The sequence below is a fragment of the Castanea sativa genome, chromosome 10, assembly GCF_040712315.1.
Source record: "Castanea sativa cultivar Marrone di Chiusa Pesio chromosome 10, ASM4071231v1".
NCBI lineage: Eukaryota > Viridiplantae > Streptophyta > Magnoliopsida > Fagales > Fagaceae > Castanea > Castanea sativa.
This window is the reverse complement of record NC_134022.1, coordinates 4,636,621-4,691,470: the sequence shown is the minus strand read 5'-3', so window position 1 is coordinate 4,691,470 and position 54,850 is coordinate 4,636,621. Positions and strand designations below refer to the sequence as shown.

The 54,850-nt window shown below is 32.7% G+C and overlaps 3 protein-coding genes across 6 annotated transcripts; 2 read left to right on the top strand and 1 right to left on the bottom strand.

Moving 5' to 3' along the window:
* Positions 1-15,393: 15,393 nt before the first annotated feature.
* On the top strand, positions 15,394-18,174 carry LOC142612596 (cytochrome P450 86B1-like). The gene is made up of 2 exons (XM_075784702.1): positions 15,394-16,668; positions 17,773-18,174. Exons 1-2 carry the CDS (start codon positions 15,394-15,396, stop codon positions 18,172-18,174), a joined length of 1,677 nt encoding a protein of 558 aa, XP_075640817.1.
* Positions 18,175-25,265: 7,091 nt separating this feature from the next.
* On the bottom strand, positions 25,266-26,029 carry LOC142611897 (uncharacterized). Its single transcript, XM_075784049.1, has 2 exons — positions 25,532-26,029; positions 25,266-25,343 (listed from the first exon to the last, which is right to left on the bottom strand). The coding sequence occupies exons 1-2, from the start codon at positions 26,027-26,029 to the stop codon at positions 25,266-25,268; spliced, it is 576 nt and encodes a 191-aa protein (XP_075640164.1).
* Positions 26,030-42,792: 16,763 nt separating this feature from the next.
* On the top strand, positions 42,793-50,167 carry LOC142614044 (inositol-tetrakisphosphate 1-kinase 1-like). Of its 4 annotated transcripts, none has more exons than XM_075786571.1 (3): positions 42,793-43,880; positions 44,354-44,383; positions 44,815-45,761. In XM_075786571.1, the coding sequence occupies exons 1-3, from the start codon at positions 43,021-43,023 to the stop codon at positions 44,870-44,872; spliced, it is 948 nt and encodes a 315-aa protein (XP_075642686.1). In that variant the 5' UTR covers positions 42,793-43,020; the 3' UTR covers positions 44,873-45,761. The 4 variants fall into 4 exon arrangements, 3 of the variants coding, with proteins under 3 accessions (XP_075642686.1, XP_075642685.1, XP_075642687.1); XM_075786572.1 differs by lacking the exon at positions 44,815-45,761 and adding an exon at positions 49,059-50,167 and having other exon boundaries at positions 42,795-43,880; XM_075786570.1 differs by lacking the exon at positions 44,815-45,761 and having other exon boundaries at positions 44,354-44,537.
* The last annotated feature ends 4,683 nt before the right edge of the window (positions 50,168-54,850 follow it).

Sequence of the window (54,850 nt, the reverse complement as noted above, 5' to 3'; positions counted from 1 at the left end):
TCCATACTCGGCCTGTAACTTTTTTGGTTGATAAATTCGATATTTACAATAGGAATAAGATTTGAACCCTAGATGTCTCTATTAAATATAGCAAAACGTGTCAATTAAACTACAAGACTTTTAGTAAGTTTGTAATCTTGTAACCTTAAAGAGTATTGGTACATTGATTTAGACTATCATTGAGTCAAGGGCTGTGGATAGGTTACAGGAGCAAAAGTCAAAGTAAAAACAAATTTTTTATTTATATAGTGATGCTCTTTTTAATTTATTTGTTTTTTGGGTTTGGTTTGATAATATTTAAGAATGAGATAAAGATAATATCTTAATTTTTAGGATCTTTATCTATGTGATTTTTTTCCTAATTAGTTATTTATATGTGATAGCTGATATGAATGGAATAAATTATTTAAAATTGAAATACTTCATTTTTATTCCCAACTTTCACCTAGAGGCATTGGAATTCAAATAGGAGAAGTAATATTTTCTAAAAATATATGGCATATATAATTTTTTTTTTTTTGAATAATGTTTAAAAATGAAATAGAGATAGTGTTCTAATTTCCAGACAGAATGGAGAAGAGAAAGGAAAAACACTAAAACTTAGGAACAGTAAATTACTATTTTAATTATTTTGTATTTTTTAATTTAAAATTATTTAACTAAAAGATAGGGGTATTTTAAAGAGTTTAGGAATCCATGTGAAAATTTTTTTGTACGCAAAATGATAAAACCCAAATACAAAATCTATTATTAGTAAGAGCATTAGCATTGGGGGTGTAAACACCTCCCAATTGCTATTTTACCAATTGGAACCTTAAAAACCCCCCACATCCAAGTATGTCAACTTTTTTTTTTTTTTACATCCTAGCTACAATAAGTATGGGTATTTAGAACTTACTATAGCAAGTATGTATAAGTAAAATAATATTATTTTCTCTCTCCTCGGTTGCTTTTCACTCTCTAAGACTCTCTTTTCTCTTCTTCTTTTCTCAACCTTACTCCCCGTCTCTAACTATTCTCTCATCTTCTCTCTCACATTTCTTTCTCTATTTCTAACTCTATTCTTTTCTTCTTCTTTTCTTCTCTCTCACTGGTTGTTTTCTTGTCGTTTACTTGATTTTTTGGCAGTGGATCAAAGGGGTTGTAGATCGGGTCTTGCGATTTGGGTGGTGTGGGCATGTCATGGGTTTGTCGTGGGTGTGCTCGCCGTTTGCTCGCCGTGTATTTGCTTGCCGTTGGTTTGCTCGCCGTGGGCCGTGGATTTGCTGCCATCGATCTGGGTTTGCTTGCCGTGGGTCTAGGTTTGGATTTAGCTCACTGTGGTGGAGACTGTGGATTGCTATTTTTTTTTTTTTTTGTGTTGAATGGTGGTGGTGATGGTGGGTTGCTGGTGGCAATGGTGTCAGGTATGTAGTGCAGCGGTGGCAGGCTAGTGGTGGTGGTGGTGTTAGTAGATTTGTGGTGGTTCTTGTACATAAAGAATGAGAGAGAAAGAATAAATAAAATTAGAGAAATGGTAAATAAAGACTAAAAAATGAATATTTAACTGAAGTGATTAAAGAATAGAAACTAGGATGTAGGGTGTTTATAAAATGAGTTGGTATAATAAATAAATTAACTTTCTAGATGGTAAAATAGAGACTAGGTTAGAAACTTGAATGCTAGTGCTCTAATATAGATAGATATATAAATTAGGTATAATTAATAAGGTATAGTATAATAGTAATTTTTTTTAGAGAGTTTTAACTTATAATGGCCGCTCTTGATAATTGCTCTTTATTATTAGATTATGACACCAATCAGTTTTTTTGTGTAGGCGGAAATTGACTTATTTTTTTGCTAAAAAATAATTTTTTTTTTTTTTTTTTTTTTTTTGCTTTTTTGAGAAGGAGTAAAAAATAAGTTAATAACTAATTTCAATTGAGCGTAATATAAGAAGCTTCTCATATAAGTTTTACCTAAACTTTTTCCTAATTTGTTTTGTTACGTTTGGAGAGCTAGTATGCGACACGTCGGCCACGATAAGCACGTGATAGTGTGAACGGAGAGAAATAAATATATAATCATTGTCGACTCATATCATATGTCGAATGAAAGAAGCATGTGCGTATTATTATCACTGTTTGCTCCACTCCACGCAACTAAACTGAATTTTAAACTAGTGCGGACATGAAATACCTAATATATCCTTTGTTCTTTTTTTGTTCCACGACTCTTTGTCCTTTTCCCCAGAACATGGGCTTTGATTTAATGGTCCTACTCCATATTTTCTTTCTACCTCCATGGTGGACAGTTGGTATATGCCACCCTATTTTATACTTATGCTTTCCACATAACGTGGATGTGATTGAGTTTTTCTATACAACCTTGTAATTGCAAATTTGCAACTTAAAATAGTAATTATATATATAGATAAAAAAAAATTGTAATATAATAGAGAAGTAAAGGATGTAAATATGTACTTCAAGTAGGCGATGACATTGCCCGTATTTAAGGTTTTGATGAAATAATGAAGGGCAAATTAGAAGAATTTGAATTTTGGGGTATTTTTTATTTCTATATTTATATTTATATTCTATATTATTATTTAGGTGACTTCTCTTATTTGAATTCTTTATTTTCATGGTTTTAAATTTTAAAATACTCTGATCCTATTTATTTACAAGTTTTCAACTCATGAGAGATAAATACTTAAAATAAAACTTCTATACTTCAACAATACACTAACCCAAGTAATGTACATACCATTAAATACAATTCTTAAAGTTTAACTTCATTTATGTCAATCTTATCTTTTACATATGAAGCTAATTGTGGTCCCTTATCCTTTATTTGGATGCACTTAATTAGATTTATTTTTCTCAATCTCAATCTCATCTGTTTTTGGTTTCGCCTAACTTCCGATCTCACCCACATCCATTTTTATTTATTTATATTTTAAATGCAGTTTAAAGATAATTACTAATTTACTACCGTTCAAAAATGTTAGATACAATTTCTTGGTTTTAAATGTAGTTGATAAATCCTAAATTTAAGCTCTTTTTAACTTTTTTATGGATCTATAGTAGGTGGCTAAAATTTAAGATTATAAATAATTTGATAATAAATAATAAATAAATAAATGAAAAAAAAAATTGAAACACACACGCACATATATAGTATGTATGTATGTTTCAATTTTTTGCTTTTTAAGGAATCGAAACTTTTGTTATGAGCCTTTCCTAAAAACCAAAGATAAAATAAAAAATAAAAAAGGTGAGTTTTTCCTGTAGCAATAATAATAATAATAATAATAATAATAATAATAATAATAATAATTCTACTTATGAAACTGATTGTGATCCTATAGTTATCCAGTGACGGGTTATGAATTTTTTTCAAAGTGGTCATTAAGAAACTTAAATCATACAAACTCTAATAAAAAGATAACTTCATATATTGATTAAAAAAATTATGTAAATATATAAAGTCTTACAATTTTGTTGTACATGTTTTCTTATTTTGAAATTATTACATGATAATCTCACTATTAATACTGCAAGTTACATATTTTTCAAAATTTTAGTTAAATAAAAATTTTCTTGGATTTTTCTTTTTATTTGTAAGGGCTTAATATATTGTTAAGAGAACCAAAGTTTAAGGAAAAAATTTGACTACAAACCTAGTTGTAGTCTAAGACTAAAACTCTCACTAAATAAATTAACATGACTACATATTTTGAAAATATAACTATTGAATTGCATGTTCTTTATGTTCTTAAATCACATGTTAAATTTCATGTCAATTGGATGTTATTTACTATTCTATCCCTAAAATTATTTTTTATTTATAGTTTTAGACAACAAAAAATCAAAATTTAAACATTTTGTTGATGACATAATTATTGATCTTTGATCTTCTTGAAGTTTTGTAAGCATGTAGGATATAAGAAGAAAAAAAATTGTAATTTCAACGGTGGATTTGTCAAAATTCACATCTAATAAAAAATTATTGAGTGAAGTTGTAGGCTTAGTCTACAACAAAGTTTATTGCCAAACTTTATCCTAAAGTTTAATTATGATGGGCTTAAAAAAAATTAGGGTGGTCACAAAATCTTCTTTTTAAAGGTAAAAAAATTATAAAATTTTTAAAATCTATATATAATAATTGATTTTTTTTTCCAGGTTAGGACCAACTTAGCTCCAATGTGCAGCCAGCCTTGTAGTTATTCGTAACAACTGTTCTAGGTGTTGATGCCCATTTTTGCAAATCCATACCCAAAAGCCTATGAAGAAGAAAGCCAAATAAGTTGCAAAACGCAAAAGTCCATACGGGGGAAAGCCCAATGAAAAGCAAGGCCCAAATGACCCACCAAGAAGACCAAAGAGCAAGAGAGGTCCAAAGGAAGAAATGCAAGGGAAAGTGATCTGCAGCAGAATACAAATCTGCCGCAGAATACAGCTTTGCCGCAGAATATAGTTCTTGGGCAGAATGGCTTCGGCAGATTGGACCCAAGACCCTATTGATCCAATCAACATTGTTTGGCCCACAAAGGCCCAAATCCTTTTGTATAAAGAAGATAGGCGTGAAAGCTAATATGAAAAAACAAGATGAAAAGGAACAAGGAACGGCAAGAAGTGTCAGCAGCAAGAATCACGTGAAGGAAAAAAAAGTCAAACCTAAGGAAATGACAAATACAGCAGGAAATGCATGAAGAAATAAGACAAAAAACACGCAGCAGAACGAAACAAAACTAATCTGCTACGGCAGAAATGGTGTGGGAATGAAAGGAGACAAAAACAGAAGACGATAGAGCAAGTACAGAAGGGTCAGGGCATCACCAACCTGTACCCAGCCAATACAAGGGAAGTGGGCCCACGGTCAAGAAGATTCAGAGGGTGTGGTTTGGTGGTGGGGAAAAAAGGGGTCTATGTTTGGTTTCCTGCCACAACTTCTTTTGGGAGTATACCTTACTGGGATGGTATCTTATCTAAAAGAAGTAGTAGATGGTTGGGACCGTTTGATGCATGCCATAGAGCTAGGTAGTGAGGTAGCCCAATCCTTACCCGTTTGAACCTAGAGATAGAGGTATACAGCAAGAACAAAAACATAGGAATTTTATCGTGAAATGAGTAATGGTGCAGCAAACAAACTGAGCAATGACAGTGGTTGGGGCAACCAATGGGTTAGTGGGTAGTCTTGAATGGATGCCCACAACAAACCAAAAACAATTGGTGAAGCCCTAGGGGTAAAAAAAAGAAATCCCATTGAATTTGCTCACTATAAAAGGAGAAGGGGGAACCCATGAGAAGAGGCAGTAAGCACGGGAGACCCAATAGAAAAGGGACCCAAGAGAGGAAGCACCTAAAGGAAAAGACCCAAGTGAGAAAAAAAACTTATGGCAAAAGAGTAGTAAGGAAACTAAGAGTAGTAAGGAAACTAAGAGTAAAAAAGAACGGAGACAAAGAAAGAAAGTGGTAAAAAGAAGAGAGAAAACGCGGCAGGAATATGGGCATGCATCAATAGACTATCTTTTCCCTCCGTCTTAGCAAACCCACTCTTTGAAGTCTCCAAAAAGTAATAGCTAGTAGCCATTTAGGCCTATTCTCTAAAATGCACAACTTTGATGGCAGGAACCAATAACAAGGTTGTTTAAGTTGGGGTTTGGGCTCCTTCTTGGTTTACTTATTCTATGGGAAAATTCAATACTTCATTTCAATTGCAAATATATTTGATTTCTCTCGTTATAACTTATATCTGCTGTATTTAGTCAATCTGCGGTAGCACGTTTTTATCACGTCTGCTGCATCGGTTGTCCTGTTGTGGTATCTTTACTTGTTGTACTAGTTATTCTGCTGTAGCACATATTTATTGTATTTACCGTGTTAGCTATGATACTAGCTAAACCTTTCCTGCCGAAACTTTCTTCTTTATTTTTGTTATTACGTGTTTTAGTTTTGACCTATTATCCTGCCATAAGTATAGATATATATATATATATATATATATATATATATATAGACACACACACACACACACACACACACACACATAACTTATTTCTCATGTTCTGCAGAATATATTTTATAGATGTATATGTGTATACGTATAAGTATATTTATGAATATATGTATGTATATATTTGAGAATATGCTAACCCATGTAAGCTAACACTTACTTGATTGGTATTTTCTTGGGGTTTTAGATTTGTTTACGTTCAGGAAGTGGAAAAGTATTTTTGCAAAAAATGAAGAGTAGTCATTCACAGCAGAGAGCTTTATTGCACAACAGAAGGCTTTACAACAGACGGCTTTAATGCACAGTAGACAGCTTTATTACACAGCAGGTGACTTTACAGCAAACAGTTTTACTGCGCAGCAGACAGTTTTACTGCATAGTAGAAAAGTAAGACTTGCGGCAAAAACTGGAGAAAGGTTCTTTCTGCGGAGGAAATAAAGGATATGCCCATTTTGCAGCGTCTTCCCTTGGGCTTGAACTCATCGTTTGCACACAAGCCGGACCAAGGAGGGTTACTATTGGACCGGTCCCAACTCCCCGATCTAGAAAACTTTACGGCCAAGTGCAGCAGGAGGCGGCTCAATCCAACATTTGCAAAAAAGGCCCACACACTAGGTTTCACCTAACACTACCAGTCTACCATACACTTCCATTTTTATTTCAATATTTTTTAAAGGCAGTCCAAAAATAATTACTAATTTACTACCTATCAAAAATGTTATCTACAGTTTCTTGGTTTTAAAGGTGGTTGCTAATTCTTGAATTTACGTTATTTTTAAAATTTGTTAGGTATGTGTAGTGATTAGCTAAATTTTAGGATTAAAAATAAGTTGATAACTCCCGTAGATAAAAAAATAAAAAGTAAAAATAATAGTCTTTCCTTTAACAATTTTTTTTAATTTATATATATATATATATATATATTCTATACTATCTATAAGAGAATTCCCCTATTTGAAATGGACTTAAATATGGTTCAAGAATAATCTCATTAATGATGGACAACTTCTCTTCGAAATAGGGTCATAAATATCAAGTAAATAACATATTTCATTTTGAAATAAAAAAGAGAACTCTTAAAATTTAGGGTTTTTTTTCCCTTTCACGTTCATCTTTTTATTCCCTAAAATTTAGCATTTTTAATTCATTTTTCATCATAATAAAACGAGAAGTGCTACGTCCACAACATTTTCACTACAAATCATAAGTGATAGGTTGTTATTGGTTTTGATTTGAATTCACAACTTAAATTACTTTTTTACCCACCATAACAACCAATAACAACATGCTACTTATGATTTGTTGTGAAAATATTGTGGACATAGTATTTCTCTAATAAAATACCCCTGATTTAAAAAATAAAAAACTAAGAAAACTCCTAAAATTTAGCATTTTTTCCCCCCACATTCATCTTATTTTTCCTACCCAAACTTTTCTCTATATTACTACACCACTTTTAAATAGACGTTTAAAAAAGAAATTACAGTTATTATTTATATCTAAAGTTTGTCATTGTTTTTTGAAAAAAAAAATGTTTCTAAATTACAATAGATACAAATTATTAATCTTTACCCAAAAAAGTAGAAGAGCCTCTGAGCACACCTCTGAGCATGTGTAACACGCGTGCTTAGATGCTATATATATGTGTAAGAACCTTTCCTATGGGGGTGTGCATGGGTCGGGTTGGGTCGGGTTGAACCCATGGGTTGGACAATATTGTAGAGTAAGAAATACACCTGTAGGTTGAGACAAAGCAAAAACATTTAAAAATCAGCCAAAAGAAAACTAAGAAATCAACAAAGCAAAAGCTAAACATTGATCCACCACAATAAGAGAGATAAACAGATAGAGTGAGTGACAGAGAGAAAACATTGAGAAACTTTACCTAACACTGGAAGAGAGAGATACCACCGGAAAGATAGAACCACCGCCGAGGCGGTGATAATAGCTGATGGACGGCAGTGGCTCAGTAGAGGGAGAGAGTGTTAGAGTTCAAATGTGAGTAAAGTGTGAGAAACTGAGAGTGGAGGGGAAGAGGGAGACGGCACATTAGGTTTACTGATTGTGAACTAATAGAAATAGGATTTTATATATGATAGGAGGAAACAAAGAAAGTGCTCTAAAGCTGGTTTTAAAAAAAAAAAAAAAATTATTATATATATATATATATGATAGTAGGAGGAATCAAGGAAGTTCCCTACAGCTGGTTTAAAAAAAATATATTAAATATATAATATATATTTAAAATATATAATTAAAATATGGGTGGGTCGGGTTGGGTTTGGCGGGTTTGTAATTTTATGACCCAAACCCAACCCAACCTGACCCGCTATAAAAAAAAAATTTGTAACCCAACCCAACCCACCAAGCCCTAAAAACCGACCCAACCCGGCGGGTTGGGTCGGGTCAGGTTGGGTTTGGTGGGTCGGTGGGTTTTCTGCACACCCTTACTTTCCTATAACAAAAAGAAGTGTGTGTGTGTGTGTGTGTGTGTGTGTGTGTGTGTAAACATGAGAGTCTTTCTTATAAAAAGAATTAATACTACCAATAGTTAGGGATCGATTGAGTTACAAGTGAATACACACATTTTTTAAATGTCATAGTTTATTTAAGCGCGCAACAAAATTTCATAATATTCTCATAATATGTGAAGGTTTCAAATCATCACAACTAAAAAAAAAAACTTTTATATAAGAAATGGGTGTTCAATTCTTTGACTAGGCTTAAAATATTATTGTGAAATTTTGTTATGTGTATTTTAAGAAATAGTAACTAATTCCAAACAATATGACTATCGAACAGTTGTATTATGCATAATATTCGTAACTTCGCCTAATATAACTGTTCGATAATTCTAACTATTTAATATTATTTCAATTTTTTAGGTTTTAATACACTCTATTTGTGATTAGAAAAGGTTTATTGCGCTTAATGTGTATGCATGTGTAACCAACACCTATAAATTTATTTAATTTTATGTAGAAATGAGTTTGGAAAATACACCTACAGCTCATGACAATGACATAGAACATAGTCAACAATGATGGAGATATTATTCTTGCATTAAAAGACAATGAACACAGAGATGTTCGATTGGCAAGATGTCGTGCCAATTACTCAAGACAAAGACAACAAACTTTGGATGATGAATACTATCTTACCCTGATTTTTGCTATGTTTTGGCATTATTCTCCAACTGTTGAGGGTATTTCACTTGGCAACTCATGTTTGATGCAAAAAATGTATGACATGTGGACAACGCTAAGGTGGGGGCGTGTGTGAGCGAACTTCCTTAATTATATTCATCTTTAGGAGACGCCACTAACCATTGGAATTCTAAGGTGTGATTAGTCATTTAAGTCTACTCAATTTTATTTCCTAAATTAACTAAGAAAACCCTAAGGGCTCCTAAGCTTAAATATAAAATAACGAAATGTCTTGAACCAAAAGACATAGATCCGAAAGCTTGGTTACGTGTGAGAAAAATGTTAAACACCTCACAATTTATTCAAAATGATAGTGCCTAGTTTAGAATTTAATCTTAAACATCACCATTTGAATAACAACTTAAAATATTTGTCATTTGGTTTTAAAAAGGAATGATATGTATGTACATGTGAAATGAAACAATGATCAAGCTTATCCTATAATGACATGTAATCTATCCTAGAATGACAAGTGGGAATGATGTGTGAAATCTAGACTAAGATGACATGTAAAAATGACATGTATAATCTATCCTAAGATGGCTTGTGAGAATGATGTGTGAAATCTAAGCTAAGATGACATGTAATCTATCCTAGAATGAATGAATGATATGTATAATCTATCCTAAGATGACATGTGAGAAGTGACATGTATTGATCATAGGATGACATGTGATAAATAACATGTATCTATCCTAAAATGACATGTATAATATATAACATGTGATCTATGGATGACGTGTGAGCATGTAGACATGTATAAAATGCATGGGCATGTGAGCAATTTTTAGAAAAGATAATTAAAAGGGTATAGCTAAACATGCAATAGCATGACTTATTCAGGAAAGGTAAATTGACTTCTTAAATTAAATATAGCTCACCTGACTCCAAAGCATATCCTAACATTTCAGACCAAGTGTAATTTTGCAATCATTTCCCAAAGTATTTTAACTCACGCAAAAGAAACACATAAATAACAAGAAAAACAAATGTTAAATTCTTATAAAGTGCAAAAATAATGTCATTTGACAAATTTTTTATTTTTAAAGGAAAAGCATTTCATTTTGGCACAAATGAGGTTGGAAATGCATTTTTGAGACTTCAAGGGCCTTTGTGCAAATTCTTGGGAATTTTGGAAGTCATTTTGTAAATTTATGAAAAGATTGGGGTCAAAATGCTACATGGAAAAGTCTCTTGGCATTTTTTTGTAATTGTGGGAAAGTTTAATTTAAGTGTGGGAAGTGGGATTGTTGAATAAATCCGGATTGGGCTTGATTTTGTTTGAGTTTGAGAAAGGGGTTGTGTTTGAATTTTCTGCTGGGCTAAGTGAAAAATGTGAGACTCAATGGGCAGGTATAGACGCACGGGTTGGGCTTGAAATGAGTTGAGTGTATTTCAGATTGGGCTTGAATTTTGAAATGGGTTTGGGCCAATATATATATTACACGTAAGGTTTTAAGATGGGTTCAGGTTTGGCCTTGAATGTTTGATTCATCTCTCAGGAATGGTTGTGGGGCCTTTTTTTGAAGGGTTTCTTAGACCCTAGCCCAATACGGAGCAATGGGTTTGTTGAACCTTAGATACTTATATTAAAAATATCAAGATGTGCCACTTGATTTAAAAGTTAAGTTGTTGATATTGCATTGGACAAATTATATAATAGAGTGTAAGATAACAAAAAATAAAAATCATATAGAACAAAAGGATCACTCATTGCACATATTAATTAATCAAAAAGAGTCTAAGATACAAACATGGAAGAAATATACAAACATGGATGAAATGACCGTTTTGAAAACTTATGCAAACTTGGTGGTCAAAATGAAACATTTTAAACTTAAAGGAAGAAAATGAAAACAACCTTAAACTTTAAGAGTTAAATGTGTAAATTTTATTTATTTTAAAGTTCCTGTAATAGAGTTTCCACCCTAAAAACATATCTTAATAATTTGAATTAGATAATTTTTTTGATTAAAAAGTGCCAACAAAACAATGTCGTTCTTTCTCTCCCTCCTTTCCCCCTCTCTTTAAATTGTCAAATTAGGCAATGATATGGATGAAATAAATATTTTAAAAACATAATTAAATTTTGAAGATCAAAATAAAGCATTTTAAACTTAAAGGACTAGAAGGAAAATAACCCCAAACTTTAAGGAACATAAGTGTAATTTAATTTTTTTAAGTGTTAGTATTAGAATTTATAGTTTAAAAATAAAATTCTTAATACTAAATTTTAATTGAATAATTTTCATTTAAAAAAGACATAGGCTACATCATTTTAAATGACCACACTTTTTCAAACCAAATATTTTTAAAGTACAGCATTTTAAAACCTAATTAATTTATTGGTACAACTTTCTGAAATAATCTTATTTTATAAAAACTCAAAATTAAGTTTTATTGTTTAACAAAGTATGATATACAACTTATAAGTTATAATGTTTTTGATATATCGATAATTGAAAGTGAGAAGATTTAAATTCTGAATTTCTCTGTTGAAAAAAAAAAAAAAAAAGTCAACTGAGTAATAATACTCTTGACTACAACTTATGATATTTACAGCAACCCAGGAGATAAGATTAAATTTTTAGAATATTATCATATAAAAATGTTGATTATATTATGAAGAAAAGAAAAAAAAAAGAAAAAAAAGAAGAAGTGTGAATGCTGGGAGAACCTCAGGTTCTATTCGCTCTTGATTATATGAGATTTGAGTCTACAATCCGGTATACCTATAATCCAACCTGAGACTGTAGTATTGGTGGATTGTGTTCTGTTGATTCGTACTTTTCACGGGCAATAACTCAGTCAAGGGTGCCTCAAATTCCAATAGTTATTGCATGTTTGTCAAACTGTCTTTTCAAATGTTACATGATCCCAATCGTAAAATCCCATCAATGAAAAATATATTCAAGTTAGCCCCTATTGAATACTATAATTTATTTATTCTGTTCTACTTTGTTTGTTCTGTTTGAAAAATTAAACTTTTTAAAAGAACATTATTTATTATCTTGTCTGTCTTATAAAAATGTATAAATTTATAAAACTGTCCTTAAGTAAATTTATCATTTTTTTAAAAAAAAAAAGTTATTCTTTAACGAGGCAACTAAAAAAGTGTCCTAATTAAATTGATTTTTTAAATATTTATTAGTTTTCTTTTTAAATAGTTTTAAAAAATAAAGTAAGAGTATAATATGAATATTCGTAAATTAATTAATTTTATTTTTAGAAGCAAGACAACATTTTGAGATATTTTAAAATGAAATAAATGACAAACAAATTGAGACAGATGGAGTATATAATTGTGAACAACAATTCATCATACCGTCTAAGTAGTTTGACTAATATACTGCAAGTTACACACAAAATAATAATTCCTATTGATAATTTTAGAAAAAGGAACTTGCAATAATTGATTAATTTATACTAGTTGTCTTATAATTCGGATAAAGTACATATAATAATATAACAATTAGAAGTTAGAATGTCATGATACATATCTAACACAAGTACGCAACCTCATGAATTTGGTGTAAACAGCTTTTATATAGTTGGTTCCTTATGTTGCACTTGGCTAACTTCAAGTGTCGTTACTCGTTAGTATTAATTTTTTTTAATTTTTTAATTTTGAGAAAAAAAAAGGCATTACCAGGATTACCTCTAATAAATTAAAATGTATTAGAAATTGCGTTGCATACAAATAACTAGTAGTTTGCTTGGGGGATGCATAGATAAATTAATAATACCCTTCCAAACCCCTTCAAAGTTCAAACCACTCATTCCCCCTTAAAATAATTGAAACAAGATTTATTAAACCATACCTCTCTCAATTTCTTAATTTTCTTTCTTGCTCCTCCATCCAAATAACTTGTTCATTATATTACGCTGTTGTAGTTGTTAAGGTATCAGCTTAGGGGAATCACATGTTCACATATCGTCATCCTCCATAAAATTAGTTTATTTTTTATAATCTCTATACAAATATTTAGGCTTCACAATTTTATAATATATACTCATATCACTAGTCGCTAATCCATGCGATGCATGGAAAAAGTATTGACTCTGAAAAAAAATCCAACAATGAGTAAATAGATATTTTGAAAAAAAATAATTAATTGAAATTAATCCAAACAAATAATTATCAACAAAAAATATAGTTTTTAATAAGAAAACTAAAAATCACATGAACCTAAATAAATAACATTTAAGGTGAAGAATTAAGATCAACCTACTGAGACGCAAATGCCAAAAACTCCAAGACTTAAAACCTCAAAATTTATAGAATCTCCAAATTCTACTTCAGAACCAAACCAAATTTATATATAACATACCAAATAAAAATTTATTATTCTCTAAGTTGGAAGACATAGGTTGCATCTTTGATTTTTCTCCAAAAAAATAGAGAGGTTCTTTTATTTGTCATGTGCAATATAAAAAAATAATTAGTACAAATTTTAACCCAAAAACCAAACCCACGATTATCAATGTGAGTTTTTTTTTTTTAGTCCTATCATAATTTTTTATATATATAGATTATCAACGTTTGAATTTGAGTTTATGTTGTTCTTGTTAGAGAGATAAAATTTCAATCCTTGTATAGTTTTGATTAAATAAAAATAATTTTATTTTAAAAATAATGATAATGATGAGTTTGAGTTTAAGTTGGACTTATTAGAGAGATATAGTTTCACTCCTGGTTAAGTTTGAACTAAAAATAATAATTTTATTTAAATATTAAGCTAACGTGGAGAATTGTGAGAGTTTCAGAGGTTTCGGTTTTATATATATATATATATATATATATATATATATATATATATATATAGATTATCTCATATTTAATATTAGGCTAAAATACAAATTGCATTCTCTAAATTTAACTAAAATTCATTTCAACCCTCTAACCTTATTTTCATTCAATTGAGTTCTATAAATTTTAAATTTATTTAATTTAGGCATTCTTTCCAATTGCATTAAAAAAATATTTTTCTCACATGAAAAAAATCTATAAAATTAATAAAAATATTTTATGGATTTTTTATGTATGAATTTTTTTTTTTGCAAAAACTTTTTTCATTAGTTAATTAAATACTCAAAGACAAAGTTTTAATAAAATTGGACAAAATGTTTGAATTGAATAAATTTGATATTTAGAGGACTTAATTAAATGAAAGTATAATTAGAGGTCTAAAATGAATTTTAGTCAAACTAAGAAGACGCATTTTACATTTTCGCATTATTATTATTATTATTATTATTATTATTATTATTATTATTATTATTATTTCAGATTTAAAAAGGAAATAAGGAAAGAAATCGTACTCTATTTGGGATTATATCCCATGAACAAAGGAGAACTTTTGTGTAAAATGCTATCACTTAAAAGTTAAAACTCATGTTCAAAAAGCCATCACTTGAAAAACATATGAGTATAATTTCAGAATATCAATGAGATTATTGTGTGGGGGTATTGGTTTGCGATTTTTGGATTCTTTACCTCAAAATCAAATTGGGAAGGTGCACTAAGCAATTGCGTCTAAGTCCTTTTAGACATAGTTTGAAAGCTTGAAATTGTGAACATAATTGGTGATAGAACCTCAAAAGTGGTCCAAATCCAAATAATTCCAAGTCTTTGTTATCTCTCTCTTCTGAAGAGGGGGGGGAAATCCCTGTTCCTTATTAGGTATAGATAGAAGTAGAACCTCGATCAAAAGTGGTCCAAATTTTATTTTCAAGGGCTGTAACATAATTTAACAAGATCACTAAAACGCAAAACTCATATAGCACATGAATTTAGCTTGCAGGTTTCCAAATGTGTTGTCACAAGTTTGTGCGGTAGTAATTAGCTTTTTTCCCTCTTTCAGCAATAGTTCGTAACTTGGTAGTGTATTATTACCAAAAAAAAGTGCTAGTTTAAGACCTACACGCTAACCTTCTGAATGCAACTTAGAAACCACAAAGTTGGAAGTATACCAATCAATTTATAAGGAAAATGACAGTTACAATTTTCAAACGAATTTGATTTGATACTTTTAATAAAAATTATTGGAATTCTTAAGCAATAGCAAAAATTTCGGTGCTTCCACCCTTGGTTATAACTTATAACATGCATGCCAAGAAACGCAAGGATCATCACCCCTATATATATATAGAACACGTGATCACCAATCCTCTCAAACACACCAAGCCCATGCAATCTCACATTTCCAATCATCATAACACCATGATCGACCCTAGCAATCTCTCCTCCTCTGATGATGAACTTGCAACCGGAAACTTCGTTTCCCGGCAGCTCTTTTCCTTACAACATATCCCAATTATAGAGCTTTTCATTGCTCTTTTTGTTTTCATAGCCATTCATTCCCTAAGGCAAAAGAAGCATCATGGACTGCCAATTTGGCCAGTCCTAGGAATGTTGCCTTCCTTGGTGGGTGGCCTTCGAGGCAATATGTATGAATGGATGAGTGACATTCTTAACAATCAAAATGGAACATTTAGACTCAAAGGCCCTTCTTTTAGTAGTCTCAACAGCATTATCACCTCGGACCCTCGTAATCTCGAGCATCTTCTCAAGACCAAGTTCCCCAATTTCCCTAAAGGGCCATTCTTTCGAGACACAGTTCATGATCTTCTTGGTAATGGGATATTTAACGCCGACGATGCGACTTGGCAACAACAAAGGAAGACAGCAAGCATTGAATTCCACTCAGCTAAGTTCCGGCAATTGACAACCGAGTCATTGCTTGAACTTGTTCACTCCAGGCTCCTTCCTATATTAGAGAATTCAATCAAACAGTCCCTTCCCATTGATCTCCAAGACATTTTATTACGGCTTACTTTCGATAATGTATGCATGATAGCATTTGGGGTTCATCCTAGTTGTTTAAGCCCCAATTTGCTTGAAATACCATTTGCTAAAGCCTTTGAGGATGCAACCGAAGCCACGATGCTACGTTTTGTGACACCGATGTATATATGGAAGATCATGAGATATTTCAACTTGGGGATGGAGAGGAAGCTAAAACACTCAATAAATGTAGTGGATGAGTTTGCTGAGGATGTGATTCGGACAAGAAAGGAGGAGCTCTCTTTGCAATGTGACAATAATATGTCGAAGCAAAGGTCGGACCTCTTGACGGTGTTTATGGGGCTGAAAGATGAGGCTGGACAACCCTTTTCGGACAAGTTCTTGAGGGATATTTGCGTGAACTTTATACTTGCTGGGAGAGACACTTCTTCGGTGGCATTGAGCTGGTTTTTCTGGCTGCTTCATCACAATCCAAGGGTAGAGGAAAGAATTCTTGAAGAGATATGTGGGATAGTGAGTGAAAGAGAGGAGGTCAAAAAGGGAGAGTACCAAAGTGTGATATTTAGGCCAGAGGAGATAAAGAAGATGGATTATTTACATGCTGCTGTGTCTGATGCTCTAAGGTTATATCCTTCAGTGCCGGTGGATCACAAGGAGGTAATTACTTTTAAAAATAAATAAATTAAATCTTCTCATTTAATGAAATAATTTATATAAAAAAAAAGTCTTTATCATTGGACAGTTACAACCAAAATGATAAATTTGAATCTTGGATGTTATGGATACATGAGGGGAACTAACTAATTAAACTACAAAACTCTTAAAATTCATTTTTATTTTTATTTTTTTACCTTTCCAATAGCATCATTTTAACTTTTAAATCCAAACAAGCCCTATATATTAACAAACATGCTCTTTATTTGAAATGAATTTATTTTATAATTTAAATTAAATATTAAAAATCGAACTATATATAAAATGTGATGTCATTTAATTTTTTTGAATTATGTGATCATTTATATGCTTTTAGAACCAAGAAATAAAACATCATCCACAAATTTAATTTTATCGATTAAATTCAAGTAAGGACCCTTTTTTATTTGCTTTAAAAGGAAAATCTATTTTATAAAAATAATTTTTTCATGAATATAAAAGTGTACATAATAATTTTCTACTAAATAACAATTCTTTAAATAATAACTTTTCTTCAATTATAAAATTATTTTATAACATAATAATTCATCCCAAAACCCAAGGTCAGGGCCATCATGAATATGATGAACCCATCGCATTTACTACTTCTTGCGTGACTCACACAGCGTGAGAATCCACGACCATCATGTAGATGTATTAGTATCATCTCAATTTCTCAATATTTGAAATTAATCAAAATTGCAGTTTAAATTAAATATTATAGATCTATAATGTATCCAATGTTATGTAATTTAAAATGATCTTTTTCCATTTTAGGCGGCTATTTCATCAAAGGATCATTAACTTGACGCCATACTTCTAATTCATGGTCGATATTTAATAAAACAAATTACAGTTAAAAATAATATTAGTGAAGAACCTATATAAAAGTGATATTATATCAAACTTAATCTAAATACCTCAATATATAAGTTATGATACATAGAAGTTTCTCCAATTGGTTCCTTAGTTGATTTAAATATGTCAGTACAAACAAATGAATTGAAATATACAGCATTCTAGCTTTATTTTATTTTTAAATTCTAACTAATATATTTCATCATATAGGTTGTTGAAGATGATATATTTCCAGATGGAACAGTATTGAAAAAGGGAACAAAAGTGATCTATGTAATATATGCAATGGGTAGAATGGAAGGCATATGGGGAAAGGATTGTAGGGAGTTTAAACCAGAGAGATGGCTAAGAGATGGGAGGTTCATGAATGAATCAGCCTACAATTTTACAGCCTTCAATGGCGGCCCTCGTCTTTGCTTAGGAAAAGATTTTGCCTACTATCAAATGAAATTCGTTGCTGCCTCTGTGATTTATCGCTACCATGTTAAGGTGGTGGAAAATCATCCTGTAGCACCAAAGTTAACATTAACTATGTACATGAAGCATGGATTGAAGGTCAATCTTTATAAGCAGGACGAGTCCGAGATTCAAAAGTACCTCAACACTAATTAATAAAGGTTCCTTCTTTTGTTGGTATTGCAGTACTATACTATATAAATGAAATTGATTGAATAATTTTAGGTTGAGAAAGAGGGTTGCACCTGTATGTTTTTTTTTTTTTTTTTTTTGAGGAAAAATTGCACTTGTATGGTTGTATACTTCTTAAGAAGCCGCATTTGAATAAAGGAGTTAACATTATTTGTTAATTGGGTATTGTTATGGTAAATCCCCTTTTTTTGCTTTATTCTGTAACAAATTTTCTTCTATTTTTTTCAATTTTTTTTCTATATATTTTGGGGTTAATTTGTATTTCAGTATAGAAATACTTAAGCCCTGGGCCACTAGTGCTGTGAAGAAGAGGTCGTGACCAAATTGCACTCGCAAGATTCAAGCTAAGCCATGAGATGGACACATGGCAAAAAAAGGGGGAGAGCACTTTTAGTGCAAGCCACAACCTACTCGAGATCAAGTAGCACCTGCGACTTGCTTAACCGAACAAATTCCACTTATTTAATCTTATCATCTTGTTCCAACTTATTTTGAACAATCCCAAGTCCCAACCCATTCCAATTTGTGATGGTTCGGCTAGGGGCAAGTACTTTCTGTGTCTTTTGTCCATTCTTCTCTACGCACCTATGATCCTACGAGCATTAAGATATGTAAAACCCATAAAAATGAAAACCAGATAATTTTGTTCACACAAAATGCACAAAAACATCCCTACATCCGGTTATGCATTTTGCAAAAGAATTATATTAAATATTATAGTAATATGTAAATATTGATCATGATTGTAGCATTGTGTAAACTTATTCTCACCCACTTCATTGTCAATGGCAAGGAATTATGAGCATATCTAGAGGCTTCATCGGCGTCTGCCGAGTTGAAGTAGCAACACTTTAGCTGTGGTGCTGTCTCATATCGGTAGTAGTGCTACAATTTCAATGGCAATGGTGAACGACAATGAGTTTGGAATTTTGTTCTCTCTCTCACCATCGTGTAATTGGGTTTACGATTTGGGTTGCAGTCGTCTAAAATTGGTATACAAAGTTACTTTCTATTCATCAAAAAAAAGAAAGAAAGAAAGCACTAAATTACAAAACCAAGACTTAATAATAGGTCTAAAGAAAAGAAAAGTTGAATTTTCATAATCCGTTGAAGTGGTAGTTTGTCAATGGCAAAAAAAAAAAAAAAAAATGCGATAACAATGTTGGATTTGTGTGAAGATGACCGTCCTCTATTCACAACGTACCATTTGAAACAATTGTGGAACAATTTGTGCCCATACTGTAAATTGTTTATTTCTTGTATTTAGTGGCCTATCATGTATTATTCTCTCACTAGATGCAAACTATAACTATATTTTCTTTCCGGATTATTGTAAGATAAGTATACTTGAACACAATTTTAACACAATTTTTCTTTGAACAGATTTTCATGACCATGAGTTTTCTTGACCAAGTGGTGTGGAGTTTGTTCTAAAACTACTTTTCTCATGAGAAACTTATACCTAAATAATTCAAAAATAAAAATTTAATCAATCGCAATACTTTTAAAAATTATAATAAACAGTCTTTTTATAAGTGATATCTTGAAATACTTATGTAATACCAAAGAATTTAACTAAAATTGTCATTATTTAGAATCAATATGACATCTAATTAAAAAATTATTGTAAAAATTGAATAACAAAGCAACAAATAAAATATTGATGTTTCAAAAAGTAACGAATTAAACCCTAGTCCCTATAGGTAGAACAACATTACATTTGGGGTTTAGTATAAGCTGAGATTTAATTATAACGTTTTGAAACTTTAGAGTTTAATATGTTACTTTCAGAACCATAAGGCTTAATTTATTATTTTTTGATAATTTATTATTTTTTGAAAATTTATGTTTAATTTTGTATTTTTGAAATTACAGGTTTAATTTGTTATAACCTATAAATTATGTGTTTTAAAATGTAAATTTTGAAAATTTTAAGATGAGGTGCTTGAGGTGGCAAACATGCCTAGCCTCATTTGGCTTGCTCTGCCTCAAGCTAATTTTCCCTACCATGAAGAGATGACGGGATGATGATGGGTTTTGCTTGCCCCTCCCTGTCTTATCACGCTTGCCCAATCTAACCCGACTTACCCCGCTACTGCCTTATGCATGTTTTTCTTTTTTGCCCCAAAGAGCGGATGGAGTGGGTACGGGACATTATGATCCAACCTATTTTGGTCTCATTGCCATTCTGATTAGATGCCTATGTTCATTTTACCTATGGCATACCACAACTTAATGGGGTAATTAGCATCCCCTCTCAACTTTCACTTAAGAAGAAAAAAGAAATTTCCCTACCTCTCTTTTTTAATGAAAATTTATCTACCTCTTTGTGTTTTTTTTTTTTAGAAATAATTACAATATGTTGTTAATCCCGCAGCTCGAACTTTTTCTCCCCTAGATCCCTAAGCAATTTGTGCATGAGGAGGTGCTAATTTAGTTACAAGACCTTTGGCTACCTCTTTGCTTTAGTAAAGGATACGTCTTATACATAGATAAATTAATTTTGTTGGAAATGGCATGGCTGATCGTGGCGAAGCAAATACAGCATGAAGTGCTTTAAGATACCTATCCCACCTTATGGGATAGAATGGGATTATACCATTAAAGATAAGACTTAAAAAGTTTGAAAAGGAAAATGTTTAATACAGAAAGTAATCAATTGAAAGGTTTTTTTTTCCTCTTAGATAAAATTCTACTATAACCTAATCTAAGTATATATACCTAATCTAAATGTACATGTATATGAAACTTCCTTTTGAAAATTTGAACCCTAATCCTTACCTCCCGTACCCCACAAGTACTTACATGTTAATTAATTGATAGTCTTAAAAGGCACCAACATTTGAAACCTTTTCTAATCAATTAGCATTAATTTTGCCAACTCATGAGATGTATCTAATGCATCTTTGAGATATTTATGTGTTTAAGATATTTGTAAATAGAATAATTTTTAGTTACTCTCAAAGCTCAGAAAAATAGTGCTCTTTCCTTTCTATTTCTCCATACTCTGAAAATACCTAAGAATTTTCATTGTCAATAAAAATGTCAGTTAAATAATCATTTAATTAATAATTAGAATATATAATATTTTTATAAAAATAGTCCAACAATAACAACTTATGATTATAATTTAGGTGAAAATATAATTTTGGTCTCTACATTTTGAGATTATAGTCAATTTGGTTGTTACATTTTGGAAGCAACTAATTTAGTCCATGTTATTTTCAATTTGTAGTCAATTTAGCCCCTACCTCCAACTCACTAATGAAAAATAACTATGTGGTTAACAGATTGCATAGTTGGCAACTTAAAGCTTACGTGGCTTATAACAAAATAATATAAAATATTAATAGATATTGATAATGGACATTTTGAAAAATAATTTGGGGGGTTTTGGTTTGTGTAAGTGTTGAAATAAGTGAGTATTTTATGTCAATGTATTGTATAGGTTGTGGTTGAGGATTTGATGAAATTAGGGATTGATTGTTTGATTTTTTTTGGATGTATTGTGTGTTTGGTTGCCAAGAAAATGAAAGATAAAATTGTAGAATAATTTTTTATTTTTTAAATTTATTTATTTTAATCATTTAATTGATGACGTGATATTTTTAAATATTAATATTTTTTTAATTATTTTTTATAAGTCACGTAAGCTTCAAGTGTGCCCTTATGTAATTTGTTACCATATATGCATTTTTTGCGACTAAATTAATTGCTACCAAAATATAATGACCAAATTGATTGTGAATCCAAAATGTAGGGACCAAAATAATATTTTGGCCTATAGTCTATATATATTAAGAAAATTTAGAAAGTTAGTTATTGTTTTTTTCACTGTAAAAAATACCCCTAATTTAATTAATCTAAACCAATCAAAATAGGGTTAAAATAGTAAATTCTCTCCTAAATAAATTCCTACACACATTAAAACATTACTTCTACTTCTACTTCTTCGTGAAATACCACCCACGTGCTTTTTATAAAAATAACTACCCCAGCCACCCAAAAAAAAAAAAAAAAACACTTCCAGTACACCAAAACACTCCCCACGTTCATCAACCAAAAAAATAACACTCTCCACGTTCAAATAACGCTCTATCAATTATCTACCCACGTAACTTCTCACAAATACAAACTCCTCTCACTAGTTTATAAAAAATAAAATAAAATAAAATAAAAATTCCCTGCGTAACCTTTAAAAATTCAAGTTAAACAAATAAACCTAATAAAAAAGAAACACACACTATCAATTATCTACCCATGTTCCTATTGAAAAAAAAAAAGTTCTACCCAAAAAAACAAAACACTCCCCAAGTTCATAAAAAAAAAAAAAAATTTAAAAAAAAACACTCCCTGCATTGAAATAACACTCTTTACCCACTAAAAAAAACACACACACACAAATGCATAATATTCATTACACCCTTAGAAATTTTTTGTAATTGAAAAATGTAACAATCTTAAATTATAATAGATGCAAATTATTAAGATTTATCCAAAAAATAGAAGAGTCTCTGAGCATGCATGTGAGCGCGTGCTCAGAGGCTAGTCTATAGTATTTATAATAAGATTCCCCTCTTTAGACTGGACTTTTATGTAGTTCAGAAATACTCCTAAACTTTCTGTTTAATAGAGACAAAATATGAGAACAATTCGGTAAAAATATATCTCCAATTCTATATAAAATGCCTGCAAAGTAGGATATTATCCTACTAATCCATATCTTTAAAACACCCTTATCCAAAAAAAAAAAAATTCCCAATCCACGTTCCAACTCTTTTTTTTTTTACTTTACCAAAGATCATTGGTTTCTTTTATTTAATTTTTCTGTTTTTTTTTTTTTTGAATTTCTAGTTTTCTTAATTTTTAATCTCATGTACACTATATAAAAAAAAAAAAAAAAAAAAAACTCCCGCACAAAACACCTGAGGGTAGTTTACCATAAAGTTATATATATTATAATAAAATTAATGTTAAATATATTATACCAACCATATAGACGTGCTCCATGGTCTATCGCAACCAAAACCCAGGAAACTGGTCTCCACAAAACCCCACATACGCCTGGATCTAGACTCCACGGCATCTTATATAACATGATATAACACATCACATTGCTAATAATATTTTTAACATAATATCAGAGTCAAACTTCATTCTTGGCATCAAACAAACATCTCTAGCAAGCAAAGAAGATTCTCACGTGCACACCACCATCAGAAGTCACACATGCTTGTTTGCTGGATCTAGACTCCATGGCATCTCGCAGCCACCGTGGCTCAGTGCTATGTCCAAGATCCACAAACTCAAGCAAACCTGTGACATTAATATCAAATCTGTGCAAATCGAGGCTTCACTTGATGAAACCAACCATACAGACGTGCTCCATGGCCTCTTGCGAACAAAACCCAGGAAGCTGGTCTCCACAAAACCCCACACGCGCCCCCGCTCGCTGCCGTTGTTTCGGTGTAGTTCTCCACGTGCTGCCTCAGATTCCTTAGGAGCAGATCCTCCTCTGGCAACACACGCTGCCATGACAACCTCGTAGCTCGCCGATTTACCAAACCAGCAAAGTCCGAGCATCCATCTCCCTCGCACACGCCTACATGCACCATCCAAAGTTCCTACCACGTGCCATTGCTGTCACGCTCCTGTCATGCGCCAAAGAACTATGTCAGCTTCTTCTAACATCATCCATGAGGTCATTTGATGACGTCATCAAAAGCCACATCAGCTTTATCCATGTCAGCCCTAGCTACGTGATCAGCCATGTGGCTCGCCACATCAGCAGTGTTGCCTCGTCAACACCACGTCACCTAGCTGATCGTTGATCCGGACCACCCAGATCTGACCTGTGAGCACTGACCATTGACTTTGACTTTTGTTGACTTTGACTTTTGCGTTAACCTTTGACCAAAAGTTAAAATTTTCAAAATGGCCTATCTTGCTCAGTGCGTAGATTCTGATGTTGGACTCCATTTCTTCATTTGAAGCTCCGAAATTGGTCAATTGGCACATTATTCATTGTGGTTTCTTCAAAGGCATTCTTCAAGGCATCTCCAAGTGATCTTCTTGTGCTTATCCAACCTCAAGCCTTCATTGAGCTTCCGCCTTGAATTTGAGGGAGGGTGTTAGAAATATATTAGTTATATTAGTCCAATGTAATAGGCCCAGGCTCACTCCTACTTGTAATAGTAGTCTAGAGTTTAGTCGCTTATATATACTCATGTTAGGGTTTATTGTAACACAGGTTATTGTACTACACTCTTATACAATAAAGATGTAGCCCTTAAGAGATTCCTCCATGCATGTAGGCTGACAAGGCTGAACCATGTAACCCTCGTGTTCTTGGTGTTCCTATTCTATGCTTCCCCTTCCACATCCACTCTAACATATACAACATTATATAACACATCACGTTGCTAATAATATATTTAACAATTTAAAAAAAAACAAAGATCCTCCTAACAGACTCATAACACGTGTGAAGAGGCTAATCAACATAAACCGAATTGACAGTGTTTAGAGGCTCCTTTTGGACAACTAACTTAAGGCCCACAGCCACCCAATGACCACAACATGTGCATATAGGCCATGAATTTATTCAAGCCAAACGTATGGGCCTCGTGGTTACTAGTTAGTTAGGGTCAATGTTAAAGAAAAGCTTGTCCCATAAATGATTCTATGAATTCCCACGGGCCTAAGTTATGTAGCTAGTCCAAAAGAAAGGAAGAGAAGCAATCCTAGTCTGCCCAAAGCTACTAGTACGTGTACGTGCATAAAAAGGACATAGCTCCCACAGAATTTAGGGGGTGTTTAGTATTGTTATTTAAACAACAATTTTCAGTCAGGGACGAAATCAGGATTCGAACCTGGGGGGGCGGGGGCAAAGCTTAAAACAATTTTTTTTTTATGAAAATAAAAATTAATATCTATTTCATATTCAACAAAATACTACATATAAAATAAGTGTTTCTTAAACATTTGATATTATAAAAATGTCGACAAAGTATAACATACAAAATAAGTGTTTTTAAAACATTTCAACACATTTATCAAAATGGAACTTGACGCTCTTTTAAGTTTTGAAAGTCGTCTATGATTGATTCTGTACCACATTTTGCAGCAATCTCCTTCTCAATGTACAAAATCATAGTCCATTAGAAAATTATCTTCCATCTTGTTGTGAAGCCTATTTTTGATAATATTCATGGCTAAAAATGCTCGCTCTGTAGTTGTAATAGAAATTGGAAGAATAAGCACAAGTGCAATCACTCTATAAATATATGGGTAAAATAATGATTTTCGGGTTTTTACCAACCATTGATAGCTTCTTGAAGTCCGGATGCCGGACTACATTGTGCTCATAATGATCAACTTCTGCCTTTAAAAGTGTCATTTCTTGATCTGTGAAGTCTTTCGAATAAAATTTGCTTACTAACAACAAAATGTCTATACTTCTAAAAGACTCACGTGCCTCTTTAGGATCAAGAGGTGAACTAAGATTAAGCAATTCTACCGCATGCTTACTTAATTGATGATTTAATTCTTGTAATATAGAATCTATCACAGCATAAAAAATATCTACCCAATAATGATTCTCAATTGTGAAGTCATCTTGTTGATAACGAGCTAGACCTCCTCTCTCAACATAACGAGCATTCATATCTGGGACATCTATGTCACGTGCCTCACAAAATGATTTCACAGTGGTAAGTAAATTTTCCCACTCTTCATCTTTGAATTTTTGAATTAAATTTTCCCACTCTTCATCTTTGAATTTTTGAATAAGTGCTTTAGTAGATGAAACAAAATTCATCGCATTTAAAATGTCTTGAGACTACCACTGCAAAGCTTTACAAACTGCATCAGTGATCTTCATAATTTCTTTCATGAGATGCAAAATGAACACAAGTTCAAAAGAAATCATAGCATGATAACATGAGTATGCTGCTTCTCGTTGGGAAGTAGTATTTCCTTCCTTGATGATCTTAAGTAAAATTTCACATGTTGGACTAAATATATTTACCAAGCTAAAAATCGATCTCAAGTGAGAACCCCAATGAGTATCTCCAACCCGTTGTAATGTGTAATTTGAGTAAGTCTTCTTCTAGTTTCAAGCTCACCAATTTCAACAAAATATGTAATTTGATCAGCATAAGCTTTTTTTAGTTGCTCAGTGCGCTTGCATGAAGCACCAACAACATTGACAATAGAAGATGATCTATTAAAAAAACTTTGAACAAGAAGAACTTCTTTTGATGCTGACACTAATGCTAGTTGCAAGCGATGTGCAAAACAATGAATGTAGTAAGCATATGGATAATCATTTGAAACCAAAGCTTTTAATCCATTCCACTCAGCTCGCATATTGCGTGCACTGTCATATCCTTGCCCTCGCATATCTTGAATATCCAAACTATGATGTGACAAGACAGAATATATTTCATCTTTTAGGGTTAATGCCGTAGTATCGAGGACATGAATTACCCCAAAAAAACGTTCTCGAATAAAACCATCTTTGTCTACAAATCTTATAACAATAGTCATTTCTCCTTAATTGACTCATCATGAGCTTCATCAACAATTAGGCAAAACTTTGCATTACCAGTTTCTTCACGAATCGCCTTCTTCACCTTGTTTGAAAATACATGTAAGATTTCCTTTTGAATTTTTGGTGATTTGTAAAAGGAATTTTTGGGAGCTTTCTCTATCGCTTCTGCAACATATTCATTATATGATACCACCAAATCTAATATTTCAAGAAAATTCTCACGATTAATTGAATTAGAACTTTCATCTCGTCCTCTAAAAGCAAGTCCTTGAAATGCAAGCACTTTGAAACATCAATTGAGGCCTACTACCGCAATCGATTGCTTGCAATTTGATTAGAATTGAAATTTTCAAGTACCTTCTATATGTGTTGAGACTGATTCATCAAATCTGTCATGGCTTGCTCGGAAGCTCTATGAAAAGAGTTGGGTTCTTTCCCAATATGGTTAAAAAAGGAACAATTATTTCCATCATTAACTTTCTTCCAATTCCGAAATCCATCCTTAGTGAATACTATAGGAAAATCTGGTTTTGTATCTCATACAAAACCCACAGCGGAAGCAACAATCACGGATCTACTTCATTCATGAGAGATAATATGTAATCTTGAATTCTTGAACAAAGAATAGGAAGTGTACCTTAATGCTGTGAAATTCAAAACTAGGACTTGAGAATACCTTTAATCTTCATCTTAATTCCACATGGTACCCAAGATGAGTAGTCTCTCAATCAGTCTTTATGTACGTTGATTCTCAAAGAAAAATCCTTCTTCTTCTCCTTGTAGAGAAAAACTGTTTCTTTCTTTTTATCGTACATACATACTAACTACCTTGGTAGTTACTTTATTTAATAACTCTTATTAAATAAATACTGATTATCTAATTGAGTTAGCCTTTTGGGCCTACCCAATTGGGTTTTAATTTGTGACTTGAGATGGAACCAAAGGGAACAAATAAGACTCTAGCTCCAATGGGCCTTGGGCTTTTCTGTCAACTCTTGACAAGTCCAAAGTTACCATTAATTATATTTAATACTACTATATAAATATAATTTCACTCTAGGCCTTATTAATAAATTATATCTCAAGACTCTAGTAATATCATTTGACCCTTCCATGAAATATCCATAATGAACAAAGTCATAATAAACTGTCACTTTGTAAACAACTATTTTATCCTTCAGTACTCGGTTTAATCTTTTAGTTATTCACATTTATTGAAATCCAATTTCAATAAATATAATCTTTAGTAACTCCTTACTAAAGTGAGCGCCCCGAATAACCAGTTCTCATTAAACTTGTCTCAAGGGGATATATAGTGTCTCTACAAAAGAGATTATGGATTCCATCTTGATAATATGTATTCCTTCAACACTACATGTAGTTACCTAATATACTAAGGTTTTGACCGTGAATATTAGATCTCACTCCTGATATTTCAAAGTAACCTACATTTCATGATCAAGTTTACTACTCTCTCAGAATTAAGAGTCTATGAAATTAGAAGTCGTGAGATTAATTATTCTAGTGACAGTTGTTAATTGAATAATTAATCTCACAGCGGTCTAGTTCAATATGTCTTAACTCTTAAGACACATCAACACATCAACTAGAAGTCTCCACTTCCATGATCAAGACAAATCATTTTAGTTGATGCGTTATAGTCTTCACAGATGAAACGCCCAATTTCATCACCGACTATGAACAACATTTTGAGTTTACAAGGAACTTGTGGTTTACATCTTCTATGACTAAATCATATACAATGCATCTCATGGACTATAATAATGTCTCATTAGTTCATTTATAAATAGTCTTATATAATTAAACAATTTAATTATTTATGACATGCCAATAAATTGGATTTTTAGGGCATAGACCCCAACAAATACACGACTCCCATAATTTCCAGTTGGCTTGTCAAAGAGAAAGCATGGTAGACAAAAAACAGCATCTTTACTAGTTGAATATTCAAGCCACATACTAAATGACTTAATTGCAAACCATGAATGTTGAAATTTACGAGAATGACTTCCAAATTTAGTTTTCTTGTACTCATCTAGTTTAGGTTGGTATGGACCAAGCTTAATTAAGCTTGTCAAACTTCATCCCATTCATTAGCATCATATTCCCATATTTGCTTACGCATTCCAAGATCATGCACAAAACCTGTACTTTCGTCAATGGTGACATTTGGAACTTCCGTTTGGAGATTTTCAGAAACTGGGACATCAACGCTAGAGGTTGGCAATCTCGCATCATCAGCTATGGCTTCAAAATTATTTAGATTTTTTCTTTTGGAAAATTTAATATTGTAGTGGACTTACTCATGATCTACAATTTTTTTTTTAAATGTTTCATTATTTCCATATTTCGTAGTTCTATACACTAACTAAAAAAAAGGTACTTCTCAACAAAAAAAAAAATCTAAAACCAAAACAATCACAAACAGACAAGCACAAGTTTATATATATTACTAATATTATCCACATCACACAAAGTGACAAAGACAAAGTTCACAAGTTCATATATATTACTAATATTAGCAACATCACACAAAGTCAGAAAGACAAATTTTGATAAAACCAAAACAATCAGAGCAAAGACTTAGGTCTCACAAAAAAGTCACTTACTAATGACTAGTCTCACAAATTCACAATCACAATACTCACAAAACAATCGCTACCAAAGACTAGTCTCACAAATTCACTATCACAATTCAGTACTCACGTCCTACTGTCCTAGTGGTCCTACTTTATGTCTTTATAGATAAAACCAAAACAAAAAAAGGTTACAAACATTGAAACACAGCACACAGGTGACCGGTCCACACAAAAAGCCACAATTAGATTTACACAATAGTCAATACAAAGCCACAAACTAGTCTACGGTCCACACAACACTCCAGTCCATAAAAAGCCACAACTCACAAACACAACACACCATAGTTCAAAAAAAAAATACAAAGGGTAAAGGGCTAAGGCAGAGCAATATAGCAAAGACAAAAATACAAAAATATGAACTTGAGAGAGGAGAGAAATGTTTTAGATTTACCAGACTCATGTGTGACTGTGATCAAGGATCTGAGGAGCAGCAGCAGCAGCAGCATCAGATTTGATTTGAGGAAAACAGCAGCAGCAGCAGCAGCAATGATGGAGGCGTTGATGAGGTTCAGTGGAGGAAGAGTGAGGTTAGGGTAAAAATTTGAGAATTGTAATTTAGGTTTTCAGTCCATATTTATTTTTTATTTTGTAGTTTTTAGTTTTTTGGTTATTATTATTTTTTATGAGAGTTTTTCAGTTATTTTTTTAGATTGCATTTGTATACCAATTTTTTTTTTTTTTTTTAAATTGGGGGGCTATTAGGACGAAAATTTAAAATTTCAACACACACACACACACACATATATATACTAGCTATTTTTTTGGGGTGAGGGGGGGCAATGGCCCCCTGCCCTATTGTAAGTCCATATCTGTTTTCAGTGTTTAAACAACATTACATGTATTTTCACATACTTTTTCATCCATACGTATTTTCACAAAACAAAAATAACGTTACTAGAAATCTATTACCAAACGGGCCCTGGATTTCAAGGCAGCCCAGGCCTTTTGCTGCCATTAACTTCTTGTTAAAATCAAAGCAAAACAATTGGGGATTAACCAAGGCTTGTGATTGCAATGAGCATCAAGTTTAAAACCAGATTTCCCTTCTATTGTGCGAACCAAAAAGGAATGATCCACATCAATTTGGATCCATCAAAGGTCTGGCAAGAGGCTTAGGAAATTGGAACACTTGTGAGACCAATGAATCCTTATTCATGTCATGTGTAAAAGAAAGAACTCACATAGAACAAGGAAATACTTGCTGTGTAACAAAATAACAAGTACCTTTGCTTTTGCCTCCATGAAGTCATCACAAATCAACACCAAATATAAGGCTGTTATAGCCCTTAATTTCAGCATATTTGAATGATGGTTTTCCTTTCAAGGAAGCAATTTCTTGAAAAGGAAATTAAGCAGCCAAGCTGCTGTCTCCGAAACAAACAGCAACACAACCCCTGTGTTTTGAGGAAGAATACAGCTCAATATAAAAGAGCCAAGTTAGTGTCCAATGAATGGCAGCTATAGCCTCCCTCTTCATTCAACATGTTTTAAATTAAACCAAACACCATGATAAAATAGGAGAGAGGCCAAAAACGTAGGAGACAAATTACCATCAACTCTGGAACAAAAAGATTAAAACTCACACAGCCACTTAAAACGCTTGAAACCTCTTCATCTCCGATGCATCCTGAAGCATTTAGTTACATTTATGTAGACACCTCATTTTATACTTGTTAATAACCTTTGGTGCTCAACCCCAATGATGAGCTTAACATACGTCAACTAAGGGTAATTAAGTGTTCAAAATAGCTCAGAAGTAATCACAAAAAAGTGTTCAAATCGCTTTGAAAACGATACTAAAAAATAACATTTTTTCATTGTTTTGACCATAACTTTTGATTCACAAAGAATTTTTTAGTAAGATTTGTTTAATTGGAAAGTAGATATCCTGAGATTTAATTTGAACATAAATAGTGTGAAATTTGGATTTAGTTTATGTGTATTATGGCCATTTGAAGTTGGGCGCGCAGTCAAATTTAGGGTTCTGCACTCATGTTTGGAAGCATGAGCACAAATACTTGAGCATGTGTGCGCATGCTGCATTCTAGAGCCTTAGAAATTTAATTTTAAGGGCCTAAAGTTTCATTCTTTATTGGGGCCAGGCCCAAAACCATTGAAAACGTCCAAAAGTGTCTAAAAGGCCATAAAAACCCTAATTTACTCATTTAAATACCAACTCTATGCTTCCATTCCATACCCTAGCTACAGAGAGAGTTTATTTTTTGTCTCAAGGTTTTCTAAAACAGTATTTCATATTTTCTAAATGCCGCTAAAGGTGTTGTTGCTGAATTGGCACCTCCCCATGTACAAAGTGCTTGGGGGTTTAGGGGAAAAATAGTTCGAGTTGCGGGGTTAGCAACATGTTGTAATTATTTCTCAAAAAAAAAAAATTTCTAAATGCCCACACATCCCTAAGCACTTTTTTTTACGGATTCATCACCTCTCCCTAATAGTTTTCTAGAGCATAAACTAATTTTCTAAATTGTCTTAAACTTTTTAACTAAAGTTTGTTCTTGAGATGTGATTCTTTAGTTTAATTGTGTTCTTTAATTTCTTTGTTCTCTCAATTTAATTTTTATGTTGTAGGTTGGTTAACTCAAGACACATTAGTTTTTTCTTATGTAAATTAATGTTGATATGGTATGAATATGAAGTGCCCAATAAAGTTATGTCGATGTAAAAAGTAAGCCTATATATGTATAAGCATTCACACTGGGTCTTGCAAATACCATTATTTGGTCTTGCAAATGTAATGTTGGTTCAATTTAGCATCAAAGCCCCAAAACCCCCCATTATCCGATCTTGCAAAGTCTTGTAACTGCAAAAAAAATTTGCAATTGTGCTACAGTGTCATCCTAAATGTATGATGGCATTGTAGCAAGCTTATACAAGTTTTTATTATATTTTATTATCTCTTTTTTGTCTCTATTTATTACTTTATCAGATTATATTATTTTATTAGGTAGTATATATTATTTTAATGAGTTGAATAGGAAAATAATAGTTGAGATATTGAATGTATTATAAAATAGTATGGTATAAATAATAAAATAGTTTTTAAGATGGAAAAATAAATTTTTTTGTAGGAACCGAATGCGAGTGCTCTAAGCGTTTCTCAGGGGATGGCTGGAAATTGTCATTGCTTTGGGGTCCGATTGCAAGTTAGGCAAGGCGGCGAGTTTGGTGGAGTACAATGATATACAAAGACTAGAAATTTCGGAGACTTCACGTCCAACACCAGTGATCTTCTTGTGCTACAAACCAGTAAAAGAGTACTAATGTACTATTGATAAGTTAATGTAATGTTAGTGATACTGATACATTAGAGAACTGTTTATCAAAAAAAAAAAGATACATTAGAGAACTTTTGCTACAATAAGTTGTAAAAAAAGCTTGTGTGGAAGATAGAGATTTAATTAATATTTTTTTTGGTTAAAAACCAGATCTGGAAACATCACATGCATAAAATTAAAATCCCACTAAACTTGCCAAAGACTTCTAATTAAGGAGAAATTATTAGGTCTATTGAAGGGCTGTTGAAGTGATCTTTCTAACCAATAAAACGTTGTTATTTATGTAAAAGTAACATCATTTAGTATTTTCTATAAAAAAAAAATCATTTAGTAATTTTTTATTTTTTTATTCCTTGTGTTAATGATTAGGAACTTGATTCACTCATTTACATAAATGGCATCATTTTAGAATAAAGAAACTCTCTACCTACCGGCCGCCACAAGAATTATAATGTACGTGACATTATAATTTTTGTTACTATACGTCTACACCAGCCGACACAAGAATTATAATGGCACGTACGTAACAACCTATACAATAATCCAACTAGAATGTTAATTTTATGGATATATTCTTAATTCTCTTTCGATCGGTACCATATTCTGAGAATAAAATAAAAAGTGGGTTAACGTAAGTTTAAATATCTCCATTACTACATAAAAGAATGTTGCTCATAAGAGAAAGCAACCGAGTATCATTCCTACATCATGTCACTAGAGTTGCAAGTAATCTACCACGCAAAGTACCTTTCAAAGTTTCATAATTTTTATCTACTTGCATTAATGATAGCTAATTCTGGCATATATATGTTATTCTTATCTTCCCCATAGCTAGTTGATATCTTATGATTCAAACACGCAAAGGTCCTGATTACTTTTTTTTGTTTTTTTTAAATATGATATATTTCTATTTATAGTATATGTTTTTAATTATAATTGTTTTTTATTATAATGGCAAACACCAATTAATTATATAATATAGGTAGATAGGGTTCGAACTTTTTTTTTTTAATAAATTTGATACAAGATAAAAATTCTACTCTAGCTTAATCTAAATGTATATGTGTATAAAATTCTCTCCTAGAGACTTAATCCACGACATTTACCCCTCACACCCCACAAGCGCTTATGCTTATGAAGTGACAATCGCACTAACAGTATGCATGCAGTGGTAGGATTCAAACTTAAAATCTCTTTATTCGATTATTATTATTTTTTCAAGTTTAACTAATTAGAATTCATGTATTATTAATTATTTAAATTACAATTTTTTTAAAGTAAAATAAAATGAAATGGGAGACCCCACCAAAGGGCTATAGTAATTTGAAATGATCCTCATGCCAGCATGGCACCCACTTCATTATATCTCGTAGGGGCTACATATTGAGCATATAATATTAATGATTATGGCAATTGGCAATTTAGCGATTTAGTCTTTATGCTCCACATTTGGTGGTATTGAACATTTGGAGGATTGTATCCAATTATATGTTCTCTTTGTGATGATCAACCACCCATTCTTAAATTAATAGAGTCATTATTTTTATATTAAGATAATTAATAAACAAAATAGCTCTCTGCTAATTGGTGCATACATATCCCACCTTTCTTCTTTGTAAAGCATTGCAGATTTGATGACTTTCTAAGGAAAAAATACTTGAGTTCAAATATATATAAAAATTATCCGAATTCCAGTATCCTGGCACATAGAAATGTCTAGGAAAGTATTAAAATATACTACATAAATTTTAAATAAAACGAATAATGACATTGATGCTATTATATTAAAGAATTAGAAATGATTGTGATGATATATACTAATACAAAGGAGAAATGATGACATTGATGTTTTTGTTCGGGGACGCAATTTGCACGCTTATCCATTTCACACCCAGAGTGGAGGGGCCTAAATGGGGAGAGCGTAATATCTAATTTTTTTTTTATCTGTAAAATATTTTTGTAGGCAAGGTTGTTATCTTTACATCTCTTTATTTTAAATGCATGGAAAGAGACCAACAACCTAATCTAATTGTTTAATTTATCCATATAATATCTGTGGGGACAAACAACTCGGATAATTCGGATAAGGGTATTAGGTAATGGGCCACGCTCAAGGATGTCAATGAGCCCGAAAATAAACAAGTATTAGTAAAGACAAGTAGGTCGTCAGATCAAGGACAAGAGCTGGTCAGGACAAGCAGGTGATATTGTCCGAGGAGACAAACCTCCTCAAGAAATAGAGTGGAAGCCTGAAGTCTTATCACCTAACAAGTACTAGGAAGGGGACAACCATGCTCGGAAGGAGGATAAGCTTTAGAGAGAGGAGAGTCAACAGGGAATTGAGAAATATCTAGAAATAAAGCTGCAATCATCGCATTGAATACTCTGCACCTAAACAACTGGCCGCATTAATGTGGATATGATGTCTGAACAGTGACTTCTAGCCTCACAGCTACCTACCAAGGATTTCAAGAAGGTTCCAATGGGACAAGTATCAAGAAGATGAGTTACTTGATCAACAAATGGAAGGCTAAGATGAAAGGAGGAGATGAGTATAAAAAACAAAAAAAAGATTCCCTTACAGAAGAGGGGGGATCAGAAAAAGAAGAGAGAAAAAGCTCTATGTAACCAAGAACTTGAATATTTGTATAAGTTTGAGAAATATATACAAGAACATATCATTCTCGAACCTCATCAAGGAGTGTTTTTCTTTTAAACCTGTTATTCTCGTTCATTCTAGAACTAAACTAACCTGTAGTGATTCTTACTTGACTCGTTGAACGTTTAATATCAAACCCATTCTCTACCAAATTCATTGTTGTGGGCTTGTTGTGCTTAGTCCAAACCTATTGGGCCTTCCGCTAAATTACGTCCTTTCAATTTCTTTGTATTGTTAATTAGACTTTAAAAGAAGACTTGAAAGATCAATTACGAGGTCTGAAAAGAAATTTAGAACCCTCTTATTGATTTTAAGGGAAATTAATCATCTTGTTAAATTATCCAATTATGCAATTCAAGTTGTTAGCAATTAATTACAACAAATTATGTAAATCACCAGCTATAAAGCAAAAAATACTAAAGTAAATAACACTTCAAAAGGCAAAAAAATACATACATACATACATACATATATATATATATATATATATATATATATATATATATATATATATATATATATATATATATATATATATATATATATATATATAAAGAAGAAGAAAACACAAGATATTAGTTAAAAAAAATGGAAAACCTATGGATACATCCAAAAGAAAAATTATAATAAGGGTTCCCAAATCTCAGGAAGAAACTCGATCACTAATAAATAACCAAAGTTTACATTTGAATCATACCTATGATCCTATACTTTACAACCTAGAAAACTTATTAATGTGAACCTACAATTAGTTCCAAGCCGCTTGGACTCTTCTATCTTGAATTCCTTCCATAAACTGTGTCTGTGACTCACGGACCGCCATGAAGGTCTTGATCTCCACCAGCAAACATATTGGGATGGCTTTATAGGTTTAGCCTTGATCACAAGTGGTCATCCAAGGTTTAGGGTTTTCTCTTTTGTAGCAAATGACACAAGGTCTTTAACCTCTTGAAAATGTCTTATTTGGTCAACTAAAATGTGCTCTTAATTATGCATGTAGGGCATAAGCTGCAAGTCTGCAGTTGACTTGATTAAAACTTCTTAGAATCAGGATTCTCTTGTCTTGTTCGAGCGAGACTTAGTCAAGAGTGAGTCAAGTGGCCTGCTTTGATCAATCAAGACATGATCGAAGGGCATTCAAGATTCCAAAATATGTCTTCTCTTGAGTTGGTTCTTGACACTTGATCTTGATCTTATGGATGATATTACAACTCAAACAAGATTTCAAGTCATGGAATTTGCCAACCTCTAAACAAGTTCATGCACAATTTGTGCATTTTACCCTTTTGTCATCCAATCCACACATTTTACCTAATTTAGGAGCATTGACTTTTTCTAAAAGCATGAGAATATTTTTAATTACGAACACATAATAGTAGGTAGTCATTGATGCATTTCTATTTCTAGCAATGTATAATCAAGATTTTTGATAGGGACACAGGTCAGATGCCCAATTTCCCTCAATCACTCACATTCTGGCACAACTAACTAGCTAGTGTGTAAGATGCAATGCTAAACTACGAATGGTACAAGGTCACAAACTTTGTGTTTATGGCCTTCATGTTAAACTCTTCTTGCTTGGCCATAAACTCTTAGGAGTGAATCCCCCTAGAGTCTTGTCATCGAGGGAGGGGTGCTTAAGTTATAAGGAGTGCAAAATGGGTGTCTACACTTTGAATGAGTGGCTCACTAATTTTCCTAGCATCATTAAATATAATTGGCAAAAAACGATAATTGTATGACATTTGTGTTGGGTTATATAAAGTCTAGTTTTGTGTTCGATCTAGTTTGTCATCTCACTCAATTTGAAAGCGTACGAATTTTAAATGAGATATTTAGTGAGATTTAGTCCATGGAATAAACAAGTGACGATCCAGTTTGTGACTTGACTCGATTCGATTTTTGCCTGTGTTAGGGCTATTTATTTGTTGCTACAGAATTATTGTTTGTTATATTATTGTAATTAAAAAGACACGTAATACAAAACTAAGATGTAATTAGAACTTATTTTAGATTTTCAATTAAGATTCCACTTTAATATATTATACATGATTGGATTTTGTGATAGTACTCGTGTACTAAAAAAGCACGTGCCCCTCGTGGAAATGCCAAATCATCTTTTCGCTGGTAGGGAGCACAACCAAAAGTTAACAACTACACTACGAAAATACCAAAAGTATCTTTGTCAAAAGGGGCCCCAGCAACTGCCCACAGGCCTCGAAATCCACTAAATTTGTACTGGCTTGGAGATAAGTTGTTGCGGAAAACGTGAGTTTTTTTTTTGGAAGTATTAAAGAGCAGTTTGGTGGTGTTGTTTTAATAATAAAAATTTATTAGTGTTTTAGTTTGATAATAAAAAATTATCATCAGGAGTGGATGTTATAAATTAAAATTTTCTAAAAAATAATAATGTTGTTTTAGTATTATGAAAATAAGTGTCGTGTGATTTTAAGTATCTTTAACACAGACGGGGAGAGATAATAAAGTATTAAAGAAACTAGCAGTCGTATATATATTTAAAAAGGTCTAATTCTTGGATATATAATACTAACTTTTTTTTTTTTATATATATAAGATAAAATTTTACTCTAGTTTAATCTAAGTGTATATATATGTTTAATTCGAACTCATTTTCTAACGTGGAATTAACTCATTATTTTTTTTTTTGAATACTAAAAGCCCATTTGGTACATGTATTTAAACACATGTTTTCAGTTTTTAAATAACATTACAAGTATTTTCATATATTTTTTTATTTATATGTATTTTAAAAAAAACAAAAAATAATTATTTAAACACACATACTAAACACACTCTAAATATTTTTAACACACATAAAATTTTTAAAAAAAAAATAGCGGAGAAGACGATGCTGATAGCTACAGTTTCTTGCTTGGTATAATCCTCTTTCCTTTCCCTAGTGTACTGTTAATTTTGATATTTTGCTAACTTTATGGGCACCACTTAGTCGTGAATGACTCATTTTCATGTCATGTAGTCTAAGAATGCACTTGGTCATTCTATGAACTTCCACTGTAACCATTTAATTTTACGTAAGTGATAAGACCTGAATTTATGGGTCACTTGTCTCCAATCAAATCATTAGTGGTACCGGTATGTGATAATTCACATCACAAAAATGTGGTCATCTCAAATACCTGTTATACAATGGAAGAAGATTGTGGAGATAGGTGAGAAAAAGAGAGAAAGAGAAAGAGAAAGAATCTGAAGATTGGTGAAAAGAGCGACGAATTGGGCGCTTAAATTATTTTATTTTATTTTATTTTTTGAAACACTAACAAGATTTTATAATGAAATTACAGATTTATCCATTCGTTAAATTAAATGATTTTGTTAAATATTAAAAGAAATTGTAATTCTCCTCAAAAAAAAAAAATTTGTAATTATATTTGGGTCCCTTTTATGTTTAGATTAATATCAATTTTAGTTTTTAAAGTTTTTACTTTCAATATCATCTTTAATGTTTGATCTCATTGTCAAAGCTTTCTTTCAATTCCATTAAATTCACGGTGATGCTACCAATTTTGTAACGATGGACAGAAGTGCCTGTTGAATCAACGAAATAACAGTATTCTTTCTCAGACAAAAAAAAAAAAAACCACTTTTGTTAGATGTCACATAAAAGTGATGTAGCTTTAACATGAAACACAATATGAAACTATATAGTATAATTAATCTAATATATATTACACCTAGTGTAGTTAAGGTTGTGTTCAAGTTATACTTAATGTAAATTTGAGTTATTAAGTTATGGAATATTATTTGAAATTACAAAAAGTATAATTTGATTATAATCCATATAAAATAAACAAATATATATATATATATATATATTTTTCTTCTTTCCTCTTTTCTCTTTCATAAATTCATTGTTGATTTTTTTTTAATTACTTTTTCTTCTTTTCAGTTCTTGAATCTTCGGGTTGCACAAGTTTGATAGCCTAAACTCCAACACCAACATCAAATTAGCAAGAGCTCTATAGAATCTATCACTTTTTCTTTACTATTTACAATTCACCGTGTGGGTGAATTGTGGCAAAATTTGTGCCACTTGTTGTAGCACTAGTGTTTTTCATTTCTTATCCTTCAAACCTGTTTTTAATTAGTCGATTATAATGCTAGGCGTAATTAACGTAAATTATGCTTTCAATTTGAAAAGAATGTGATTACTTTGTATGAGTACTTTATGCACATATATTATTATACATGAAAATTAATTGATGCCTCAACCAATGAAAAAGTTAATTTCTCTCAACTTCCATATCAAAAAACCATAATTCGAGCCTAGCATTAACACATGCCAACCATGGCAATTTGTCTCTCTTTTATTTTAAATGGAAAGAGTTATTTATTTTTACATGTTTTTCATGCATATTATATAAAAATGCTGAACAAGAGAGAAATTTGTCTGGGCAATGAAGCCGACATGGTGCAAACACATGACAATAACACTTGTCTACTTCATGCCGACTCCAATGCACATGAACTAACCCTTGTCCCTATTGTTCAACCTACGTTGATACCATCAAACATCAGCACATATTGAGAAAGAGGTTTTTACCTTTGTCTACACGGATACTAAATCATTGGTTTAAGTTTTTGTATTTATCATGGTACTTGGGAGAATGCTAAATAAAATAATCGGAAATGTCAACAGTTGCTTTTAGGATAATTGTTTTTTTTAGAGTGTTTTAATCTATGGCGTCCGCTCTTAATGATAGCTGTTTATTATCAGACCAAGACACCAATTAGTTTTTGTTGTAGGCGGAGATTGAATCTCAGATCTCTTATACAACCATCAAAGACTTTACTAGTTGAGTTAACTGAAACCTACTTTAGGATAATTGTTAATAAACCATATTAGATAAGTTTTAATACAAATTTTATGGAAAATATACAAAACTATCAACAACATTAATTATTTTATTATTTTCCTATAAAAACATTTGTAAAAGTAGTTTATAAACCAATACTCTTAAGGCATTCATTAACATTTCTCTAAAATAATCTCTTATTTTACCATAATATAGTCATCTTTTTTTTATTTTTTTATTTTTATATAGGCGGGAATTGAACCCCAGATATCTTATACAACCATTAGAGACTTTACCAGTTGAGCTTACTGGAACCCACGTATAGTCAATATATCTTTTGTAATATATGGTAGCAGAACTTATAAAATACTAGAAATTTTTAAGCCAAAGAAAAAAGAAAGTTCTTTAACCGAATAGAAGCTTTTTAATTACTTAAAAGTAAAATACCATATGCATATCCCATTCCTCTCCTGGACTCCAACAGAACCCCTCGAATTTCCTTGATGCAATAAGAGTTAAATCAACATAAATTTATAAAATTAACCAAAAAAAAAAAAGGAAAAGGCAAAGGGTCCACGTATATAATGTATGAAAATGATGCCAAAATAAAACATTAAGAGCATTTTTATCAAGGGTGCTATAAGTGTTAAAATGCTATTTTTAGCATTTACAACTACAAAAATCTACTCCATCAAAAATGCCATATGCTAAAAAATTTGACATCTTGCTATGGTGAACTCTCATTTTTTAGAGTGCACTATAGTAAGATGTTATAATTTTTTAATACTTTTAATTTTCTCTCTCCTTAGACTTAGACTCACTTTGTCCTCTTTCTCACTCTCACTCTCACTCTCTCTATCTTTTCTCTCTTTCTCTCTACTTCTTACTGAGCTAGGATTTAAGACTCTAGTGAGAAATTTCTTAAAATATGGGTTTGTGATTTTGATGATGTCATTAACGATGAGGCCTAGAAGGAGTGGGGCAAGAAATTCACGCCCTCTGGTGACTTTGATCTATAGCCTTCTGATTTGTCGAAGATGTCAGAGGCGGAAATCCAGGGCGAGATGATGAAGTGGCATTCCATGGGCTTTGTTAAACTCCGACTCGATATTCACCGGACTCCAATAATCAATCTGGATTTTGTTTCTTTTTGTTATTTCTTTGTTGGATTACTATAGAGAGGGTGAGACTTTGTTGGATTACTATGGAGAGGGTAATCAATCTAGGTTTGGTGGTGTTGATGTTCAGATGGAGCTTAGTGGTCAACCGTGGAGCACAAGTTTGAGACTAGAAGATCAGAGAGAGGGAGAAAGTTCTAAATCTGTTGGTTTGAGAAAGAGAGAGACCGAAGGAGAAAATGAAGAATAAACAATTAAAAAAAACTATTTAAATAAAGTGATAAAAAATTAGAAATGAATATAAATATGATAAAGTATTGTATTAAATGTTATAAAATTAATTTCTTATACCTTAGAGCATTTCTAGTAGATTCTCCAAATTTTTGTATTATTTGAAAAATGAACAATGACATTTAGCTATTACCTATCCACTTTTTCCAATACACTTTCCAACAGATTATCTATTACATTCTCTATCTCATTTAAATATTATTTATTCATTCATTCATTATTTTTTTTAACAACTACACATCTTTCAACAATTTTTTTATTCAATATCTGATTATTATAATATAAAAAAATATTTAAAGAATGAATAGTAGCCCATCAAATTTGATGAGCTATTGTTTATGAGAAAAAAAATTCAAATATAAAAAAATTGTTAGAAGTTAATTTTATGATCTCATTTTCTATTTTAGACAATATTTTACCTTTATTACAACCTTGTACCCTAAAATTTTTACAACATGTACCCTATCAAATCATTCCTAAAATTGTGTGCCAATGGTACTCAACAATACACTTGGCAATCAATGGATGATCGACAAGTCATTTCACCAAGTAGACCTATATAGTATAGTGGATGCCAATTCCACTACCACAACAAGACAAAAATAAAAAACAGAAAAAGAAAACAAGTGCCCGAACCTTTTTTACCTCTTTCCACGCAGACAAGTCACAACCCACCGCAAACAGAAAAGTCACGGAGTTTTATAAAATAATATTTTAAATTTATAAAATTATTTTTTTAGAGAGTTTCGTTTTATAACTTGTCCTATACACTAATTAATTTTTGGTGTCATCGAGAATTAAACTTTAAATTTATTATTTAATAATAAAATTTTTATCAATTGAACTAACTGTAACACAATAAAAGAATTAAATTTCATATCTTGTGGGTACGTAGAATTTGATGTGAGATTATTACGAAATTGACGTTTAGAATTTGGCCTGGTTCTGAATTGCAACAAGGGGTCAAGTGCAAGAGTCAAAAAAAAGTCACTCTTATTAAATAATTAAAAACCACAAAAAACAAACACATGCATTACCCTGAATCTGATTACTATTCATTTATTTAATCAAAACGTTGACCTAAGAGACTAAGCCACGAGTGCGGCACGAATCAGCATAATCACCTAGTGAACGTGCCACGTCTCATTCTTCACAAACGAACCCCGGTTAGTTTATCAAAACCCACTCCTTCCCTCAACCCTAAAAGTCACCCCCAACAAAAGCATAACGGCCTCTCTTCTCTTCTCTTTTTCCTTCTCTGCCATTTCAGTTCTCTCCCCCAAAGCTCTTCTTTAAAGCTACTCATTTTTTTGTTCACTCTCACTAAACGACTCGCCGTTTTCGCAAACTTTTATGCGCACACTTTTTTTGTTTAATGTGTGCGTCTACGACAACCAGCAATGACTGAACCTGAACGCGAACGCGAACGCGGACCGCCGAGATTCACCGTGGGCTACGCTTTGGCGCCGAAGAAGCAAAACAGCTTCATCAGAGACTCGCTCGTTAATCTCGCGAGATCTCGAGGGATCGATCTCGTGAAGATCGACCCGACCCGAGCTCTCGCGGATCAAGGCCCGTTTCACTGCGTGCTCCACAAGCTTTACGGCCGGGAATGGAAGGAGCAACTCGGAGAGTTCCGGCTCAGAAACCCTAATGCCGTCATCGTCGACTCGCCCGACGCGATCGAGCGGCTCCACAACCGAATCTCCATGCTACAGGTCGTTTCGGAGCTGAAAATCGAGCCTCGGAGCTTAACGTTTGGGATCCCGAAGCAAATCGTTATATACGACACGGAAACTCTCTTCGATCGACAATCTTGGGTGGCTTTGAAGTTTCCGGTCATCGCGAAACCCTTGGTCGCCGACGGTAGCGCCAAATCGCACAAAATGGCTTTGGTTTACAACCACGACGGCCTCAAACAGCTCAAGCCCCCAATCGTGCTCCAAGAATTCGTCAACCACGGCGGAGTCATCTTCAAGGTCTACGTCGTCGGCAGCTACGTGAAGTGCGTGAAACGCAAGTCGTTGCCGGACGTGTCGGCCTCCTCCTCAACCTCGACCTCCGGCGACGCGGCGGTGCTGCCGTTCTCGCAGGTGTCGAACATCGCCACCGACGAGAAAGCGGAGGAGAAGTACTACGAGATGATGGACTTGGACGACACGAAGATGCCGCCGCAGGAATTCATCGAAGGCATTGCGAAAGGATTGCGGGAAGCGTTGAAGTTGAACTTGTTCAACTTCGATGTGATTCGAGACGCCAGGTTTGCGGACCGTTACTTTATAATTGACATCAATTACTTTCCGGGTTATGCGAAAATGCCGTGTTATGAGACTGTGTTGACGAATTTCTTCTGGGATTTGTTGAATAATTGTAGTAAGTTGAATAGTTTTGATACTTGTTGTGGGGATGGGGATCGCGAGAGAAAGAGAGAGAGAGAGGATAAGGAAAATTCTATTCATGTTTGACTTCATTTTTAGTGAATTTAAATACCCAGTCACTTTGCTAAACAGTCTAGTGACTTTGGGGGAGCATTGAGGATTAGGTAGGAAAATGGGGTTTTTTTTTTTTTTTGGGGGGTACAATGGAGATGAGGAAAAAAGACTAGGTTTTGAAGATGTGATGGTGTTCTTTTTTCTTTTTTTTTAATTAGTTTTTTTTAGCCTCTTGACAACATTTTACATTGGTGTTTCGGTGTTGGCGACGATGCTGATGATGATGATGATGATGATGAAGATGTATATTCCATTCCGTTCGCAGTTTTAGGTACTTTCTCAAATACTTTTTGAAGTTTTTAGGGAGGTTAAGAAGTTGTGCTTTGAGGCTCCTTTTTTAGTCTTTCCTTACTTGATAAATGATAACTGATCTTAGTTTTGTGATTGTAGCACCTTTAATCAATGGAAATTTTCCATTTTGTCAATGAGAGTTTCAATTTAATTTTCTCTTGCCTTGTTTGTGGGTTTATTGAATTTATCATTTTCTTTGTATATTGAACTGATTAAATTAAAGAAAATTGATTAGTGTGGGTTTATTAAGTTGGATGTTAAGGTTGCTAACTTCATACCATGTCAATATAACAGTCAAAAAAGAAAAAGAAAAAGAAAATACTATTAATAATATTTTTGGGGGCTAATCTGAGAATTAGATTCCAAGAGACAGACTTGACTTTACTAAGTTATGCATATCTTTGGTTGTAGGTTAAATGGTTATTCATTGGCTAAGCTTGTCTTTCATGATTTCACGTTTGGTATCTAATAGCACCTTTTCTATTGTCCTTTTACTGGACGTGAGGGTTAAATTGGCAAGTGTATGTACAAAAAGCTTCGTTTCATATTGTTCAAATGTATGTAACCTTATTTGAACTGGTCAAAGATTGTTTCCTTATTTTGGTTTTCATCATATTTTGGACAAAGTTGTTGATTTATGGGCTACAATGTGGTACTTTATGGCCAATAAGCTCTGGCTCAAATAGAACTTGCTCCTCAGTATGGGTAGAGGGTGAGTTCTTAGGTTCAAAACCTAGCAACTGCATGTGTAACGTACCAATTAAAAAAAATGATTTGTTATGTCATGATGAAATCTTATTACTAATTCCATTTTGCTTATACCATCTGTTATGCAAATATTTATGTGTGATTGCATGGATTTGGAGAGTTCTTTTGAGAGTAATCACATGGATGTCTTGAGTTCTTTTGGTAATAAAAGATATAAGAGTTAAATTTTTTCCTTGCAAAGAAAATTGTTAATGAAATTGAATTCCAGATAGCATGTCCAGGTGCAGCCCTTGGAGTGGAAGTTTGGCTTGCTCATTTGTAATGCTATATTTGTGGTCCATTGAGTGAATGCCTAGGAGGGTCATAGATGTGCATTTTTGGATGGAGGAATTTAGTTAGTTAGCACAATAGTTCTCCTGTTTGCTTTTCTTTACCTAATGCAGACATATGGAGGAAGAGAAATAATCTTACTTTCAACAACATGGAGATCCCCATTCTTGAGCTCAAATCAGTGTTCTTGAGATCATCGTTTGAGTGGTCCCAAACCCTTCGCCATATCAATGAGCATACAGTTTTAGATTATATATTCTTTTTTCTTGGTAGCTATTTGTTTATGTAATTTCCAGTAGAATTTTCTGTACACAAAATAAAATGTGTCCATGAGACTGGTGTGAAAGGTAGAATTACCTCCTTTATTTTAATTAAATTGTATCAATTGGGTTTGCAGAATAAGACTGGAGTGAAAGGTAGGTACGAGGGTTAAACTATTGATGATATCTTTCCAGTGACCTAGTGTGGGCTAGGGATTATAGAGGTGCCATTGTTGCATGTACATGACTTACCTAATTCAATGGTGTTTATCTTTGGAGAAAGGGCTTGAGTGCTGACATTATAAACCTAGATAAAAGATTTTTGGCCTGCAGGCTTATCTGTTGGTTGGTGTGATCATTGTCTACAGTTATATTTATAGGTAATGTACTTTGCTATGTCCTATGACCCATATTTTGAGGGGTTTACCAACTTTAATACTGATTATTCTGCTCTGTATTAGTGTTTGGATCCCAACAAATCACAATGGTATCAAATTTCCAACACCTTGTAATGTTTTCTGATTCATAACACTTTTTGGTGTCTGATTAAACACAATGCTAGCTTTTAAACAGACTTACGAAACACTTGTGTGCATCATTTGATATATGTCTTACATGTAGATAGTGTAATATGATGAGTATTTATGCCTTCCAGCCTCCACTTGTAGAATACTGCACTTGTGTTGGCTTTGCAATGGCTTATTGTCTGGAATTTAAAGATGATTTTTTAATGTTATTGAAATGTTAGATTGAATTAGTAGATGCATTCGAAGAGTGTCCCAAAATTGTTGGAGTCCATTTATGCAAACACATGTATGGCCGTATGGTTGAAATGTCATGGCCACAAATTCTGGTAGAGATATTAGTGTAGGAAAGGTGATTGAGGTAAAGTTTAAAATGAAGTGAATACGTAGGACAAATTGGGGAATTTTTCTACATGCAAGTGTGGAGGGTTTAAGTTTAGGTCCATTAGGAGAACTTGTAGTTCTGGGGTTTTGAATTGTTGAAGAAAGGATTATGGGGTTGTGTAAGAATTAAAAGATGGTTTGATGAGTTATTTTGACGGCTATTTGTTAGACGAAAGTATGTGGAGTTTTAGGGTTTTGATAGGTAAAAGAAATGACTTGATTTGGGGATTGTAAGGAAGAATGAAAAGATAGGATTTTATGGTGTTCAGGGGCTGTATGAATACCGTACCCATGAACAGTATTACCACTACAAGAAAAGAACAAAAGATGGAAGAGAAGGGGAGAAAAGAACACACAAAGGCCAACGTGCCGTAATGCTCAAAACACTCAATACTTTTGTTAATCAACAGTCTCTCTCTCTCTTTTTGAGTAAATTGAGAACAAATATATATATATATATATATATATATATATATATATATATATATGTATATATATTGACTCAAAGAAAATACAGCCTAAGATAGGATCTCCTTGAAAATTCTCGACTCAATTAAACTATCAAAATATTCTTAATTTGCTGGAATCACTGAAATTACAAATTTTCCCTTGACTACAAAATTGACCATAACTAGTAAAATAAAAGCCCAATTCAAAAACTGTTTACAAAAGACTCATAGCCTTGAATACCACATGGCTTTTACTTAAATTGTACTTCACCTGTGGGCTCCATGAAATATATCTTGAATATGAAAATTTGTGAAATAATAACAAATTAATCTTACATGGCTGCATCAAATAATTATTCCCCTTCTTTTGGTTTCATGTCAAGGTCAGAGTTAAAGGCACATAATGGGGTTGTATTTTGATCGAGTTGCACTCTATCATAATTGACAGGGCTTCATCACTTTATGTGAATTCATTTAGGAATCCAATCCTTTAATTTGCTGACACTTACTTGGGTGATCAAAAGTGTTACTGTCATCCCCCATAAGTGTGAGGTGGTGGGTAAGGTTGGGGGTTCTAGTCTTGTGAGTGTATCATTCTCAAAAAGAAAAAAAAAACCTTGTGAGTGTATATTTACCAAGTGAAAAAAGAGTGAGAAATGGTTCTTTTTGTTAAGAAAATGAATAATATGTAGTGATTATAGTGATTTTTTCTTTTTGATAATTTTATTTTCCTTTCTTTGGATTGACTTGAATGGGGTTCATCTTGCATTAGATTTAGTTACTTCAGTTCCTTCCAATAAGCATCTTAATAGTGCATTCATCTGCCTTGGTTTTCTGAGTTGCGCTAGCTTTACTGAGAAATTGGTTTGTGAATTGAAACACTAGTTGATGTTTTGTAGTTCAGGAAGATCATTTTTATTGGAATATGTGGAAATGTGATTCATTGAGAGTCAAATTCTGTTGTTATCAACACTACTATGATGCAAGCCTTTAAAATGATATGGTGAAAATACAATGGAAATCCCTAACTCTTATCTTGGTTGATTGCAAGTGGCACTAACAAGTATGAGGTGGTAGTTAAGGTTGGGGGTTCCAGTTCGTGTCTTATGAGTATATTTACTAAGCAAAAAAGAAGTATGATATTTATGATTTTTTTTTTATTAGAAAAAAGAGTAATATGTAGTGATTATGGTGATTGTTTCTTTTTGCAAATTGTCTTTTCCTTCATTGGATTGACTTGAATGGGGTTCATCCTGCAATTGATTTGAATGGGGTTCATCCTGCAAATGACTTGAATGGGGTTCATCCTTTCATAAGCATCTTAGTAGTGCTTTCATTTGATTTTTGAATTGAATCACTGCTTGATGCTTTGTTTTTACAGAGCATTGCAGTTCAGGAAGATTATGTTTATTGGTAAATGTGATTCATTGAGAGTAAAATTCTGCTGTTATCAATTCTAATATGATGGAAGCCTTTAAAATGATTTAGAAAAAGCACAATGGAAATTCTAACTCTATTAATCTCTCTGGCTCTTAATGAAAGGAAAAAGAAAGTAAGTAAAACCCTAGACCTTGCAATTTTTATTCCTTAATGCTCCTATATCTTTCCTTTATCCCTTTGGATAAATTGGCTGTTGACACTATTATAGAAACTTTTATGGACTTATCCTGAAATTTATTCTAAATATACCTTATGATTTGTTGGCTAAACCCTTCCTGACCCCCTCTGCTGTTTTAAATCCAATGGAAGCCTTAGGCCGAATCATCTTTAATATTGACAACTGATTTGTGTATATAAGAATCTCTCTACCCTGCCTCTGTCCCCATAGTTGTTGGTCATGATTACCATATGGAGTGTGTTTATGTTGCTTGCCCCTCAAACTGGAGTGACCTTGTTTGTAAATGTGTAAGATTGCTTCAAAGAAGGTTTCTATTAGGCATTATTTATGATTGCTTCAAAGAAGGTTTCTATTAGCATTTGTTTATGTAATATTTCCGTAGGTGAAATGAGGCCTGATGGTTTGTGGTGATACAACGATGGTGTTCATGATCAAGATTGCTTAGTGATTGTGTTTCAGTATGTTTGAAGTGCCAGTTCAATCATTGGCAATATCTTTTGCTTGATGAAGTTACCATCTCCTAGTTGAGATTCTGGGTTTGAGTTGGTTTCCAGATTTCTCATGCATGAACTATTTCTGTCGCTAAAGATCAGAAAGGACAGCTAATTCAATCTCACACTTGATATCGTTCTTATCAGTTTGTATGTTTAGAGATCTACAAAGTGACTCCTGATTTTGTTAATCTATTTTCATTTTAATACTTGAATATACTGAAATATTGCTGTATAACAATGAAGTTTCCTTCGTCTAGCCTGTTCATGTCATAGATTACATGTCATTTTATGTCATTTTACCTGATTTGGTTTTTCTGATTGTAAATGTTACGTGAAAGTCATTTGTAGGAAAATAGTGATTAAGAAAACTGGGGAATAGCCCATCAAAAAAAAAAAAAAAACTGGGAAGTGGGGTTGGGAATTCATTTAGCCAACCCAATTTGGTTGGGGTTGTGGTCCAGTGGTTTTTATGAGTTGTAGCATAGTTCTTAGTTAATTACGAAAAATAAAAATACGAAGACTAAATAAAACAGGTTGTAGTTATGTGGATGAAGAAAATTGGAGTGAAGGACTTAGGAGGGATAAGAAAAGAGGGTTTTGTGCTTCATTGGTCTTGGTTGAAATTTGAAGATGAATAGAACCAAGAAATGTTCACACAAGTTGTCTTTGTTTAAACAACAAAACACGTACTTTTATAATACTTTCTTACTTACGTATTTTTATAACATTTAAACAATATTATTAGAACAATATTATCAAATGGTCCTAGGTTATTGAAGTGGTATTGGATCCTGGTTTGAATACACTGAGATTGAATATGCTGGGTGAATTTGGTAACAGCTGCAAACGAGATTTGCTCAGGATCCAATTTTTTTTTTTTTTGTTACAATTGTAAAGGAAACACTAAACAGCCACGCACGGATTGACTTGATACTTGTTTGGAAACAGTGGCAAACGAGACTCTAGTTGAGTTTTAATAAACACAAAATATAGGGTTAAGAGACGGCTTTATGAAATAAGGTTGATGCCTTGATGGTAATCTGCCCCCTAGAAATCATAGGAAAGGAAAAAGCAGAAAAAAAAAAAAAAAAACTGTTTGGGAAAGTTTGTTGGTACAAAGCATTGGATTGAAAATGTTATAAACCTGTAAAATATGGAGAAAGAATTTGATGAGCTAAGGCAAAGGACGCCGCATTTGTTTCGTATGAAATATATGAATAAGAACGTGAGTTTGTTTAGTATGAAAAATATGAAAAAAAAAAAAGGGCTATAAAATATTTTTAGAAAAATGTTTATGTATTTTACCATGGTTATTTCATTGTAAAACTTTGTCAAATTTGAAAATATTTTCTATTGATGATAAAATTCATTGCAGAGTTTTGTTAACTTTTTATCAAAAAAAAAAAAAAAGTCAAACATTATATATATATATATATATATAAGAATGGTTCTCCCTTGCACTAGGCGGCTAGACCTCCGGTTCGGTGGCCGAAGTTGCCGGTCTGGTGCATTGGGCTATTGCTCTGGTGTTTGGAGTTGCTAGTGGTGGTTAGGAGACACCTGTTTAGGTGGTTTGTGCTTAAAAAAGAATTTCATACTAAAAAATATTTTCAAATGTAAAATATTTTGACTGAAAACATTCTACAATGAAACAAATATAGCAAAAAATGAATGTTTAGTGAAGTTCAAAAGGAAGACCATGAGGAAAAAAAAAAAAAAGAATACAAATTTTAGATTCCACCTTTTGTATTTCACTTTATGCTCCACTAATAGTATGCCATGTGTTTGATTTTGTTTCTTTTTAAGTTTTGGATATTTTATAAAACAAAAAAAGTAAAAAAGAATTTGTATAAAATAAAATACAAAATGTGGGACAGATTTTTTGTATTCATAAAAAAAATTAAAAATTAAAAACAAGTATATTACTATTGTCGTTGGGGGTTGAAATCTACCGGTGAGATGGCTTATTTTTATTGCAAAGTTAGTAGGTAACTAGTGATCAAGCTCTATTGTTTGGTTTTATTTCTCACTGAATTAACGAATTTAGATATAATAGTCTCAATTAGTTTTGGAAACTCAACGGAGAGCCTTAACAAATAGATTTATGTTTTGATAAATCCACAAAATAAAGTCAAATACTGGATGCCTTATTCTCGTTTCGTTGATGCTTTGTGAGGCAAGTTTAGTTCGAGAAAGGGTGAAGGCATTTTTTCATCTTACTGGGGAGAGATGAGAGAGAACAACGACAATGGGAGTAATTTGTGTGAGACTTTTTTTTTGGGATGATGATTTAATATTTATGAAAATAAATTACACATATCTAGGCAAGAGCCACAATGAGAGTATTTTAAAAGAGAGAATACAGAAATATCTCAACCCATTTAAATCATTCAATTTTCTCCGATTCTTAGTCAAAGTTGTGACAACTGATATTTACTTGATTTTGTGTGGTTTACATAGGCTTTTTAAGACTATTGGATTTGTTTTAATGCCACATATCTTTTTCTTTCAGTGTAATACCCGCAACACCATCTAGCAGTTCATATCAAAAGTTAACTTGTGTTATCAAAATTTTGGATTCAATCAGGGAAAAAAATTCTTACTTTTTTTAAAAAAAAAACCTTTTTTATTTGATATAATGACTTATACCAAAGTTAAAGGGATTGGTATCAGCTTATAAGCTCAACATTTATGTATAGTTTTATTTATTTATTTTTTCTTGTATTTTCTCACTTTTTAAAATTTTTTCAAGATACAAGTATACTTTAACATATTTTCAGCATTTTTTTTTTAGCAAAATGCTAAATAAGCTGTTTCAAAATGAACACTTAGCTTACTACTAGGGCCAACTCAATTATAGATACAATTGATGCAATTGCCTAAGAGCATCCACATCAGTTGGTGGATAATCATGTATAATACAAATTTTTTTCAATTTTACACATTTTGAGCTACATCAGTGGAGCTAAAATTGGGTAAAATAGTGTAAAACCATCCCGAGCTACAGTACCGTGTATATTTACACGGTTACTGTAGCTCGTTTATACAATATTTTACCATTTCTCCTTCGCTCCTTTTTTTCTCTCTCTGATCCGTTTTCAACAGACTCATTCTCTCATCTTTTTCTCAACACAGAATATACAGAGATATACTTTGCTCAAAAAAAAAAACACAGACATACATAAACAAACACGGATCGGTGCTTGACTGGTCGGAGCTCGTGGGTCTTGCCGTGGATCGGAGCTCGCGGACGCTGGATCGGAGCTGGCGGATCGGCGATCGGAGCTCGCGGATCGCGATCGGAGCTCGAGGATCGCAATCGGAGCTTGCGGATCGCAATCGGAGCTCGCGGATCGCCGATCGAAGCTCGCGGATGGTGATCTGAGCTGGTGATCGGAGAGGGAGTTGAGGGAGAGGGAGAGGGAGAGTCTGAGAGATGGGTTTAGAGAGAGAGAGCAAAAGTGAGAAATGAGCTGGGAGAGAGAGAGAGCGATAATTTAAGAGGTAGTTGGGGGAAAATAATAAAATATTAAAGAAAATTAATTATTTAATTAAAAAGGGTGGTAGGATAGATGAACTGATGTGGAGGTTTTGTAAAATTAGATGTGTAAAATAGAAAAAGTGAGTTTTTAATCTAAAAGTGAATGTGTAAAATGAAGGAGTTGGTGTGGATGCTCTAAGGCTTCCAAATATAATAAGGGCACACACACACACACACACACACACACACACTTTAATTACGATTTTTTTTAAAATTATTTTATTGGTCAATAGAATAAATTAAAAATGTTCCATTGTATCTTAAAATACAAAAGAGATTAAAAAGGCCCCATTGTATCACTATTAAAAATTTATTTTACCACCGCACACCTTTGGTGCGATAATTACTTCATAAGTATAAATGTTTATGGGGTATAGGGAGCAAGAGTCAGTGTTCGAATTTTTAGGAGGAAGTTTCACACACATATACACTTAAATTAGAGTAGAGTAGAATTTTTATCTTGTAGCAAAATTTTTTATTTTTATTTTTTAATCTGCACACTGCCATTGCATACATAGTTGACAACAATTATGGCCTGTTTGGGAGTTTAGAGAAGGAGGAGAGTAGAGGGGAGTAGAGGGGAGGGGAGTAGTGGGGAGGAGAGTAGAGGAGAATGATTACCCTCCACCTTATTTGGATGTTTTTATAATTAGTAAGGGGGAAGGGAGTAATTAGCCATTCCCCTAGTTTTTAACATTGTAATTTTATAAATATAATAAGGGTAAATTAGGTAATTTACTTTATCAATAATTTTATGTGCTCTACTCTCCCTCCAAATCTCTCCAATTTGGGGGAATTAAAAATGAGGGGGTTGGAAGTAGTTGAAACCCCTTCAAACCCCTCCAAACCCCTCCCCCTCCTTCCTTAAAAAACTCCCAAACAAGGTAATTGAATTACTTCCCTTCCCTCTACTCTACTCCCCCTCCTTTTTTAAACATCCAAACAGGCCATTAATGACAATACAGCACACTGGCAAACTAGCACTATACAAAGGCCATGGCCACACCACAGCTCACACCTGGCTGGCTGGCTGGCCCATACACATAACTCACGGCCCACACTCAATCTCAATGTATACTCGTAGCATAGGTACACACCCAATGAATTGTACACCATCTTTTAGAATTTTATTTTTTACTTTATCAATTATTATAAATTATTACACTAATTAATAATTTGATGTATATCATATCAACTCATTTGTATTATAATGATACTAATTATTAAGTTATGGTTTTTTTCGTAACATTTATGTTGGCTTATTCCATGACAAAAAGTGTTGTAATTTTATTAATTTATTTACTTATATTTTGTGAGATTTATTTGTAATAGGTTTAGTTTTAAGTTGGTGAAGATTGCTCAAGACAGTTGATCTTGAGACTTGGTTCGCAACTGCAGCACCCGAAAAGCCATGTGAGGAGCACATGAGGAAGTTCAACAGTCAGTGTATTTCGCGAGTCACTCGCGACTTGGCAAACCCACAAGATGACCCACAAGATACACTGACCAATTGGATTTTAAGTGTGACCTCTTCTCTTTTTTACCCCACTATATATACTCTCATCATCCACAAAATTGTAAGGAGGCTATTCAGAAGAAAACCCTAAAAAGAGGTTTTTACAATACACCTGCCTTATTAGAGAGAGCTATTCATCCTTAAGTGAGAAATCTTTGAAGTCCCTTCTCCTTCCCTCTCCAATTGTTATACCTTGAGAGGAGATTTGAACACAAACACAACTCACACATATTCAGAGTGTAGAGAGTGATTTGGAGCTTAGGAAACATTGGAGATTTGCCAAAATAAGCTAGTGAAGCTTGGCGGATGCAATTGAGCTTTATTGCGGAATCTGGAAACCTAGTGAAGTCAAGACTTTGAGAAGTCCTTTGGTAACTGGAGTTTGGAGGGCTCAAGTATTTTGAGTAGATTAGGCTTGGGGGGTCTTTTTTGGTATTGTTGTACTCCAACTGATTCACTAGTGGATCATTTGGGCTTGGAGGGTTGCGGAAAGGTTTTTTACCGAGTTCTTCGATTTTCTCTTCGATAACATGTCTCAATATTATCTTGTATTTGCATCTCTCTTGCCTTACTCTTTAAGCTTTACATTTATTGTTCATTATATATGCTTAGGCAATAGAGAG

Bases quoted from the DNA above. Each gene is read 5' to 3' on its own strand.
- LOC142612596 (XM_075784702.1), top strand. From the start codon at position 15,394: ATGCAATCTCACATTTCCAATCATCATAACACCATGATCGACCCTAGC. The intron at 16,669-17,772 runs GTAATTACTTTT...TTCATCATATAG, and splicing joins TGCCGGTGGATCACAAGGAG to GTTGTTGAAGATGATATATT.
- LOC142611897 (XM_075784049.1), bottom strand. From the start codon at position 26,029: ATGAATTTTGTTTCATCTACTAAAGCACTTATTCAAAAATTCAAAGAT. The intron at 25,344-25,531 runs GTTGGTAAAAAC...TACATTGAGAAG, and splicing joins ACTTCAAGAAGCTATCAATG to GAGATTGCTGCAAAATGTGG.
- LOC142614044 (XM_075786570.1), top strand. From the start codon at position 43,021: ATGACTGAACCTGAACGCGAACGCGAACGCGGACCGCCGAGATTCACC. The intron at 43,881-44,353 runs GTTTGCGGACCG...ATGATGATGAAG, and splicing joins GATGTGATTCGAGACGCCAG to ATGTATATTCCATTCCGTTC.